Source organism: Phyllostomus hastatus, unplaced genomic scaffold (assembly GCF_019186645.2).
Source record: "Phyllostomus hastatus isolate PE091 unplaced genomic scaffold, TTU_PhHast_1.1 phas_contig_17, whole genome shotgun sequence".
NCBI classification, from domain to species: domain Eukaryota; kingdom Metazoa; phylum Chordata; class Mammalia; order Chiroptera; family Phyllostomidae; genus Phyllostomus; species Phyllostomus hastatus.
In genome coordinates this window covers 770,406-824,401 of record NW_025333664.1, presented here as the reverse complement: position 1 = coordinate 824,401, position 53,996 = coordinate 770,406, and the positions used below count along the sequence as shown (strand labels likewise).

Genomic DNA, 53,996 nt, shown 5'->3' with positions numbered 1-53,996 from the left:
TGGAAGAGCTTCCACACCCTCTCCAGAGGGGCTGCACCGCTGTCTGTTCCCACCAGCGGCGGATGGAGTTCGCGGTTTCTGCACACCGTAGCCAAGGCCGCCTGCTTCTCCGGCTGGTCTGCGTCTCTCCGCAGCAGCCGCCCCGCCGGCTGGGAGGCCGAGCCTCACCGTGGCCTGGGTCTCCGTCTCCCCGATCCATGATGCTGGGCGCCTTTTCAGGGGCTCAGGGGCCGTGGGGTGTCTTCCAGGCTCGAATGTCTGCCCGGTGCTTTCTCGCCCATTTCTGAAGCGGGGTTTTTTTTTTTTTTTCCGCTGTTTTGTTCCTGAGTCTTAGAAGTCCTCTGCACTTTCTGGATGTTAATCTTCATCGGATCCTCGATTTGCAAACTCATTCTCCACCCTGTGTTGCTGCCCCCTCCGGACCGTGTCCCCCGGTGCAGAGGCGTTAACTCTCAGGCACAGAACCCCCGTTTTTTCCCCGTGCTGCCCAGGCCTTTGGTGCCACCGGCGGCGGCGCCAGGCGCCAAGTTGTGAAGCTTTTGTCCTGGTTTTCTTCAGGAAGTTTTCTAGTTTGCAGTCTCACACTTGGGTCCTCGATCCGTCCAGAGTTCATTTTTTGCATACTCTGTGCGTGCAAGGCCAGGGTCCGGCTCCGTCCCCATGCACGTGGGTGTCCGGGCTCCCAGGCACCGTTTGCGAAAAGCCCGTCCTTTCCCCACTGGACACTCTCCACGTCGGGACTCCAGCCGCTCGCCCCTCCAGGGAGGGCCCCTCCCCGGCCCCCGGCTCTCTCCCCTCTCCCTCCCGCGGGGCGGGCCCGCGTGGCTGGCTGTCTCTCTGCCGGGCCGCCTCGTCTGCCCGCTGTGGCTTCGGGGCTAAGACTGGAAACCAGGAGCGGCGTCCTCCTGCTTCTCCCGTCTTTCTCGGGGCTATTGTTTCGGCTACTCTGGGCCCTTGCACATCCCGTAGGAATTTCAGGGTGGGTCGTTTTTCTGTTTCCACGAGAAGCGAGACCAGGGTCCCGAGAGAGGCGGCACTGCGCCCGTGCGTCGGGCAGGCGGCGTTGACGCCGTCAGAGCCCTCAGCCACCGGCCGTCCCCCGCGCCCCCTCAGGCCCCTGTCCCTGTCGCTGTCGTAGGTGCTGTGGTCGTGGCCTTCGTGGTCTGCTGGCTGCCCTACCACGTGCGGCGTCTCATGTTCTGCTACGTTTCCGAGGAGCAGTGGACCCCGTGAGTACTGGGGAGCTGGGGTGGGAGTGCATGCCCCAAAACGGGGGCGTGGGGGCACCGAGAGGGGCAGCTCAGGGCAGGGGTGCGGGTCAGGTGTCCCCCAGCTGGGACCAGGCCAGGGGAGGTAGGAGGCCATGGAGGGACAGGCGGCAGCCGGAAAGGAAGGCAGGGCCTGGGGCCCTCCGTGCTGAGAGTGTGAGAAACATCCATCCTGAGAGGGACGGGCGGGAAGGGCCGGCTCCCCTGGAGGTGGGAGGAGGGGCGGCAGCTGGCCTGAGGGGGCCAGGGACTCAGGGAGGGCCACGCCCTTCACAGCGGGCCATTCTGCCCAGTGGGGCTGCTGGGCCCAAGGGGCACCGGTGCTTCACAGTGCAGGGGAACCATCAGGAGGACAGACCTAGGACCACTGTGAAGTTACAGGGAGCCCCAAATAACGGGTTTGCGAAACTCAGGGCTGCCTGTGGTGAAGTGAGCAGTCTGGTGAGGGAGTGAGGTCCCTGTGGGTGGAGGCAAACAAGTGAAGGGTGAGGGGCCCCGCTGTCCAGGAGGCCTGGAGGGGGTCCCTGCCCCAGCTGTTTGGTTGAGGCCTGGACCCGCTGAGCCCCGCAGCCCTGGGGCCTGGGAATCTGCACACAGAGGGGCAGGCGTGGGTGGGGGTGCCGCAGGGACAGGTGGGGATGGGGCCAAGCCGAGTGGCCACACCCTGTGCTCAGGACTCGGTGCCAGGCGGGACTGCAGTCAGAGCTTCCAGCTTCTCGGGAGAAGCCAGAACCTGGAATTCATTACGAAATGCCCTCACGCCCAAAAACGTATGACCGGTTTTGAGATCGTCGCCCCGAGCCGCCCCTCTGCAGGCGGCGGGGGCTGCGGAGGGCTGCGGGGACCACGGGCAGCCACGCCCCGTCTGAGCGCCCGCCCCCTGCAGGTTCCTCTACGACTTCTACCACTACTTCTACCTGCTGACCAACACGCTCTTCTACGTGAGCTCCGCCGTCAACCCCGTCCTGTACAACCTGGTCTCCGCCAGCTTCCGCCAGGCCTTCCTCGCCACGCTGGCCTGCCTCTGTCCCCCGGGGGCGCGCGGGCGGAGGCGGCCCGCCTTCTCCCGGAAGGCCAACAGCGTGTCCAGCAGCCACACCTTCTCCAGCAACGCCACCCGCGAGACGCTGTACTAGGGCTGGGCGGGTGGGGGCCGGCGCGGCCGGCGAAGGAGCAGGTGGGGCCGGCCGGCAGGCCCGCCTCCACCTCCACCCCGTTGCCCGGAGCCGGAATGAGGGTCAGCGGGGGGCCTGGGACGGGCGCCCCCACCCCAAGACCCCGTTTCTCTCAGCGGCTCCTCTCTCGCTGCCTCTCCCCCGCCCTCCCCATCCCTCCCTTCCCGCCTCTTGCAAAGCCGGAGAGATCGTTTCTCTCCCGGACCCCGAAAGAGCCTTTCACGAGAAGAAACTGGTGTCGGGTGAAAGGCAGTCTTATTCCCAGACTGACGGACATTTAGAGAGCAGAGACGAAGGCCAGGGGCAGCTGGGCGGGGCCTAGAGCAGCTGGGCGGGGCCTGGGGAGGCCGTGCCCCCCAGGTGGGCCCTGGAAGGAGCCAGGCTGGCAGGGTGTCCCTCTGCTTCTGGCCCAGCTCATGTGCAAGTCGGCCCCCAGAGCAGCAGGCACCGAGGGACCCCGCCTCTCCAGGCGACTCCTGCGAAGCTTAGATGTGCCCTAGAGGTGAGCCTGGCGTTGCCCGGCTGCCCTGCCCCTTCCTCCTCTTCTTCCTCCTCTTCCTCCTCCTCCTCCTCTTCCTCCTTGCCAAGGCTCTGCAGGGACACCACCTGTCTGCTGAGGGGGCAGGCTGGCCGGCTGTCCTCCAAGCTGGCCTCTCAGGTGGGTCAGCGGGTCCTGGCCTCCCCGTACCCGCCCAGGCAGCCCAGGCCAGGCCAGGGACAGGCTCTCTCTCCAGGTGCTCGCGTGAGCCCGAGCGGGCCTCTGGCAGCCGCAGGTGAGGGGAGGAGCCGCAGGTCCCTGCGGCCCGGTGGCAGGCCTCCAGGCCGAGGCCCAGACCTGCCCGTCACTTCTGGCAGGCAGCCTGGCCCAGGCTCCCAGCACCCAGCACAGCAGGCACCTCCTCGGGCTGCAGGGGCCGGTCTCCAAACAGAGCAAGTGAGCCTGGCCCCGAGAGGGGCCCCCGACCGAGTCGGGACAAGGTGGGGGCTGTCCCAGACCAGCCGCAGCCCCCAGCGGCAGAGCGGGCCCAGGAGGCCGGGCGCAGGCCCTCTCTCCCCGGCGTGGGGCTCGTGTGCCCGGAAGGGAGCGTGCGGATGGCAGTGCGGACTCAGGACGCAGGGGGCCCGTCCTGGCCGGGGTCCAGGAGTCAGCCTCACACCCGTGAACCCAGCGAGCAGGCCGCCGTGGTCGGCCACCCCGGGCCTGGCCCCTCTGCCGTGAGCGGGTGTGGGGCCTGAGTCCCCCGATGTCCTTCTCTGACCCACCGGGCCCTCCGGGAACGGGGCCGGGGAGTCGGGCCACAAGCTGGGCCTGGGCCGAGGCTGGACGCCCCTGTCCCTGAGGACGCAGCCGGGCACAGACAGAGGGGCTCTCTGAGGCAGGCAGAGCGGACGCGGGGATGGAGACCCCCCGGCCGCCCCAGACCCACCTGGACGCGGCCGAGGCCCGCCCACAGCGGCAGCCCCAGGTCCACCTCACCGTCCTGGTCGCCGGGGCCTGCCTGCACCCTCGCGTAGGCGGGGACGTGGCCAAGCACAGCGTCCAGCTTCCTCGCTCCGCGTCAGCCCCGGCCCGGCCAGGGTGTCGCTCCCCAGGCCGGCTCCCCCTGCCGTAGGCCGGCCCGGCCTGGAGTCCAGTGTCCCCTGTGACTGGTCGGTAGCCCTGTCCCTGCACCCCCCACTGCGGCGTGCGGCCACCCAGAGAGCCCCCTGGATCTTCCAGTAAAGGGGACAGTGGGCCCCGAGACCGGGCCCCCGTGAGGAGGGGCCGTGGGCCTGCGTGCATCTGTCCACTCACTCATCCACGCCTCCGTCCACCACAGCGCCCCAGGCGTCCCCTGGGGCGGCACTCGCCCCTCCGGCCTGGGGTCGCCGCACAGCCGGGCCGCTGTCCCTCTGCACCGCGGGTGCCCCCGCTGACGTGCGTGGCCCGCAGCCAGGGGAACACTCATGGGGCCTCGGGCAAGCAGTCCGGCGAGTAGTCGAGGGACCCGCCTTGCCTCCCCAGGGACGCCCGGGCTGCCCCGGGGCCGCCCCGCGCCGGGAGCCTGCGCTGCGGTTTCCAGCCGGGCAGGCGACGACAGTGGCGTCTCGCCCGTGTCCTCTCTCCGCTCGGCTGGATGGTGAGCTGCTCCCCAGGCGCCGCCCCGGCTGCGCGCCCGCGGCCCACACGCCCCCGCCTGCTGTGCACCCTCCGGGGTGAGAGCTCAGCCTCCGGGGGGCCGGGGAGGCTCAGAACCGGGGAGCGGAGGGGGACCCTGGGCCTGGCCCCCTCGCTGTGTGCTCACCCCCTTTCAAGATAAAGCCTGTGTGTGTCTTTCCGTGTGAGAGCGACTCAGTTCCTCGTGAGCGTTTCCAGTCCCAGTAGCCCGCAGCGGCGTGTGGTGCAGAGCGAGGCCCCGCGGGCACACAGGCCTGCGCCCTGCCCACGCTGCCGGCACCGCCAGCTGCTGCCCTGGGGCACGGCGGCTCCCGGCGGACACGTGCCGGCGCACACGGACACACACGGACACACATGGTGGACCACGTCGGTGCCCACGGCACCTCCTCCTTCCCTCGTGTGTGTGTTCACAAAGCTGCTTTTTTTAGACACAGAATTAAAAGCCTGACGTTCAGATGCTGCCAGCCTCCCACTGGCCCACCCTGTACGGCCTCCAGGGGCCTGTCCCCAGAGTGTCCAAGCAGAGGACGGGCCAGGTGCCCATGGGTCTCAGCTGCCCCCGTGGGGGAGGGGGCGGGAGCTCAGGGACAGGACGCTGTGCACGGCGTGGGGCCTCCAGCTCAGCGAGTAGCTGAGACCCCACTCCCCCACCCCCACCCGGCGCCCAGAGCAGCAGTGGCTGGGATCCAGGTAGGCTACTTGGAGGAGGGGCCCGGGGGCAGCCTTGGCCTTGCTCCCCGAGAGCCCCCATGTGGGTGGAGAGTCCCGTGGACAGAGTTGCCGGAGCCCCTGCTTCTCGGGGATGGCAGTGAGTGGGGCAGGCCCTGGGGCCCTTGTGGGGGTGGGGGTGACCAAAGGGGAAGAAAGGGCGTGAGGCTGTCGGGGCGAGAACCACGGGAGCACAGGAGGCCACACCTCCCTCAAGTGACACCTCCCTCAGGTGACACCGCTGAGCCCCGAGCAGAACTGACTTGGCTGGAGGCAGGTGGGCCTGCTGGACCACAGGGCCGGGCAGGACGACGTGGCTCCTCGGGGACACGTGGGCCGGGGGAGAGCCACCCGCCCCATCCCGGAGTCGGCCCAGCCCTGTGCGTGGGACTCTGGCGTCCGAGTGGGGGCCGGGCCACGTCATCGCTTCCCCCGCCCGCAGTCCGGCTCCGGCCAGCGGCCCCGTCATCCATCTGAGAGAGAGTGACGCGGCCAGCGGGGCCAGCAGGCAGGGAGCGGCTCCCTGACCGCAGAGCAGCGGCCCACCGCCTGCCCCAGAGGCGGGCCCCTCCCACCCCGTTGGACAGCCGGGACCCCGGCCTATGGAAGGTGACCCCAGAGCGGGGCACCCTCTCCAGGTCCCTCCACCCGTGAGCTCCCCACGCCTGAGCGCCGGGCCCCGGGGCCCCCACACCTGTCCCCGCGGCTCCCTCTGCTGGCCTGTGCCGGTCTGCCTCCCTCGGCATGGTCACCGCATGCCCACTGCGTGGGCCAGGCCAGGAAGAAGCCGCACCGCATGTGGGGGTCCGGGGTGGGACAGCACTGCTGCCTCAGTCCAACTTCCTCCTCTCAAACACCAGGCTGGTAGGGCCCCAGGGGGAGCCTGGGGGGAGGGCTGTATCCACCCTGTGGTTCTGGGGCCCTGCGTGGACTGGTTCCCCCCAGGAGATGCCCCCCAGAACACCTTGGTCCTCAGTTTACAGACAGGGGTGGGGCCAAGGCAGGCCAGTGTCCCCGTGCTTGTGCAGGAATCCAGTCTCCGTGGGGGCTGGTGGAAAATGAGTTTTAAGGTCCGCATTCTATCCTGGCTGCTGTGGCTCAGTGGATTGAGTGCCCACCTGTGAACCAAAGGGGTCGCCGGTTCAATTCCCAGTCAGGGCACCAGCCTGGGTTGTGGGCCAGGTGCCCAGTAGGGGGTGCTTGGGAGTCAGCCACACATTGATGTTTCTCTTCCTCTTTGTCTCTCTCCCTTCCCCTCTCTCTAAAAATAAATAAAAAATCTTTTTTTAAAAAAGGTCCACCTTCTACCTGGGGCCCTGGCCCCCTTCCCGGTGCCGGCCCTGGCCTCTCCCACTCAGAGCACCAAGCAGTGGGGGAGGCAGACTCTCCCGCGGCCAGGCAGCAGCTGTGCCCCTGGTCCCCTCACGGGGGGGCCTCCACGGACCCCAGGATGCGCTGTCCCTGCTGCTCCCCGAACCCGCCACGGCACCCTGCCCGTCCCACGCCCCCGAGTGACGCCCCCCCCCCCCGTCTGCAGCCCCACGGTGCCCACCTTCCCCTGAGCTGCGCGCTGGGTTTCCCCCCCACCGCCCCGCCCCCTGGCCGCAGCACCGCCCAGCCGCTGCCGCGTTCCTGGAGCGCGCCTCCGGCTCACCGGCCGCCCGCAATTCCCTCCGAGCTGCAGCCGGAGCGGGGGGCCATCCCCACGGCCGGGTCACAGGGCACAGGCTCCAGGGCGTCAGGCAGCCTGGCTGGGCCTCTAGGCGGGGCCTGGGACCGGGACCACCCTGTGCCCCGAGCCCGCCCTCCCGGCGGCATGGGTCCCAGCCCTGAGGGCTCGGTGCGAGCGTGCCAGGCGGCAGCAGGGCCCAGGGATGGGCGGGCAGACGCCCACCGGAACGGAGAAGGAAGCGGCTGCTCCTCCCCGCCCCCCCCCCCGGCCTCCAGCACCCACTCCGGAGAACTCGGAATTGCGCAATGTGTCTCAAAGGGGAACTGGGAGTCCCTCGGAGCAGCGTATAAATCTGTTTAAAAGTTGAATAGGCTGTCTGGCAGCTTGCCACGGCGGCCTGGCTCTCTCAAGGGCCGGGAGCTGCCTGCGGGGTGTCACCCTCAGGAAGGGGGGGGCCGTCGCCCAGCCCGACGTCCCGGGGGCCCTCGCCCCAAACCACCTGCTGTCCTACGTCTACGAGGGTCCGTCCTACCTGTGGCCATGGTCAACCGGCCGACACAGATGGCCACCCCGGTGACCGGGGGGAGAATGGCGTGTGAGGAAAGGGGCTGGAAAGCCGCCCCCCGAGAGCGTGAGCCGTGGTTCACCTGCATGGCAGGTGTGCACGCCGCCTCTTCCTGGCTCTGGAAAAGGCCGTGGCTCCCTCCGTCTGCGGGGCTCCCCGTGGCGAGCTTGGCCCACGCCGAGTCCCGGTTTAATGCTCCCTCGACGTTAAACTCTTCCTCCTCTCCCTTGTGGATGGGTTTTGGTTTGGGCTGTAGCTCCCCAACACCCCACCCACCTCTGCGTGCTGTGGGGTCCCTCGTGTGCTGGCCGCCCTGTCAGCTGCTTCTTTTTCGGTTGAAAGCTGCTGAATCATCGATTCTGGACTTCCTCCCACACCCCAGGACCCGGCACCTTCTCGGAGAAGAGCCCACGTACCACTGAGCAGGGACACTCGGCCTGAGATGCTGTCAGTCTTGAAAAGAAAAGCGACTCCCGCTCCACCCCCAAGGATGCTGACAGGTGTGCGTGTCCTCACCTCCAGCCCAGCCGGAAAGCCGGCCGCACACGCCGCCTGCCCGTGGGCCGCCCTCGAGCACCAGGCTGAGCGTGGGGCGCGTGGGAGGCAAGGGCGCGCGGGTGACCTCCCACGACCTTCCCTTCCAGACTCGCCAGGCGGCCCCACCGGCCCCAGCCTGCCCGGCTGTGCAGGCCCCGCCCCAGGCTCCATCCCACGTCCCGCCTTCTCATCCTCTCTGTTTTGAAAATGTATCGTTTTCTAATGTGCGTCGTTTTCAGATGGGTGACAGGTCTACGTGGCAAGACACAAAACACGGGGGAAGCTGACGCGGGGAAACCTCACCGTCCCTCCCCACCACTCGGGTCCTCCCCGGAGGCAGCCCCGGGAGCCGGTCCAGTCCTGGGGGTGGGGGACGGGCCACGAGCACAGAGCCCAGGGTGGGCGGCGGCCCTCCAGCCAGCCCCGCCCCCCGTCAGCCTCCGGCCGCCACTCTGGGTCCTTCCGCGTCGGCCGCGGGGCCACCCGCTCAGCAGGGGGTGCCTCGGCGTCGGTGGGCACAGGCGTCCGTGCGCGGGCCCCCGGGCCTGGGGCGCGTGGGGTCGTGTGGCGGGGCCCAGGGATGGAGCAGACGCGACGAAGGCCACCAGCGCTGAGGCTGGAGGGTGTCCGATCACCGGGCGGGCCCCTCGGAGCCACGGGAGCCGCTGAAAGCAGAGCGGTCTCTCCGGCGCTCCGGAGCGGGAGGGGAGCCGGGGAGACTGGGGTGCGACGCGCCCCACCTGCCTCCGCGGGCGTCGCGGCTGGAGGGAGGGCCGGAGCACAGTGGGGACGCGCCGGCAGCCGCTTCCCAGGGCGCCCGTTGACGACACCTCGATGCCCGCGTGTGGCCCGGAGCAGAGGACGCAGCCGCGCGAGCCCCACCCCCCTTCCCGCCGAGCTGCTGCACAGGGAGATGGCAGAAGCCTGGGGTCGGAAGCCGCTACGTGTGTTGCCATTTGTAGCGCGGCCGTGGGAAATGCAGGCAGCACGACTGCGCCTGCGCTGCGGCTCTCAAACCCCGGCCCCGTGCGCAGGCGCACGTGCTTCCGGTCTTTTGTTACTGCTTCGTGCCCCGGCTGCTGTGGCTCCGGGGGCTGCGTGCCGGCCTGGGAACCAAAGGGTCGCCGGTTCGATTCCCGGTCAGGGCACAGGCCCGGGCTGCAGGTCAGGTCCCCCAGTAGGGGGCACATGAGAGGCAACCACAGGTCGATGTTTCCCGCCCTCTCGTTCTCCCTCCCTTCCCCTCTCTGGACCGGCAGAAAGCCCCACGTGAGCCCCTTTGTCTCAGGCTGGGCCCCACCGACCGGCCCCACCCACCGAGTCCAGATGGTCTCCCTCCTCTCAGACAGGAGCGATCAGGCTGCGTCCAGTCCTCGGTGCCCAGCACAGAGGGAGTGGGGGCCCGGCCAACGTCCACAGGCTGGAGGGGCGGGTGGAGGGGCGGGTGGGTGGAAGGATGGAGGTGGGGGGAGGGAAGGGCAGTGAAGGAGACGCCGTCCACCACAGAGACTGGCTCGGGGGCTCGTGGGCAGAACCAATGTCACTGCAGGGCGACCCCCCTGTCTGTGAGGAGAACGCCTGCCCCTCACACGGATGGCCCCCCCGCCCCCCGCGCCGACCCAAAGAACGCGCACAGGAAAGCAGGCCTGGCCTCTAGACGCTGAACCGGTGGGGAAAGATTCTGTCTTTTCTAGACAAACTCCGCCCCTGTCAGTGCCCCTGAAACCGACTGGAGAGCCGACGTGACCCGTGACCCCGGCACGGCCTCCGCGGCCGTCACGTCCCTGTCCCGCGGCACTTTGAACTCGTCATCGTCCCCAGACTCGAAGGGACCCAAGGGCAAGCGAGGAACCGTGGGACACACCCACGATGCCCACCCACCGCCAGACGGTGCTAAAAGCCCTCGTTTTAAACAATAGAGTGGGTCGGCTCTGGGGGGCGAGTCGGGGGGAGGGAGCCCTGCAGGGGCTGGCCCTCAGTCATCTGGGGGGACGGAGAGTTCAAGGCCGACTCCAGTGAAACAGCAGCCTCTGGAGACAAGGGCTGCCCCGGGGCTGGGCCACCTCGAGCCGGGAGGCTGAGACAGAGTCCCCATCACTGTGGCCACCCAGCCCGCACAGTCACCCCTGAGAGCTGCTCCCCGCTGAGGACGGAGCACCCTGCCTCCAGCGAGGCCCCTCGCAGGAGAGGCTCCAGCCCCTCGCCCCCAGCAGGGGCGCCCCTGCGGAGGAAGGGCTCCCCGGGGGCCTCAGGGAGGGAGGGGGGAGGGGCTGGGCTGGTCAGTGCCAGCAGGGAAAGTGAGTGGGACCCGTGGGACCCCCACACTCAGGGAAGGCGGGGGAGCGGGGGTCAGCTGTGTAGAGCGCAAAGCCTGGCTAAGCATAGTGGGCCAGTTACCCGGCATTCCTGTGCCTTGGTTTCCCCAACACAAAGGGAATGATAATGGCCGCTGGCGCAGAATGACCGGGAGACCCTCCTCTCGGCTTGGTCCCGGCAGTCACTGCCTGCCCGCTGGACAAAGGTCCTTCCAGCAGGGGCTGGCCCCGATGACAAAGGCCACACCTCCCACCACAGGCTGGTCTCCCCAAGAGACGGGAAAATGGGGCAGCGACCAAAAGCAGCTCGGCCCGCACCCCACGCCCCGCCCACCGGGAGACACTGGAGAGCCCCCTTGGAGGCAGCTGGGCCACTTCTCCCTCCGTGCCCCCCCCCCAGACCGGCTCCACCCAGCCCAACGCAGCGGGAGGGCGGACACACGTGTGCACACACCCGCACACGGGCCCCGGCTGATGCGGGGGCTGCCGGTGAGGCCGGGCCCTGTGCCCCTGTTCTTCCTGGCCCCACCCCCCAGGACCGGCGGTGCACTCGAGGGCAGCCTTGCGGCACAGTGCGGCTTCTCGCCGCGGTTCGCAAAGACTCTGCCCGTGGGCGCAGCAGGCGGTGGAGTCGACCCCTGTGCCCCCTCACCTGGGGGTCTTCTGCGCCCACAAAACCAGCCCCGGAGATCGGGGGTCTGAGGCCTGCCTCCTTGGCCATCGCGGCAGAGATGCCCACTCCTCCACAAACCCTGAGCGCCCGGGGGGGACAGGGCCGCCCTGTCCCTTCTCGCTCCCACAGCTCACTTCAGGGAGAGGCGGGCCCCACATCCGGATGAATCCAGCTGCCGACCGGAAGGCGATTCCGGCAAACCCAGGAGTAGGATCAGCAGGTGGAATGCGGTGCGGTGCCCGGTTGAATCCGAACTTTAAATAATGAGCAATTTTTGACATAAGCGTAGCCTATGACACGTTTGGGCTGTGCTTACACTGCCAAGGCATTCGTTGTTTATTGAAATTCAAGTCTGACTGATGTTAAAAGCTGGCAACCCCCCCCAAAAAAAGAAGCCAGCCCCGCACAGCGGTCAGGAGTGACCAGCAGCTGAGCCCAGCATTTCGGGGCTCCCCACCTCCCCTGGGTCTGGCTGAGCCTTGTGGGGGTTGTGGGGAGCAGACCTCGACAGTGCCAGGACAGGGTGTGGTGAGGTTCGGTGGAGCTGACTGCACAGCGGCACTCCCCGGTGGGACAGACGTCCCCAGGGCCATCGCAGCGGTTCTGCATCTGTCCCTTCTGAAGGGCTGGACCTCCTTTCCGAGATTCCCCAACTGGCAACCTTGGGGCCAGCCAGGTCGCCCGGAAACAAGCCTGCCTTTGGCTCCTGCCTGCAGGTTTGTGGGCAGCCCTAGTTTGGGTCCAGTGGGTGGCAGACGCCCCCTGAAGGTGGGACGTGTGGACTGCGAGTCCCAGCTGTGCGCTGGAGAAGAAGTCCTGCCATCCCCGGCTGGCACCCTGGTGCTGGGTGGGTCCTCCTGCACCAGCGGGAGGAGGTTCTCCACTGGGAACAGGCGAGGTTGGGGTGAAAGTGGCGGAGGAGCAGGGACCCCGAGGTGTCCAGGGCACAGTAAGATTAACGGCGGAAAGGGCCGCCCTCTGCGGAGCCCTGACTGCGGTTGGGGCCTGGGCGAAGTGGCCGAACTTCATTTTGGCCTTGCAGCCTCCGCTGAACCAGGTTCCCCTCTCCGGGTCAGGGCCCGACAGACGCCCATCAGAACGCCCAGCCGTCTCGGGCTCCCATGGCAGCTGGTGGCCCTGCGCCACTGCAGAGTCCTCTCCGGGCCACCGGTCCTCCTGAAATGGGGCGGAGGGGAGCGGGGACTGGCATCACCGGCAGCCCCCTGCACAGACGCCAAGCTGGGATTCAGGCCCCAGCCAGCGGGCCCCGCTTTGAGACCACCTGGCCGTCCCAGCAGGAGAGGCTGACCAGCGCCTGCACCGGCCAGGGGACAGCGCTCAGCCATGTGGCTCCAGCCGTTTACTATGAAGCCCAGCTGCGTTCGGGGCACGGAGCAGTTGCTGGCGGGACAGCCCGCCCTGGGAATGCACCCTGATTGGCCCCATGCACGGAGGAGGAAACTGAGGCTTTGCCCGACTCACACGGCTCTCGGGCCGCTAAGGAGGGGCCCTGGGGCCCCACCCGAGAGCCAACACTCGGTGGGAGGCGAACCACGCTCTGCCCTCGAGGCCCAGGCTAGAGGACCGCGGGGGCGAGGCCTGGCGGGAAGAGGGCGGGGATGGGCGGGGCGGGGAGAAGCGGGAGGCCCGAGCGACCTTGATTGGGTGCTGCTTTGAGCTGCTCACTGGGCTGTCTCCCAGTCCGGGGCCCCGCCTCGGCCCCGCCCCGGAGCAGGACTCCGCTCAGGCCCCACCCCTCCGCGTGCGGGGCGCAGACCCTCCGAGAACCTCCGCGCGGCCCCGCCCCGCCCCGCGCCGGCCCTGCCCGGGCCACGCCCCGCTGGGAACCGCAGTAGGTCCTGCGGGGCCGTGCCCACGCCGCAGTCCAGCGTCGCCTCCCAGGGATTCCCTTGTCGGTCACGCGGAGGCCCGCGGTCCCGGCGTCCGGTGCGCGGGAGCCCCGCTGTGCCGCGCTGAGACCAGAAGTCGGCCAGAAGCCAACGAAGCCCACGGTCGCAGGATGGACAGTGGGACAGTGGCTTCTTCTCGTCCTTCTTAACCGCTTTATGGAGGTGTTATTTGCAATTCCGCCATTGACATCCAACGGGGTTCGCCCGGAGTCGTGCGGGGATCGCCACAACCTCGTTTAGAGCGTCTCCATCCCCCTCCCCAAATCTGCTCCATTTCCGGAGGTCCGCCGGGATCTGACTGCGCCGCGCTGCGCTGCAAAGCGGACCGCCAGGGGGCGCTGCGGGGCCGACTCTCAGCTGCGCCTGCGCCGGCGCCGCGCGCGAACCCGAGCGCTAGCCCGCCGAGCGCGCTCCCCCGCGACTGCGACTGCGCGGAGCCCGTGGCCCCGCCGCTCCCGCCGGGGGCTCGTAGCTGGGCGCCTGGGCCATGGGAGAGGCGGAGGTGGGCGGCGGGGGCGCGGCGGGTGACAAGGGACCGGGGGAGGCGGCCACCAGCCCAGCCGAGGAGACAGTGGTGTGGAGCCCCGAGGTGGAGGTGTGCCTGTTCCACGCCATGCTGGGCCACAAGCCCGTCGGTGAGCGGAGCGCCGCGGACCCGCGTGGGGGCGGGGCAAGCCGGCAACGGCCGGGGGCGCGCGGCCGGGCGGGGGCCTCCTACACCGCACCCCCACCGATCCTGCCCCCTCTGCACCCCCACCCCTGCCATCTCCTGCACCTCCGACACCTGCCCCCTCCGCACCCCCACCCCTGCCACCTCCTGCACCTGCCCCTCTGCAGCCCCACCTCTGCCCCATCTTTACCCCTTGCCCACCGATGCCTGCCCTGTGCTCCCCTCACCTTTGTCCCCCGATACCCCCACTGACTCCTGACCCCTTGTGCCCCCGGCCTCCCTCCACTGACCCTTTCTCCTGCAGGTGTGAACCGGCACTTCCACATGATCTGTATCAGGGACAAATTCAGCCAGAACATCGGCAGGCAGGTGCCATCCAAAGTCATCTGGGACCACCTGAGCACCATGTATGACATGCAGGCCCTGGTGAGCTGGACCCCACCCTCCCCCGCCAGTCCCCTGACCAGCTAGCAGCAGTGTCCCCTCCGGGCCGTCCCCTGAGGACCTGCCGTCCCCGCGGGGCCAGTCATGAGACAGGGTGGCTCCGAGCGGGTTTGCCAAAAGCACAGCCCTAGAGGTGGCAGTGGGCCACCGGTGCCGAACCTGTTTTCGGTCGGTGGTCAGGGCAGGTCTCTGCGGGAGGGAACCCAGGAGCCCCGGCCAGAGCGAGGGCTCCTTGCGCCAGTCTTACGGGCGAGGCCCCAGGGTGCTCTAGGCAGGCAGGTGACCGTGCTCCCATCAGGTCAAGGTGAACGGCATGGCTTCTGGGAGAGCCAGGCAGGCAGGGCCATAGGCCTCGCGGACCTGCCAGTCACCACTCCCAGAGTCCTCGGCCCCTGGGCCGTCACTGCCCTCTGAGCTCACGACAGCTGCTGCCAACCTGCCCCTGAGGGCGTGTGCTGCTAACCCGGCGTTTCTCCCGGGCTGGCGCCGTGGTCACACCCTCCCCGGGTCTGCGGACTGTGTCCGAAGAGGGACACAGGGAGCGGGCCATCCTCACCCCTCCGCGCCCACCTCGGCAGCCCCCAGCACGGCTCGCTGGGTGCTCCTGAGTTGGCTCTCACGCGTTTAGTCATTCGCTAAAATCACGTTGTCTGTTTTGCTTCTTAAAAAAATAAAACTCTCTATTTGCCATCAGCACGAGTCCGAGATTCTTCCATTCCCGAATCCAGAAAGGAACTTTGTCCTTCCGGAAGAAATCATTCAAGAAGTTCGAGAAGGTGAGACTCCGCCAAGGCCGGGGTTGGGGGGCAGGTGGTGGCCGGGGAGGCCCTGTGCCTCCCGGAGGGGTGGGGTCGCCTGCCCGTGACGCTCGGCCCACCCGGGTCGGGGGGACATGCTCAGGGACAGGCGGCTCCTTGCAGCAGCGGGGCCCACGTGTGCGGCGTGTGGGGGGCACGCGGCCCGAGCCGCCCGCCGGTGTGGGCTTCTGGTAAAGGTCTGCTGTCCCCACCCCAGGAAAAGTGGTCATTGAAGAGGAAATGAAGGAGGAGATGAAAGAAGACATGGACCCCCACAACGGGGCCGACGATGGTAAGCGTGGAGCTCGTCACGTCCCTCTGCTGGGGCCCCGGGGGGCACGGTGCCCACCCCTGGCAGGGCCTCCCTGCAGGGCGCAGCCCAGGTGCCCAGCCGTCCTTCCTGGTCCGCTGCAGCCACGGCTGCTCTGTCTGGTCCAGCAGCTGAGAGGCAGCTTCCCTCTGCTCGGGCAGGAGCCTCGCCGGGCGTGGACATCGTGCGCGCGGCCCGCACCACGAGCGAACTGCAGGGCGGCCTCGGGCCTCGGGCGGGCCCGGTCAGGTGGACCCCGTGTGCAGTGCCGGAGGTCTCAGTGCAGGACAGACCCTGAGTAGCAAAGCCGGCGCGACCTTGCGGGACAGGCGTGAGTGGCGGCCCGGCGGGCCCTGCGGCCGAGCGTGCGGTGCCCGAGGCTCTCCGAGGCCCCCCCGAGGCCGGCACGTTCTCAGAAGGACCAGGCGCTCCACGGGCCGGGCGGGCGCCCCCAGCTCAGGAGAAGCTGTGGGTTCGGAGCGTCGTGCGTGTAGACGCAGCGTTTCTAACTGAACAGGAAGATAAAATAAAACTCTGGATATTCTGTTTTCAGCCAAATGATTTTGTCTCCCAGTTTTTTCATCTTCAGGAAGCTTGGGGAAAGTAACGGAAAAGCCCGGCAAAGACAGAGACAAGAACCCCTCGGACTTGGGGGCCAAGGACGGGGCGGACAAGCGCAAGCGCAGCCGGGCCGCCGACAAGGTCCTCACGGCCAACAGCAACCCCTCCAGCCCCAGCGCCGCCAAGCGGCGCCGGACGTAGCCGCCCACGAGGAGGGCCGGCGGTGCCCTCTCCCCGTCCGGAGTCCGGACAACACGAAAAGCCGGGATCGCCGGTTCAGGCTGAGAGCGCGCTCAGTGGTGGCGTCGGGGGCACAGAGCTGCCGCCCGCCCGTGTGGCAGACGCCGCCTGGCGTGAGGAGCCGTGAGGCCGACGGCCCCGCCCTCCCAGGGGCACCCATCTTCCCGCCAGTCCATCTGTCCACCTGTCCGCCCGCCGCCCTTGTTCAAGTGACCGTGACCTCCGGGGAAAGGCCACCGGGCCTTGCGCACGCGCCCCTCCGTCGCCCGAGAAGCTGGGAACTGGATATTTGGCCTCATTCACTTGTACTGTAACGATGTATATAATTTGGTTGCTATTTCACTATTTAATTTCTAAGAAGCCTATTTTACTAGTGTTTTATATGGAAAAAAATACCGCAGAAGTTAAGAACCTGTGTTGTATTTTTTCCGAGATGTTTTGTTGTAAGGTAACGACCACTGAGATACTTTTTGCTCAGTTTTTATACGCCAGACAGAGAGTTTGTGGCTATTTTTGTATTACCGAGTAACTTGCAAACAGACCGAACTCGGGAGTGGCGGGCGGCCCGCCGGGGCTGCTGCCGGGCCGGGGACTAGGGGACATTAAAGCCCAGAAAAGCGACCTGGACTCCTGTGATTTTCATACCAAAACAAGCGACCGTTGGCTACAGTGGGGAGCTTTTGTTTTCCCGAGATTGGTAGCTGCAGCGCGCCCTCAGATGCACTTGGCTCACGCCACAGCGCAGTCAGGAACGCGTGTGCCCGCCGGCGGTGGCCTGTGAGTGTGACAAGCCCCTGGAGTCGTGCGGGGAGAGCCCAGGAGGCAGCACCCGCACCCCCTCCTGTGGGAAGGCTGGAGGGCCCTGGCCCACGCAGGTGCACCGCACAGGTGTGCCCCCTCCTGGCCAGCCGCCACACCCGACCTCCTCAGCCTGAGGAGCATGAGGACTCGGCATTCCCCTCCCCTGTCCGGTGTCCAGTCCAAGGCCAACCCAGCCACCACGGGGCCTGCAAGATGTCACTGGTGCCCACTTGCCCCACAGGCCAGTGGCACCTGGCACAGAGCGTCTCGCGCCAGGGCCTGCCGACCGTGAGCAGAGGGCCTCGGCATCTGCCCCACACGGGAACCCGCGGGAGAAGCCTGCGCTCCCGGCCTTGTGGCCCCACGGGGTGCGTCCCAGCGGAGGACCCACACCCGGTCAGGGCACCCTGCCGTCTAGGCAGGGCTCCAGGCAGAGCCCAGGGTGGGGTCGGAGGCCGCCCTCCCGCCACACCCCTGCTACGGGCATTCCTCCTCCTGTGGTGAGGGCCCGTGGGGTCCAACTCTGCTCACAGCACGCACCATGTGCTCCCCTGCTGCCCAGAGGGGCGGCCACTCTCCCAGGGCCGGGAGCAGAGGTCTGCCCTATAAAGAGTTCTAGAACTGACTGGGGGAGGACATGCCCCCCCCATTCACTGTGCCCACCACCCCCACTCTGCCGGGTCCATGAGTCAGTCAGGACGTGTGAGAGAGCCCTGGGCGGGGAGAGACCGCCCAAGCGCACACAGCCCTGAGGGGCGCGTGCAGAGTAGGGACAGGCCCCCTTGGCCAGCAGAAACGCCTGCCTGAAACACGCCTTCGGGGGCCTGGGGAGCTGCTGGAAAAGCCCAGCCAATAAATCAAACCTGCCTCTTTCCATCATTCAGCGTTTTACAGGACTCGGTTGGAGGACACAGGCGGAAGGGCGGGCGGGCAGGCGAGCAGGTCGCCCCACCCCCCATATGCCCTGGTGCCCTTGGGGGCTGCAGTCCTAAGCATTACCCAGCACCCCTGCCCTGGGCAGACGCAGCTCCCCAGGCCTCCCGGGACCCTTGCCGCCTGTGGTCTGTGCAGGCCGCTGTGGCACATGATGTCTCCAGCCTGGGGGCCAATCTGGGACACGGGGGTCCCACACGTGCCCACCAGGTAATGTGGAAGCTGCATCTGGACAAGAAAACGCAGACAGTGTGGGGCCGAGGCTGGGGCGTGGCGCAGAGATGCAAACACCCCCCAAAGCTGCAGAACAAACAAACAAACAAACAAACAGTGTCCGCACGGACCCAGGGGTGGCCTCAGACTGGAAACCTGGGCAGCGAGTAGCTCTCGGCGCCAAGGACGCCGGGGCCTGAGCACCCTGCCCGCTTCCCTGGCGCTGGCGGGTGGGAGCTGGGTGGGTGTGGTCTCAGCGCTCCCTGCTCTGGCCCGGCCCCCAATGGGGGTCTGGAGGGACAGCGGGCCCCCGAGAATTGTCGAACACACACTGAGCGGCAGCAGGGGGCCGTGGGCACCCTCCCCCACCGTGGCTGGTGGAGTGGGGGTGGGCGGACTGGGGCCGGATAACGTGGCTGCAACTGTGTTTGCCTGAGGAAAGTGTCAGAGCAAGTCTGACCAGAGCCGCCTCAGCCAGCCCCCACCAGGGTACTCGAAGGGCCTCCGGGCACGCGGCTGGCTGCCGGGGCGCGTGGGGGGGGCCTGAGAGTGCACGGCCGGCCCCGTGCGTGCTCTGGGCCGCCTCACGAGGCCTGGGCAGCACGCCGCCTGGATGTGGGGCCCACGGCAGGTGTCCCCAGAGCCCCCGCTTGCTCCCGCAGCAGAGACTGGGGTCCGGGATTACTGCCCCCTCCTCCCACGAGGTGAGCTCTCGCAAACTGCACACAGAAGCATCTAAAGGGGCGACCAGGTGCGACCACCGTTGCCAGAGCAGCGGCTGGGCGGTGTCTTCGGAACCAGCCAGGAGGCGGGCTGCCCTCCTAGCCCTGGCCCTGGCCGTGGGTCGGGCTGGGCCCTGAGGTGGACTGCCTCCCCTCCCACTGGCTCTGGGGCCCAGGAGGGGCGGAGCCTGCCCGCCCAGGAGTCCCAGGTCAGCCAAACCCTGAAGGACCCTCCGCCCCAGCGCCCGGGGCCTCCACCAGAGGCTCCCACATAGCCTGGTGTCACCGCCAGGGTCTCCAAAGCCAGCTGCTCACCACCTGGTGAGCTCAGGCCCGCGGCTGCACTCCCCGGGGAAGTCTACCCTGGCCACTTCTGGCCGGCGACTCACAGAAATGCCCAGAGCCCGTGCCTTTGGGGGAGCCACCACCGTCCTTCTGGAAAATGAGGTGTGCTCGCACGGCCTGCAGCAGGGTGAGACGGGGCCCAGAGAGTTCTGGAAGGCCGACGAGCCGGCTCGCCACGGGCACAGCTCCGAGGCCCGCCCTCCCCTGTGCGCTGTCCCGCTCTGCTCTCGGCCCTCACCAGCTGTGCGGGGCCAGGAGACGTGGAGTCCCTCCCTCACAGGGCTGGACTGCAGCCTTCCCTGGCGGCACCCGGCACCGGGCACCGGGCACCCGCAGGCAGCTCTCCTCGAGGCTGAATCTGAACACTGCCCTTGGGTCTTCGCTGCGTGTCTGCAGAAAGGCAGTGGCCTTGTCGCAGCACACGGCGTCACCTGGGGTGGCCGCACCCAGACTTCATTTCCAAGGGCGAGTTTCCTGCTTTGCTGAAGCTCTGGGTCACCTGCCGGAGGTCAGAGGTTAACTAAGGGACCAGCGTCGCGGCGAAATTTGGAGCAGCAGGCGATTTTCAGCCATCCGAAATCGGCCACCTCCCAGCCCCCAGAGAGACCGCCGAAGGGCGCACAACTGGCGTGGGCCTGCGCCGGACATCCGCAGGGGACCCCCGCTCACTCCTGCCTCCCGGTGCTCAGGCCGCGTTGACAGTCACCACGCAGCGGGCACGCTCCCGCTGGCGCGGGGGGAGCCCACTGGCCCGTACCAAGGGCCGGTGGAGGGCCCGAGGGAGCTTGGGAGCAGGTGGCTCCCCAAACAGGCCCCCGAGGAGCCCACCGCCCAGCCGACACCGGAGGGCGTCCTGGGGGACCATGGCGGGGGCGGTCGCCACCTGGGGGGTATTCATGGCGCGGGGGTTGGGGGGGGTTGGGGGGAGGCAACTTCCAGGCAGCACCCTCCTGGGGGCGGCCTCCGAGGACATTCTCTGGGGGACACTGCTGGGGGCCTCCGGCCGGGTCTCTAGGGGGCGAGCGTCCTCCGGGGCGGGGCGTGCTCGGAGTGGGGAGCTTTGGGGGATCCTCGGGGTGGGCGGACCCCGGGGTGGGGGGGCCCGGGAGCGGTTCTGGGGACACGTTCCGGGGGCCATGCTGCATTCGGCGGCAGCCTCCCCGCGAGAGATCCCCGGGCGGAGGGATTCGGGGTCACGGAGGGCGGCGGGGGCGAGGGGAGAGGGGTTCTTGGGTCCGGCCGCCCGGGCCGGCGGCCGGCGCGCACGTCCTTCCGGGCGGGCGCCCCCAGGCGGGCGGGCGGGGCGGAGCCCGAGCCGCTGGAGCCCCGCCCCGCCGCGCCGGCCCCGCCCCCGCGCTTCCTCCCCGGCTCGCGGCCGCTTCCGGCGGAGCGCGGGCCCCGCCGCCGCCCGAGCATGGACGACCCGGACCGCGACTCGACCTGGGAGGACGACGACGAGGAGGAGGACGGCGAGGACCCCGGCGCCGGGGGCGGCGACGATGGCGAGGCGGGCGCCCCGCGGGGCGCGGAGGACGCGGAGCAGCAGGAGGAGGAGGAGGCGCGGCCCAGCGCGCTGCCGGTGCGTCCCCCGCGATCCCCGCGCCCCCCGGGACCCCCGCGCCCCCCGGGGGGCCTGCCGGGCCGCCGCGGATTCCGGGCGAGGCCCTGCGCCGGGGGAAACCGCCCCCTTGCCCCGGGCCGGGGCGGAAGCTCCTCGGGCACGCGTGTGGAGCCCGACTCCCGCCCCGGCGGCCCCCTGTCCGGACCCCCTGCCTCCTGGAGGGCCCCGCACAACCCGCGGGGCTCCCCGAGATCGCCCCCGCTCGGCGCCCCGAGGACGGGGTCGGCACGGAGGGGGCGTTTTCTCCGGGGGAAGCCGGGGCACATCCTGGACCTCCCTCGCCCCGACACGTCCAGCTCCGGGCCTGTGGCTCAGGTCTGGTCCCACCCTCCGCGCCTCTCAGCCCCCTGCGCCCCTCCAGGAGCACCGCGCTCCGCTCCCCGCCACCCAAGACTCCCCTCTTCGCCCAGCCCCCCAGCCCCCCAGCCCCGCGCCCCTGCTACTCCGCACGGGGCGCGGGCCCGCCCTCTCCAGCGGGGGCTGGCCTTGCGTCCTCCTGCAGGTGGTCTTGGAGGCTGCCCTTAGGTGACCTGCCTGAGCCAGGGCCACTGACCTGCTGAATGGTTACTTCTGGTTACCACTGGTTGCTTGTTACTGCTGGTTACTTTGTTGCCACCCGTTAGCTGTCTTAGCACTGGTTACTTGTCTTTAGCAGGGGTTGCTTGGCGGCACTCACTGAGCTGTGGGTGCCATTGTTCCCGCTGGGGTCCCAGGAGTTTGGGGGGGATGGGACCCGGAATGGTAGCTGTCACCCTGTGTCCCCGTTGGTTTTGGACCATGGCCCCTCGGCAGCACGTCCGGAGAGGCGCAGACATGTCCGTGGGGTCTCTGAGGTGGATTCATTCTCCTGGGGCAGACCAGAGTGCTGGTTTCTAGGTCTCCCCCTCAGTGTTTGGGGAGCAGAGGGACCCCGGGAGGCTCCTGGGCCTGCTGGCAAGGCCGGTGGCCTGGGCACATCTGGTGTTTCAGGACGAGTCCCTCGGGTCCGGGCCTGGAGGGGCAGGGCAGGAATCTGGTTGTCCCCCGGCAGGTACCAGCAGGGGTGGTGAGGGTCAGGTGGGGGGCGCAGCCCTCCCACAGGTCCACTGTATGCCGTGTCCACCCTGTCGCCCTGTGGGGTGCCCCGACCCTCGGACCTCTTCCCCGGCTCCCCCCCGCCCCCGCCCCCGGGCTCCATGCCGCTCCCAACACCCGCCGGCACAGGGACAGGAGAAATAGAAACTGACGGAGAAGTGGGACCCGCTGCTGCTGAGTTTCGGTTTTGTGTCCTGGCCGGTGGCCAGGAGGAGCTCAGCAGCTGGCCCTGGAGCAGAAGTCGGTGGAGCGGCAGCTCCAGACCCTGGGTGGAGCTCAGACATTAAGGGGCGGGGGGTGGGGGGGTGGGAATGGGGTGGAGCCAGGGGACACACAGGTGGGCTTGGCCTTCTGGCCCCTCCAGCAGTTGGCTCCTCCCAGCTGTCCCCTCCTGTCCTGGCCCCTCACCCTGGCTCAGTCTGGCAGACGGCTGGGCTCAGCCCCGCCCTGTGCCCTCGCCCGGGCACTAGGTGGGTCCCGGGTCGGCTGTGTTTACCACCCCCCCTCCATGCTTCCCGAGACCCCAGGGTTCTTGGCCCCCAGACACAGGGCTGCGGGGGCTGGGAGAGCGGGGAGGGGCCTCTGCCTTGTAGCGGGGAAGCCCTGAGCCCTGCTCGGGAGGGGCTGGGAGCCCGGAGATGCGGGGTCTGGTCACTGAACAGTGGGTTTGGGCCGGAGGGGGCGGGCTCCCTGCGCCTGAGACATTCATCCCTTCCTCAGACCCCGACACAGGCAGTTGGGGCCCCACCAGGGGGCAAGCGGGCACTCGAGCCTGGCGACAGCTCAGAGCCGGCTGAGGAGGCGGCGCTGGGGGAGGCGGGTTTCCTGGGGAGGCGTGGCTGCAGCCGTGGGGCGTGGGAGGAGGAAGTGAAGCTGGAGGGCTGTGCCCCGAGGGGGTTCGCGTGGGCGGGGGCTCCTGAGGGCTGGGGGGGGGCCAGGCCTCACGCCAGCCGCTCGGGGTCCCTCGGGCCCTGCAGACACCTGGCTCAGGGCTTGCTGGCCTCCAGGAGGGCGACGGTCTCCCGGGGGCCTCACCCTTCCTCTCCCCCCCCCCACCCCAGTCTAGGACGGCCGAGCTCCGGAACTGGAGAGCCGTGCGGGACACACGCAGGTACCGCCACCGCTACCCGGTACGTAGCTGCCCGGCCCCCTGGCACCTCTGCAGCCCGCCCCAGACAGAGCCCTCCCGCTGACCCCGGACGAGGCCGGCGGGCCCTGCGTCCCTGGGCCCTGCCTCTCCCAGCCTCAGCGTCCTCACGGTGTGGGGTCTCCGTGCCTCGCCCCCCCCCAAGGCCCCCCGCCCCCAGCCCCACCCACCGGGTCTCCTCTCCTGCTCCGGCGGCACTGCCCTCTGTGCCCACGAGTCCCAGGCCACCCTGGGCTGCCGCGGGGACAGACGGAGATGGGGGGGGGGACACGTCCCAGCGCCGGCCCACACTGGCTGGGAGAGGGTCAGAGGCCCACGCGGACCCCACGGGTGAGGGGCCCGGGCGGGGCCTGCGGGGTCCCCGTCAGCCTCCGGGATGTCTGGAGGGTTCTGGCCGGGAGCAGACGCCCGCTCCCCCGGGCACACTCTAGTCTGAGGGGCCTGGGGGGTCAGCCTGTGCCTGACGCCGCCGCACCGGGACGCTCTCTCCCTCCCCAGGACCTGATCGAGCGAGACAGCAATGGCGACATGCCGAACCTGAGTTTCTACCGGAACGAGATCGAGTTCCTGCCCAACGGTGCGTGCCTGCAGCCCCCTCCCCTCTCTGCCTCTGGGGTGGGGGGCGGGGCTGGGAGCAAGCCGCCCCACAGCACCCCCTGGAGGCGGCTGCGGGGACACCAGGGCCCGGCAGTGAATACGGCCACCTGGCTGCTGGGCCCCAAGCTCCTTGTCACGACCAGGTGGCTCTCCTGGGGCAGCGGGAAAGCCACCTGTGCCAACTAATAAGTGTGGGTTTGACATTTTTACACGGTGGGAGATTTTAAGGAGGAAGATTTTTGGGACTAGAAATCTTAGGAAACTCAGGTTTCAGCATCCAGGAGTGAAGTGTTAGCGGGACCCAGGTGGCCGCCTGGCCTCCAGCGCTCACCCTCCGGCTGTTTGCAGAGCGGTGGGCGCCCAGCTTGGGGGGGGGGCACAGTCCTGTGAGCGAGCCATAGTGCGGGGGGCCGTGAGGACCCCCCCTGCAAGGACGGGGGCAAGGCTGGGAACACGGGCCCCTTCCTCGGGGGCCGCCCTCGGTCAGCAGTGGGGTCCCCGCTCCCAGCTCGCACGGGGGCCGAGGCCGGGAGCCACACGAGACGTGCGACCCAGAGCCGTGCAGCCCCCGGTCCTCAGAAAGCCGGGGAGGGGCCGGGGCCTGGGTCACCCCGCGCTGACCGTCCCCCCGCGGGCCCCCAGGCTGCCTCATCGAGACCGTCCTCCAGGGCTGGAAGGACGACTACGAGACCCTGGAGGACAACCACTCCTACATCCAGTGGTGAGCGGCGGGCCTCCGGGCGGGGGGGCTGGGTCCGGGCGGGCACCCCCCAGCAGGCACCCTGGGCCCTCTCCGGGGCACGCATGGTGTCCACCGCGGGGGGCCGAGGGAGGACCCTGCGCCCTGCAGGCTTGGGCTCTTCAGCCCTGACCGGCCCGTGTGGCCGGCGGGGGGCTGAAGGGCCGGGTGTGGGACGGCAGCCCAGCCTCGCGAGCCCCAAAGGCAGCCGGTGCCGGCCTGGCCTGCGGGGCGGGGTTCCGCCCGTGGCTGGAGGTGACCCTCGCCACCGCCCTGCAAACGCAGCGTGTCTTTGAGGACCGCTCACAGGGGCCCTCTCCTGGGCACCGAGCGTCAGTGACCAGAGAGAACAAGCGAGCGAGGAAGAGAAAAGGGCCCACTGGCTGCCCTGGGTGAAGGGCAGGCGGGCCACCTGGGCTGCCCAGCGAGCCGACTCGCTGAGGACCTGGGGGGGGGCCGCACGTGGGTCTGTCCCGGGCCCCAGTCTGCGGCCCCCACCCAGGGCTCTGCCCTCGCCCGCGGCCTTATCTCCAGAGCCTGTGGTGTGCGAGGGCCCAGCCCCTGCTCGGGTTCAGCTGCGAGCCCAGAGGGGGGGCGAGCCGCCCAGCCCACCCGCCGGCACCCGTGGGGCAGGGGCAGGGAGCCGGTCGCCTCTGACCGGCCGGCGCCGCCGCTCCTCCCGCAGGCTGTTCCCTCTGCGGGAGCCGGGGGTGAACTGGCACGCCAAGCCCCTCACGCTGCGGGAGATCCAGGTGAGCCGCGGCCCCGCCCACCCTGGGCGCGCCGCAGGGGCTGCCAGGGGGCCGGGCCTGCGCGCGGGCAGCTGGGGCGGGAGCGAGTCCGGGGAGCTGTGCAGGGACAGGTGGGCGGCGGGAGCTGCGGGGGCATGGCTCTCAGGGCTGAAGTGACGCCTCAGGCCCTGGCGACTTTGGAGGAGCTCCGGGCGGAGGGACGGTTACGGCGACGCGTCTCAGGGCCCCGTCGCCCGTCCCTTCCCCCCGCACCCTCCTCGGGCCGCCCCGCAGGAGTTTAAAGGCTCCAAGGAGGCCAGAGCGCGGCTCGTGCGCGCCTACGAGCTCATGCTGGGCTTCTACGGGATCGAGCTCCGCGACCCGGACTCGGGCGCCGTGTGCCGCGCGCACAACTACCAGAAGCGCTTCCAGAACCTCAACTGGTGAGGGCCCCCCGCCCCCGCTCCCACCAGCCAGCCCCGCAGGGCCCCGGGTTACGGAGGAAGGGGCTGCGGTGGGTTTCAGGCAGGGTCCCGGGAGCACCTTGGGGGAGGTGGGGCGAGGACTGACGAGCGCCCTCCCCCTCGCTTTGCTTGCCCGGCGGGGTGGGCCCGCCTCAGGAAAGTCCCACTGGTCGGTGTGGCTTCTCAGCCGCACGCCGCTGCCCGCGGGGCTCCGCAGCTTCGCAGGCACAGCGCCCCTCCCGGTGGAGAAGCGCGGGGGTCAGGGGTGTTCCATGGGACCAAGGGACAGTCACCTCCCAGAGGACAGAGGAGGCCTCCCCGCCCCCGTACCCCCCACCCCGCGCCATGCCAGGTCCCTGGAGGTGGGATAGGGAGGGGCGGGCCTCCACCAAGGACCGCCCACCAGCGCCCTCTGTCCCCGCCCCCAGGCACAGCCACAACAACCTGCGCATCACGCGCATCCTCAAGTCGCTGGGTGAGCTGGGGCTGGAGCGCTACCAGGCGCCGCTGGTGCGCTTCTTCCTGGAGGAGACGCTGGTGCACCGGCAGCTGCCGAACGTGCAGCAGAGCGTGCTGGACTACTTCGTGTTCACTGTGCGCTGCCCGCGCCAGCGCCGCGCGCTGCTGCGCTTCGCCTGGGAGCACTTCCGGCCGCGCCGCAAGTTCGTCTGGGCGCCCCACGACAAGCTGCGGAGGCGTGCGCTGCGCCCTCCTCCGCGGCCGCCCTCGCCGGCGGCCCCCGGCAAGGCCCAGGGGGAGGAGAGCCCCGGGGATGCCTTCCTCCAGGCCGACCCCTGCGGACCTGGGACAGGCCAGGGCGGGGACAGTGTGGCCGCTGGCCCCCAGCTTGCGAGCTCCGAGCCCCAGGAAGAGGGGGTCGAGGAAAGGGACCGGGGAGAGGCCGGGCCGGAACCTTCGAGCCCCAAGGAGGGCAAGAAGAGGAAGCTGGAGGCGAACCGGCGGGAGCAGGCCCCCGGGGAGGCGGGCCCCCAGAGCTCCTCCGAGGTGGAGAAGATCGCCCAGAACTTGGAGGACTGCGCGCTCAGCCAGGGGGGCCTGGGGGCGGGGACCCAAGAAATGGTCAGCCAGGAACCAGGGGAGACCGAGCAGGCCTGTCCCCCGCCCCCAGGGGCCAAGGCGGCCGACGACGAGGTGAGGAAGCGGAGGAAGGTGGACCAGTCTCCGGCCCCCACCTGGCCCCCTGCCCAGCCAGGGCCCCCTGAAGCTGGCGTGGGCGAGAATGGGGTGGAGCAGGCGGCGGCAGAGGGCCAGGGCCCCGGCGCGCCGGAGCAGGATGCCCCCGAGAGCTCGGCCGCTGAAGAACCTGCCGCGGACCAGAAGGCGGAGGCGGCTGAGGCGGGACTGGCTGCCGAACCGCGAACGCCCTAGGCGGTGGGGCGCCAGTGCGCACGCTGGCCTGGCCCTGTGCGCTGTGCCGGACGACCCGCGTTGCCAGCTGCTCCCAGCGCCGGCAGTGCTGGCCCCTCCCCGGCGGTCGCTGCGGTCAGCCGGGGAAACACAGAACTCCAGAATCCTCACCTCGCCTTCCTGTCCTGCCTCCCTCCTCCTCCGGGGCCGCTGGTCCGTCTTTGTAAATTGGCCCCTGAGGGTCTGGGAAGCGGGTGCAGGTCATTTTCTAAGTCTGGTGCCCAGGCCTTTTCTGAATAAACTCGTTTGACTTAGAGCGCTCTGGCGTGGGTGGCCCAGGGACTGGTTTCAGGGGCCGGGCCGCGCCAGGCTGTGCACACAGGCGTCACTCGCAGGGGCTCACAGGCCCCACCCACGTACCCGATCATACCCGCTGGGGCTGGACGGGCAGCCCCTTGCCTGCCTCTGGTCGGAGCAGAAGCAAGTTTGGGGGATGCGTGGGCGGAGGGAGGGGGGTGCCTGGGGTCTAGGCCACGCCCCCGCCCGCCCTCATGGCGGAGCAGGCGCAGTGTACTGCTTTGGGAGCAAGCTCCCTCGCTCCGTGGCTCTGTCCCTGCCGGCCACGGCCCCCTGTTGACCCTGCATGCTGAGGCACGGCCTTCCAGGGCTCCCCCGGCCCCTCTGACCTGGTGGGCGCACGGTGCGCCCCTCCCCACGGGGCGTGGCCAGCTCTGTCCCCTGGGCCAGAGCCTTCCCTCCCTGACACTGGCCCGCGTGGCCTCGTGGGGGGCCCCACACTCGCAGGAATGGAGGGACCAGCTGCAGCGCCCCCCGGGGCAGGCGCAGGGAGCAGTCGCCAGATCTGGGTCCCTTTCAGTGAGAAGCACTTGATGATTCGCCCCTGGGGGGGGGGGGGCGCAGGGTGTGCCAGACACAGGGGTCATTTTGGACAGGAGAGGCCCAGAGGCCCAGTGCTCACGTTCACCAGCGCTGGCGTGGGGGGAGGGGCGTGCACTCGGCTCCCACCGCGGAGGAGAAACTGGGCCCCGATGAGGGCGTGAGGTGTGGAACACAGAGTCACGCTGGCACCCCGGGAGGCCGGGTCCCCGGGAGAGTGCCCTCCGGGGCTCGAGTTCAGATGCAGGAGCTCGAAGCCCGGAGGAAGCCCCGTTGGAGCCGCCCTGGAGCGGGCGGGTGGGCAGCTCCCGCCCACTGACCCCAAGCTGTGGCCCCTGTGGCCCCAGCCCCAGTGTTTGAGCTTGGGGGGGGGCGTTGGGCAGCTCCCAGGGGGAGGGTCCGCTGGCAGCGGGAGGTGGGTTTGCGGGGGGCGGTGGGAGAGGGTGTCGGACAGCAGGGGGCTCCCTGGTGGAGCTGAAGGCCAGCGGGCGGGGCCCTGGGGCCGGGCGGGAGGGGCCGAGGGGTGAGCTGCCGCCCGACCTTGCTCCCGGGCCCTGGGCTGGGGGTGGGGTTGCCGCTTCCCGCCAGCCCCGTGCTGTCTCCCACCGAGGCCAGCTCAGACTCTGCTGGGGCGCAGGAGTTCCCAGCTTCTCTGAGCTCTTCCCAGTGCAACCCAGACCCTCCCTCCGGCTCACGGGCGAGGCCGGGCCTGGGTCCGAGGTCTGGCCGAAGGAGAAGCCCGGCGGGCGCTCCGGAGCCAGGTGCTTCCCCACGGCTCCTGCCTCCCTTTCCGCCTCCCGTCGGGGTTCACAGCGTCACAAAAGCCCTGAGTTCCCACCCGTGCAAATGAGGCTAACACGGCGTGCGGCGTCCCCCGGGGTGGGCCTGCGGGTGACCTGGCCGGTGGAGAGGCCCCAGGGGACCCCGGAGACCTCCTGGCCCCAGGTGCTGCCCCTCTCCCCCCACCCCCGGGGCGAATAACCAGAGCTTGCCTGGGGCAGGGACCCCGAGCTGCCCGCGGCTGTGAGAGACCCAGGTGGCCGTCCCTTCCTCTCTGCCGGGCCCACTGCTCTGCTCTCTCTTGGGGTGAGGGGGGCCAGGGGGCAGTCTGGCCTTGGCCTCCGGGCCACATGTGTCCGTGTGGAGTTTGGGATCAGGCCCTGGGGTCCAGAGAGCAGGCATGGCCCATAGCAGGGACCAGGGCTGTGGGGGCCTGCCTGGGCCTTGGGCAGCCGGGGCCCCACTCAGGACCCTGAGGAAAAGTGGGCAGGTTCTGGGCCCCGTTTCTGGGACGAGGCTGCTGCTTCCCTGAAGGGTCCCCTCAGTGTGGGCTCTCCGCACTCGGGGGGAGGGGCAGGGGAGAAAAGAGCATCTTTCTTCTTCGCTAAAAGGTATGTGTGTGCAGCTCACCAGTCTGGGTTAATTTTAACCCAGAGGCCAGCCCCAAAAATGCCACTGGAGCTGTTTCCCCCTGCCTGGCCCGGCGGGGAGCGCGGCCAGCGGAAGCCCCCGCCCGCGCAGGTGGGCCCCGCTGAATGGGGGGCTTGTGCGCGGCCGGAGGGGCGGGAGCTGGCGGCCCGCCCACCGCCCGCCCCGCCCGCCGAGCCCCGAGCCCCAGCCGGCCGCCGCCACCAGCGCCGCTCAGACCGAGCGCAGCCATGGCCCGAGCCCCTGCCCTGGCCCTGCTCCTGCTCGGGCAGCTCCTGGCCGGGACGCCCGTGACCGAGGCGCAGGTGAGCACAGGGCCGCAGGCGAGCCCGGCCCGCCCCGGCGAACAGCGGGCTGGGGCGGGCGCCCAGGGCGGGCGTGGGGCAGCGCACCCTGGGGACGACCCCTGTCCCGGCCCGGCCGCCCTGGGCTGGCCGGCAGGTGAGCCGGGGACGCTAGGGGTTGTCGCAGCCGCCGGGCTGAGCCCCCCCAGACCCCAGGGCCGCTCAGGAGGAGCCCAGGTGGCTGCCCGGTCGTCTCCAGGCTGGGGTCCAGCCACGCCAGAGCCGCCGCCACCACCGGACACACAATGTCGCCTTTGTTCCCCCAGTCGCCCTGGCAGGGCCGCCACAGCCCCTCCTGGCTGCACAGACCGGGCGGCCGACATCCCCACGGGGTCTCTGAGGCCACAGGGCCCGTGGGCCCGAGCCAGGCCCCGGTGCTGGGCCACCTGGGAAGATGGGACGCTCTGTCGGGCTGACCCGAGGGCCTGCCAGGGGACCCACCTGGAGGGTGGGGTGGGGAGGGTGGGGAGGGATGGCAAGCCCCAGGTGCCTAACGGCATTTCTCCGTTTCAGAAAATGGGCCCCAGAGGCCCCCCGGGCCCCCAAGGGCCACCTGGGAAGCCAGGCAAGGACGGCATCGATGTGAGTGTGGGGTGCGGGAGGACCGGGGGGGACGACTCTGTGGGGTCCAGCTCTGGTCGCCTCAGACCCCCTCGAAGCCCCAGGCCTGTTGGAGAAAAAACTTAGTCCCACCTCCCAGGGCTGGGCGACGTCAGGGCGATGAGCCAGCACCCTCGTGGGATGTGCCGCGAGGCAACGGTGGCCCTGTTCTCACCTGGGACCCACCCCACGGGATGGCATCCCCGGGCGGGGCGGGGAGGTGACAGCGTGGGGGTCCTTGGACCGGCAGTGAGGGCCCTGAGGTGCGGGGCCCTGCGCCCCCGTGTTCTGGGGACTGAGCATGGCCGTGCGGGGCCTGGCCCTCCACCTGGGCTGCTGGGGGCTGCAGCCAGCCTTGGGGGGGGGCCTGTGCCGTGTCGTGCAGCCCCCACAGGTGCACTCCCCTCCGGGCAGCCTGTGCAGGGGCAGCGGAAACCCTGCCTCCTGGCCACCCCCGCCCAGCCACCCCCACGAAGGACAGGGGCCCCCCCACGACGCCCCCGCCTCCCCGGGCTCCCAGGCCCAGCTGGTCAGGCCTTTGCAGGGGGCTTGCACTTGAAGCCCTGCCCGCCGGGTGTGGGGGCGAGGCCAGGGTGGCCTTCCTGGGCCTCGACAGGGCCAGGGCCGGGGCCACCCCCTCTGGCCACGTGGAAGCAGGAGGCCCAGTTTCTGGAGCTTTCTGGCCAGTGGAGGCCCAGGGCTTCGGGACGGACGTGTGCCCTCGATCCCGGGGGTCGTGCCCTGAGCCCTCAGAGGGACCGTCTCCCGGAACCTGTGGGCCATGCGGGTACTGCACCCTCCCCCGGGTGCTCGCCCCTCCCCCGGGGCCTGGCCCTGGAGAGGCGGCGCCCCTAGCTGTGGACGAGGGGGTGAGGGGCGCCCATCGGGGGTGGGGTCTTCAGGGGACACTTGGTCACACGGGGTGTCTCCCTTCTGCAGGGAGAAGCTGGCCCTCCCGGCCTGCCTGGGCCCCCGGTGAGTGCCCCTGCTGTGGTGGGGGAGGGGAGCGCTGGCCAAAACGGAGTGGGCATTGACCCCCCCGCCCCGCAGGGGGCCTGGGGAGCAGGACGGAGGGCCCCAGCGGGGCTGAGCCGGGCAGGGGGCGGGGGGCAGAGTGCGGGGCCCTGCGTGGGTGCAGGCCGGCTCTGGGTCCGAGGCTTCCTTCCCGCCTGGGACCCGCAGCCCCGAGCCGGGGGACCGGTTGGAGGTCCGGTCCTGAGCCCCGACGGGGCTGTTCCGCCTGGAACGGAGGCTCCTGGGCCCACGGTGGGGCCGCCAGCCCCGAGCCAGGGAGGCTGGAGTGGGCGGGTGGACGCCCTGTCATAGATGTGACCGGCCGGGGGCGCAGAGGGGAGGGAGGCCCCCCGGGGCCAGCACCGGTGGGCTGAACCCCAGCGGGGCAGGGTCTTCGGGCCGGAGCGGCACCTCAGCGGAGAAAACGCCGGACTGCCCCCTCACGTCTCTGCCCCCCCCCCCCGCAGGGGCCGAAAGGGGCTGCGGGGAAGCCGGGGAAGCCAGGAGAGGCCGGGCTGCCGGGGCTGCCGGGCGTGGACGTGAGTGTGCCCGCTCCCCCAGGGCCCCTGCCCGCCCCCTGAGGCCCCCTGCCCCCTCTCCCGCCACCCCCCCCAGCCCCCGTCCCCAGCCCCAGGAGTCCAGGTTAATTGCTCCCCTCCCGCCGGGCCTGCCCCGGCGTCCGGACGCCCCAGCAGGCCGCCCCTGGCCTTCGTCCCGGAGCCTCGTCTGGCCGGGCCCGCGGGGGACAGAGCCCGCCCACGGCACAGGCGAGGGTCCCAGCCCCCCTTTCTTGTTTGTCTGGGGACAAGTGCCCACGACCCAGGCCCCTCCCAGTCCCCACTGGGTATCGGCCAGCAGGGGCTCCAGGGCTGGCCCCGGGACCACTGGGCTTCATGAGGACGGCAGGGCTGTGAGACGGGAGCTCCCCGGCCTGCTGGGCTCTGTGCGCTGGCCTTCCGCTGGCTGCCCGGCGTCCCCCAGGGGCCCGACCCACCCAGGGGACAGCGGACGGCCAGGAGAGGAAGGTGCCAGGCCCGAGGTCACCTCGGCAGCTCTGGACTCGGTTTAGCGAGGGAAGGGCCCGCGGCTGGTTCCTCCCCCGCAACCGGGAGGGGGGGCACGTCCTTCCACGTGACCCCTTGAGCCCTTCGTCCCCCTCCCCAGGGTCTGACCGGGAGGGAAGGACCGCCTGGATCCAAGGGCGCCCCCGGAGAACGGGTGAGTGCCAGCGCCGCGGGGGCGGCTTCAGCGCCGGGGAGGCCGGCGCCGGGAAGGCCGGGCTGGCACCCCTCCGTCCACAGGCCCTGGGGCTGGCGGCTCTGGGGGCAGCTGCCATGACAGGGACGGTGCCGCCGTGGGGGCGGGCAGGAGTGCAGGGGACACGGGGCCCAGGGCGCAAGCGGACAGCCCCTCGGGGAGGCCTCCCCCCTCCACACCCGCCTGCGGTCGCAGCTGTCCTGGCGTTCAGGCCGTGTCGGGAGGCCGGTGTGGTCGGGGGGCGACGGCCCCCCATGCACGCCCCCTCCCCGGGGGGACCTCTCCCACGCCGGCTCTGTGTCCCCCCGAGAGGCCCACGGTCACCTAGACTGTGCATTAGGTCTGACCACCGTTCCCTGAAGCCTCCTGACTGGGCAGTGCCTCTCGGGGAGACTCTCCAACCCCCACGCTGTCCCCTTCCCCTGGAGGGCAGCGGCCGTCCACCCCAGCCCTGGGACACGGGCGGCACAGCCCCGCCCCCGGGAGCTCAGCTGCGGGAGTGCGGAGACAAGAGGCTTCTGGACCCACCAGTGGGTCTTTCGGGGCCCAGTGGACGGGTGGGGGAGGGCAGGGGAGCCCCAGGCCTCCTGCAGGGAGTCTGAGCTGGGGGGACATGGCGGGGAGGGGGAGTGGCCTCAGCGAGGACGGTGTCCTCGGGGTGCTGGGCTGCGGGAGACGCAGGGCCAGGCCGTCCGTTCTGGGCTCCCTCCGGGGGGTCGGGGCCTCATGACCCCTGCGGCAGCTGACCCAGAGGACTTCCTGGCCGAGGAAACACAGGCCACTGGGGGTCCGGAGGCCCCCCACACCCAGGGCCTCAGACCTCTGTGCAATGGGGACCCCTCCTCAAAGGAGGTGCAGGATGGATTGGGGGACGACTGGGCCCGGCCGGCCCCTGACGCCTGGTTTCCTCCCGCAGGGCAGTCTGGGCCCCCCAGGGCCCCCCGGGCTTGGGGTGAGTCCTGTCTTTCTCCGGGCGGGAGTGTGAGGGGCGGGAGGGTCTGCTGTCCTCCTGGGCCGGTCCCAGGTGCCCTCTGGGTGGGGTCCTCTTCTCCGGGGGTGGGGGAGGCTCTTCCCCACACCCGTCTGGGTGTCAGTGGAGTGGGGGAGGGGGGAGGGCCGCTCACCGCCCTGTCCCCAGCAGCTCTGACCCTGTTGTTGGCTTCGCAGGGCAAAGGCCTCCCCGGACCCCCCGTGAGTACCCTCAGGGCCCCCACTGAGCACGCCCACCACACCCACCCAGGGCCCCCTGGCTGCCAGGTCCCCCCACACCGGGGTGGGGCGCAGCTTCTGGGGTTGACAGAGACCTGGCCAGCCACCCCCCCCCCGAGTCTCCATGTCTTTGGAGAGGGCAGACCGGCCCTGCGTGGGGGTCCGGGAGCCTTTGGTGTGACTCCGCCCTCACCTCTTTACCCCGCCCCCCCCCACAGGGAGAGGCAGGAGTCAGCGGGCTCCCAGGCGGACTCGGCCTCCGGGGCCCCCCGGTGAGTGGCTTCCCCAGGCCCTCCCCACCTCGGGGAGCGGGCGCCCTACCTGCCAGGACCCCGACTGCAACCACCAGGGGTTTCCCCATTCTCTCCCCTCCCCTGCCTCCCCTCCCCCCTTTCCTTTCTTGATGGAAGCCCGAGTGACATCTGGGGACAGGGCATGACATCTGCGGGCAGGGACAAGCCCGGCCTCGGAAGCGCAGATGCGAGAAGCAGGCCAGTCCAGGCCGGGGAGGTGGGCGGAGCTGGAGGCGGCCCCCAGGGGCACCATCCAGAGCCGCCTCTCCCGGGCAGCCGCTGGTGCCCCTCCCCCCCCCCCCCCCGCCCTCCCGCTCCGGTGAGGCCGGTCCTGCTCCGTCTAAGTCATAACCCACCCCCCAGGGACCCTCTGGACTCCCAGGCCTGCCTGGCCCCCCGGGCCCTCCAGGACCCCCTGTGAGTACTGGGCGGGGGGCTGGCTGCGGGTGTGGATGGCTCCCCTCCCCCGGGACTCCCCGGCACCCGCACCCACGCCCAGTGTCCAGGCGGAGCCCGGGGCCGAGGCAGAGACTCGGGGCGGGTCAGGGCTCGGGTGGCTCCGTCACTGTCCCCTGCCCTGCGGATGGGCCAGCAGCACGAGGTGCTGGCCACGTGGGGGCTGGGGCACCCGAGTCCCCGGTGGTGGCGGGTGTGGGGAGGGGTGGGCGGTGGGCTGGGTCAAAGTCAGCCACCTCTGTTCCAGGGCCACCCAGGGGTCCTCCCCGAAGGCGCGACGGATCTCCAGGTGGGTGCCGCTCGGGGAGGGGGGGGCGTGTGTTGGTGGGAGGGGGCTCTGCCCCGTCACCGACCTTGCACCCGTTGGGAGGCCAGCCCCTCCACCCCCGCAGGGAACGGGGAAGGCAGGGGCAGGTCTGGGCTCGGCCACGGCCCGGGGGCGCTGGGCACCGCAGACGGGACGTGCCCCTCGCGGAAGGTTCCAGACTTCAGTCTGGGGCTCGCTGCTCCCTTGGCCTTTGAGCTCCGTGGGTGGCTTGTGTGAAAGGGAGAACACTCCGGCCGCGTCCCAGAGGGCGGCGTCTTCCGGATGAGGGCAGGGGCTGAGCCCCCAGGGGTCTGCCAGATCAGCGGTGGAAGGATCTGCAGTCCTCAGCCCCCGCCCCACCCCCTCCCCACCGTGGGGCATCCAGTCCGCGTCCGAGGGACGGGCGTCCCCCCCCATCCCTGGAAAGCACGTCTGTGCGAGGCGGAGCCGCCCTGCTCACGGCGGGGCGCCGGGGCGTGGATGAAGGCCCCTTTGTGTGGCCCCAGACACTCTCCGGCCCGCGGCGGCCCGGTCTGCGCTGAGGCCGGGAGGTTGGAGCCGGGCTGCGGGGGGGGGCCCAGGGGCCTGGCGGCCGTGGTCTGGCCCCCACAGAGCCCGCGGCCGGCCCTGAATGAGGCCCCTGTGTCTGGGAGGGGACTGACCACTCTGTTTTCCAACAGTGCCCGGCCGTCTGCCCGCCGGGGCCCCCTGGTCCCCCGGGGATGCCAGGGTTCAAGGTGAGTGGTGGCCAGGGGGTGACTCAGACCCCGCCCACCTCCACGCCCCCGGGGGGGGGCAGCTCGACCCCTATGTGGGCTGAGATGGGGGGACGTGGGAGCCCAGAAGGGGGGGCTGGCCTCCCACCCTGCCTGGGGGCCTGGCTCCGTGCCCCCTCCCCGTCACCCCTGCTGCGATCCACTGGGCGCTGGCCGAGAGAGCCGGCGTGGTCAGGCCCCACCCCTTGCCGGCCCGGCCTGCTTCCCCCAGGGGCTCTGGGGCCTGGGCCCCCGGGAGGGTCGGGCTGTGACTCACCGCCCCCCCCTTCCAGGGACCCACTGGCTACAAAGGGGAGCAAGGAGAAGTCGGCAAGGACGGCGAGAAGGTGCACGGCGGGCCCCCGCTCGGGGGCGGTGACCAGGGCTGCGGCCGGGCGGAGGGGCAAGCGAGCGGGCGCTGGGGGCGCTGGGGGCGCGCCCCAATGGTACACCTCCCCAGTGGGCCTGGCTGCCCCGGGTCGGGTGACATGGGACAGGGTCTCTGAAGAGACCCCCACCCCTGCTGGCTGGGGCAGCCCCACCGGTGGCCAGGGAGTGAGGCCCATGTGGCCAGACCCCCACGTGGGCAGCAGGGGCCGCCCCGGCCAGGAGTGGTGTCTGGGGAGGGCCCGGGAGAGCTGGGGGCTGACCTCTCACCTTCACCTCCCCCGCAGGGTGACCCCGGCCCCCCCGGGGCCCCCGGGCTCCCCGGCACAGTGGGGCTGCAGGTGAGTGGCACGTGGGCTGGATGGGGTGCGGATGCGGGAGGGGAGCCCCTTGGGCAGCGCGGGGTGTGAGGGGCGGTCACCACCGGTGCCCACGGCGTGAATGTGGACGGGGCCCGCCTCTCGAGCTGGGGGGTCCCGGGGGTGCACCGCCGGGGGCCGCCCACAGCTCTCAGGGGACGTGAGGCCCTGGGGCTGTATCTCCACTCTCTCCCCCAACCCCCCCCACAGGGCCCTCGGGGCCTCCGAGGACTGCCAGGGCCGCTTGGGCCGCCCGGGGACCGGGTAAGTCCGCCAGCCCCCACGTGGCCCAGCCCGACGCCAGCCAGGTGGTGGGAGGCCCCTCCCTCCCAATCTCTCCAGTGGCCGCAGCTGGGCCTGGGCAGGCTGTGCCTGGGCCTCCGCTCCCCCGTCCTTCCAAAGCCGGGGCTGTGAGGGCATCTCGGGCCTGGGGTTGGGGCAGGAGGGGGGTGGGGGACACTGGGTGGCCCACTCAGGACGGGCCTGCTGGGGGGCTCCTCCAGACGAAGCTAAGTGCCCTGTGGGCTGCTAGCAGGCTTCAGAAGTGAGGCCCGGGCGCCCCCCTTTCTCTGCAGGGTCCCATCGGGTTCCGAGGACCCCCCGGGATCCCAGGAAGCCCCGGGAAAGCGGTATGTGGGAGCCTGGGGGGCGGAGGGTGGTCGGCAGGCTCTCTGTCCCCCCGCTTCCTGCCTCAGATGCCCCCCAGCCCCACTGGCTGCACGGGCCCCTCCCGGGCTGGGGCCGGTCTGTGGGCACCCCAGGCCAGGCACCCTTGGGTGCACCTGAGCAGGAACCAGTGGGCCCCCGGCGGGCACGCCCACCAAGCGGTCTCTCAGTGCTTCCTGGAAGACTCGAGTCCGTCCCTTCTGGGCGTGCAGCGAGCTGTGCGTGGCGCCCCTCGGGCCGAGACCCTCAGCGGCATCGGCCCTGGGCCTCTGCCCTGCTCCGGGCAGTCACCCCGGCCAGGCACACCCCACTCCCCCTGCCCCCCTGCTCCAGTCGCGAGCTCTGCCCCTGTCCTTCTAGGGCGACAGAGGCGAGAGGGGCCCCGATGGGTTCCGCGGCCCCAAGGGCGACCTCGTAAGTAAGAGACCCACCCGTGCGTCCCAGGGTCCTTCGCTGAAGGGGCCCGGCCTGCGGGGGTCCGGGAGGACACGCGGCCGGCCGGAGCCAGGGGCGTGGGGTGGCCGCCCCTCCCCGGGTGGGGGGGGCGGGGGGGAGCCATGGGAGCCCGCAGCCCCCATTTCCCAGCGGTCATCCGGCTGGCTGCCCCCGAGCGGCGGCCGCTGCTTGCCCTGACACACCCCCGTCGAGGGCCCCGGGCATGGGGGCCCTGACCCGCGCCCTGGCTGCCCTGTGGGCTGCGCCGGCGCAGAGCGCATGACCTGGGTTAAGCAAACGCACCAAAGCCGGGAGGTGACGAAGTGCCAGAGTGACCACCCCCAGACCAGCGTTCGCCTGTGGACGCCCCGACACACCGGTTCTTTCCCTGGTGGCCGCCCAGTGCTGGGGGGCCCGCAGGGCCCCAGGACAGGCCCCCGGCCCCAGCACGACAGCTTGTGGGTCCCGGCTGCAGCGGCTCTCCTGTCTTCCAGGGACGACCAGGGCCCAAGGGAGCCCCTGGAGTGACCGGGCCGGCCGGAGAGCCGGTGAGTCCCTGCGGCCGCCGCTGCACGGCTTTCTGCCGCCTGTGCCCCTCCCCGGGCTTCACGCCGCGCGGTCGTCCCCTGGGAACGCGTCACGGTGGTCGAACAGGCCCCCCGGGTCTCTGTCCCACGGGCGCGGGCCCAGCTGCACGGAGGCCGGGCTGTTTGTCTGCGTGTGGGGCCCGCGAGGCGCAGGGGGCCGGGCAGGGCCGGCAAACATCGTGCTGGGCCCCCGCCCTCTGTGCCCACTCAGCCCAGACCCCCCCGTGACCTCGCCCTCTGGGCAGGACGCCTGGGACCGGGGACTCAGGGCCAAGGGCGGTCCCCCTCCCGGGACTGGCTGGGTCCTCAGCTCCAAACGGTCCTGAGTGTGGGGTCGGACAGGCCGGGCCCAGAGCCCGGCTCCCGGGCCTCAGTCTCCCCACCTGTAAAACGGGACTCCCCGAGGGGGCCGCGCGGGGTCCCACAGGGCGCCCCTCACCTGGAGGGTCTGAGTGGGGGGTGCAGGGTGACCTGCGGCACGGACTCGTGAGGCCAGTTTGGGGTCCGCTGGCTCAGGAGGCCGAGTCAGTGCCTGGGGGTGGGGGGAGGGGTCTGCCCGAGCAGGGTGGGGGGGGAGCTGCAGGGCAACGGGGTTCGGGAGGACGGGGCGTGGGGGGCTGCCCGTCAGGACTCCTGCCCTCGCCTGTCCCCAGGGCATGCCGGGCAAGGACGGCCGGAATGGCGTGCCGGGACTGGATGGCGAGAAGGTTAGTGCCTGGCCTGTGGCCTGCGGAGGAGGGCTCTGGGGGGGTCCCGCCCCCGAGCTGGGCATCCGCACCCCCTCACCCCCGAATCTCCTGCAGGGAGAGGCCGGTCGCCATGGAGCCCCCGGAGAGAAGGGTCCCAACGGGCTGCCGGTGAGTGTGGGGCTCCAGGGGGCAGGCTCCCAGGCCAGGCCGTCTGCTGCGGGGGCCTGACGGGGGGTGGGGGGGGGTGTTCTCCTCTGGACCCGGCAGCTCTGACCCCGGACCCCTGCCCTGCAGGGCCTCCCCGGACGAGCAGGCTCCAAGGGTGAGAAAGGAGAACTGGTAGGTGGCTTCGTCCTCGGGGGAGGGGCGGCCGGCCCAGGCCCCGCACGAGGGCGAAGGCGGCAGGCGCTCAGGGCTCCCGTCCCGCCCACAGGGCCGAGCTGGAGAGCTGGGCGAGGCCGGCCCCTTGGGGGAGCCCGGCATCCCGGTGAGTGTCCCCCGCCTCCTCCGCCCCTCCCCCGCCGTCGGGCACGGACCCTGCTGACACCCCCCCCCCCCCCCGCGCAGGGAGACGTGGGCATGCCCGGGGAGCGCGGCGAGGCTGGCCACAGGGGCTCGGCGGTGAGTGGGGAGAGAGCGAGGGCAGGGGCGGGCAAGGGCCCAGCTTCTGTGGGGCCGGGCAGTGTTCGGGGTGCATCCACGGGCTGAGTGCGAGACACCCAGGGGTGGGGGGGCCAGGCCTGAGCCCTCCGGCCCCCGGGACCCGTGTGCCGGCGGGGGGTGGACAGAGCCACCCCCTAGCCTCAGCCCGCAGTGGTGCCGGGAGCTCCCCCAGCTGCATGTCCTCCCTGGGTGGCAACGACAATGATGGGCTCCGGTTCCTGGCACCCAGTCGGCTGACACACGAGCACCCAGTGTGCGCCTGGCCTGGACTCCGGGACCCCCAGCTCCCCCACGGGGCACCCCCACCCCCCTCAGGCCCTCGTGACTGGGCCGGAAGGCGGGGGGCGGGCTCCTGGGTCCGCCCAGTCCCCGGGGAGGGGGAGCTGAACGCACTCTGCCCCTCTGATTCTCAGGGGGCTCTCGGCCCGCAAGGCCCTCCCGGGAACCCTGGCGTCCGAGGCTTCCAGGTGGGTCGGCCGGGTCTGGGGTTTGGGGGCCAGCTGGGTGGGGAGGGGTCCCTGGGTGGCTCCCTCGCGGGTGTTGACCGGTGGGCCGTCGTCCGCAGGGCTCGAAGGGCAGCATCGGGGACCCTGGCCTGCCAGGCGCCCAGGGCCTCCGTGGCGGTGTGGGCGACCGGGTGAGTGGCTAGGCCGGCGCGGCCGTCCCCAGGGTCCCAGGGCTTGGAAAGGAGCCTGAAAACCGTCACTCCCCAACCCCGGGGGGACCCTCCCCCGGGGGGACCCCCAGACACCCAGGGGACAGGCGCAGGGAGGGTCCCGCACGCGGGCCTGGCCTTGGGGCCGAGTGTCCAGGGAGGGCGCCCGTGCCTTCAGTCCTGAGTCCCCTGACCCCGAGCCTTCCCTCTGCGCAGGGCCCGGAAGGAGCCACGGGCCCTAAGGGCGACCAGGTGAGCCTGAGGGGGTGGGGGGCGGGCAGGTGTGGGGAGGCTTCTCACCTCCCTCCTCCACCTTCGTCCTGGGCGCTCGCCTGCTCCCGGCTCCCTCCCGGAGGGGGGTGGTGAGAACACAGGGCCAGTGCTCAGGGGGAGAGCGCGCCCCCTGCTGGCCTGGGCCGGCGACAGGGGCGGCAGGTCCCGGACCCGCCTGCTTCTCCAGGCCGCCCAGGCCCTTTCTGTGCCGGCAGCCGGGGACCCGGGACCACCTCAGCGTGGCCGGCGTGCCCCTGGGAGGAAAGCCTGTTGGGGTGGACAGATGACGCCGGCGGGGGTCTGGGGACGGTGCGGACAGTCCCTTTAACTGCGGGGTGTCATTCCAGGGCATCGCCGGTTTCGACGGTCTTCCCGGGGACAAGGGCGAGCCGGTGAGTGTGATCGCGCCGCCGGCCTCACGCCGGCCGGTTCGGGGACCGCCCGCGTGGGGAGGGGCCGCCTGCAGGCAGAGCCGCATGGCGGGCTCAGGGACCATCTGACTGTAACCGGTTCCTCGGCAACCGCTCCCCACCGAGCGGCAGTGCCAGTCACCGCAACGCTCCCCTTCTCCCCGCAGGGACCCAGCGGCCCCGTGGGGTCCAAAGGAGAGGTGAGTGGCTGCCCCGCGGCCGGATGACTACCCGCAGAGGAGCCCACCGGCCACCTGGTCCCGCTGTTCCCCCACAGCCCGGCAGTCGAGGGGAGCTGGGCCCGAAAGGCATCCAGGGCCCCAACGGCACCGGCGGCGTCGACGGCGTGCCGGGCCCGCCCGGGCCCGTGGGCATCCAGGGCGTCCAAGGCGTGCCTGGCATCACCGGGAAGCCTGGGGTCCCGGTGCGTGTCCTTCCTTCGGAGCGTGCGTCGGGGGGCGGTGGGGGGACCGGCACGCCACCGTGCGCCGACCGACTCCGGCTGAATTCCAGGGGAAGGAGGCCAGCGAGCAGCGCATCCGGGAGCTGTGCGGCGGCATGGTCAGCGGTGAGTGCCCCCCCCCGCCCACCCCTCGGTCCCCAGCTCTGCCGCCCACGGGTGGGGCTGTCCCGAGTGTCCGCTGAACAGAACAGTTACCAGGGACACGAAACCGTGCCCCTTCGGCTGTGGCGGGCCCAGGGGGCATCTCTGGCCTCTCTGAGGACACCTTTCCGGAGCTCCAGACACCCGAGGGCCCCGCCCAGCCTGGTTTGCTCCCGAGCACGCGGGGGGCAGACGGCGTTGGTCGCGGGGCTCTGAGCCGCTGCAGCCGTGCTCGGTCGGCAAACTCCCTCTGGAAGGCGGTGCCGACGCCCCACGGGTGGCGCGCTCTGGGTGACCCCCGCGGGTCACCTCGCGCCTCTGTCTCCAAAGAACAAATCGCACAGCTGGCCGCTCACCTGAGGAAGCCGCTGGCGCCGGGAGCCATCGGTCGGCCCGGACCTGCAGGCCCCCCAGGCCCCCCCGGGCCCCCAGGTTCCATTGGTCACCCTGGCGCCCGGGGGCCCCCCGGATATCGTGGTCCCACCGGAGAGCTGGGAGACCCCGGGCCCAGAGGTGAGTCCAGGTGGCCCCACCCCAGCCACCCCACACGTTGTGTCCCCCGAAAAGAGATGTCCCCTCCGTGGGGACCAGAGAGAAAAGGGAACCCCAAGGAACTCGGGGACCCTGGCCTGGCCTGTGCCCCCACACGGACGCCCGGAGCTCTGGCAGGTGGCGCTTTCGCTGGAGCCGCCTGCGGCCAGCACAGCCGCGTCCACACCCGCCCTGCCGGCTGGCCCCACGCCGTTTTCCCCACGAAAAGGTGCGGTTTTCCCCAAAACCCCCAGGTCCGCACTTGGCGGACAGCACGCAGGGCCCCTTTCTGGAAACGCAGATACTCGAAAACTCACTCACAGTCCCCTGCAAAGAACTAGGGATGGCGACTCAGAAAGAAGGTGGAATCCCAGGCGTGTGCCGAGGACCGTGCCGGGCACGGCCTTTCCGCCCACGGCCTTTCGCACTTAGTTCACCGTAGGATGCTCGGGTGGCCGGCCGTCTGTGGGGGAACCTTGTGGCCCAAAGGAAGAATTTAAAGCTCACGATTCCAGCTCGCTCCGACCTACTGGCCACAGGACTTTGTTCCAAGAGAGCTCGGGCGTCGGACAGTTTGGCACCAGAGGCAGCCGGGCGGGTGCCGGGGCCAGGCTGGGCCGCGGTCAGGGCCCAGGCCCTCCAGCTCCCCCGAGCAAACTGGAGCCGGCCGGTCAGCGCCAGGCCGACGGCCCCACTCACCTGGCTCTGTCCAGGTGTCCCCGCAGCAGCAAAAGGTCCCCTCACCGCTGGGGGCGGGGACCACACGGCTGGGGGACATTTGGAGACGCCGTGACTCGTGGGCTCAGACCGCGCTGAACACGGGACATCCTCGGCTCTGCCGCAGGCTTCCCCGTGTCCGAGCGGGGTCCCAGGTGCCGGGCGGCTCTAACCCCCCCTTCTGCGAACCCCCCCCCGACAGGAACCCCGGGCGACAGAGGAGACAAGGGCGCGGCCGGCGCGGGGCTGGACGGGCCCGAGGGAGACCAGGGGCTGCCAGGTACAAGGCCGCTGCTGCCGGCGCCGCCCGCGCGTGTCTCTCGGCACCTTTCCTGGGCCCCGGGGCTCCCCCCAGCGCGGCCCCCTGGGCGGCGGGGTGGACGGGCCTATGGCCCGTAAGCAGGTCCTGGTCCCGGTCCCGGTCCCGGTCCCGGTCCTGGTCCGGCTGCCCCGCTGCAGCTCTGCGGGTCTGCTTCCGGGCGGCCTCTCTGCCGCCATCTAGTGTGCACGGCAGTTAAGTTCTAACAGAACCTTCTCCTAACTGACCGACCCTCAGTGCCTGTCTCCACTCCCGTCACCTGAGCCCTGTCCCCAGCGGAGGCCGGCCTGCCGCGTCCCCCCCCCACAGCTTCCGGGGGACAGGACTTTCCCTGAACCCACACCCCCAACCTCCTCCCTGGGCCCTCGAGGCCGCCCCCGCACACGCTCACCCTGTCTGCCCTGGGCTTCCCCTCCCCGGGCCCCCTCCCCGGTTAAGGGACAAACCAGTACACAGCAGGGTGGGCATCCGCGGGCCCACTGCCCGCAGGTCTCCTGCGTCCACACTCACCCACCTTGTCTGTCTCAAGGGCCGCAAGGCGTGCCTGGCGTTGGCAAAGACGGCCAAGACGGGGCCCACGGCGAGCCCGGGCCGCCCGGAGACCCCGGCCTCCCCGGCGCTGTGGGTGCGCAGGGGACCCCCGGCATCTGTGACACCTCAGCCTGCCAAGGAGCCGTGATGGCCGGGGGCGGGGAGAAGTCCGGTCCCAGAAGCTCCTGAAGCACGATGCAGGCGTGAGCGTGACGCCCACCAAAGCGGCGGGCTCCTGGGGGGCGGTGGGGCTCGGCAGCACCCGGTGCCGCGGCAAGGACGCCACGCCGTGCTGCCGTCCAGCTTGGCCTCGCTGGCCCGCCCCCGGCCCCCACCCCCATCCTCAGCGGCAGCACCTGGACACCTATGCCAGAGGGTCCTTCCCCAGGTGCCGGAAAGGTGGTCTCCTCGTGTGTTCACTGCGGCCCAGCCTATGGGGACCTCGAACCTCGGACAGGGGTGCCTCGCGGCCACACCGGGAGGGCCTGGGCGCACACCCAGCACGCACACCCAGTGCGCACCAGGGCCGGAGAGAAAGCTCAGCGTCACACGGCGCGGGTGCAACACCAGGTGCGGCCCCAGTGAAATGACAACATGGGCCCCAGAGTCACGGCCACCCACCTGGCAACAACGGGGGTAAAGGGCTCCCACCGGGCCGCGCCCTCCACGCCACGGCCGCCCGCCGTCCCCGACCAGCAGCGTCCGTGGGAGCCGACTGTGCCACACCAGCCCTGCCGGTGTCCTCCGCTGTCCTGAATAAAGCCACTCGCTTGAAAACGCGGTTCTGAACACTATAGTTTATTACACGGAAAATAACGTCCCTCAGCGGGAGACGAGGTCGGCGGAGCGACCCTGCCCCGAAGCCATCTCTTCTACGGATGAGAGGGGCCCGAGGGCGTGCGGGGGACCCCCGGCCGGGGGGGGGGGGGCAACGTGGTTGTGCCCTCAGTGTGGTCGCGCGGCCGGGGGTGGTCACAAGGGGAGGCGATAAACAAATGAAATAAATTTCCAACTACTTCTAGTGAAGAACATTTTGACTTGTTCCAATTGCTAAGGGGGCGTATTTAAATGTCAATAAAATAAGTAAAAAGCGGTGTGCCTGGTAAGACTGAAGGAATTACAGAGGATGTTAATTCTTTAAGTTATCATGTCACGAAAACATGATGGAATCAGACAGATAATTGAAACAGTGCTTACTAATGGTCTCGGTGTCTTCGCCCCGCCGCAGGGCCTAAGAGGACTCTGGCGGACAGGTATATTCTGTTTCGGGTAAGTGTTTGTACAGAACGTGCTTTCGGAGTCCCCCCTGCAGCCCCCGGAGTTGCGTCCCCGGAGGTGGCGGTCGGCGTGAGCCCCGGGGCGGCGGTCGTGCGGGGCCGGGAGGGCCGCGTGCTTCCCAGGAACCGGCGTCCCCGCAGTCACTTGATCTCCATGGCGGGGCTGCTCTGCAGACTCTCCTGCGCGGGGCAGGCCGCCAGGGGGTCCGGTCGGGTCAGCTTCAGCCTCCGGCCGGTCTTCCCACAGAACACGCTCTCAAACTCCTGCGGGCGGGAGAAGGGCGCCGGCCCAGGCGTGAGCGGTGCCGCCCTCGCGCCTGGAAAGCCGGGGCTCAGCGCCCCGCCCCTCCCAAACACGCGGGGCGTCGGGGCGCCCCCCACACACTCGCGGCACAGCCTGTCCGGGGTCTGCCTGACCGTCTCTGTGCACAGTCACAGAGATGTGGGTCTCCACTTAGCTCGCCAACAACGGCTTCTCAGATGCCTGGCCAGACCGCACCGCTGTCCTCCGCTTCACCGGTTTTCCTTTTTAGCGAGAGAAACACTGACCGGTGGCCCTCTCACCGACGCATTCTGGGTCGGCTCTGCTGTGTCCCTTTTACCTGGGGACCGAACCCACCGCACTGGCCTACTGGGGTGACGCTCTGACCAGCTGACCTGCCCGACCAGGGCAGACTTTGCCTTTTAAGACAACGAAACAGAAGTCAGAAGCAAAGAACCATTTCTCAGACAGAAGGAAGCAGGAGCAGAGGTTTTCCGAGCCATCCTCACACGCGGGGCCAGCCCCGGGGCTGCCCGAACTCCCGGCACCTCGCCGGACGGCTGGGCTTTTGCCCGCCTGCCCCCACTCGGCCCTGGGGACCAAGGCCCGCGGAGCTGGGGGCACCCCGACACGTCAAGGCAGGGGCCTGCCCAACCCTCCTCGGCTGAGCTGATGGTCAGCTGGTCATTCTCACTCGCTTCTCCCCCCTAGCATCTGTTCCCACAAAACATCAGGGAAAAGGCTGAGTTTTAAGGGGTTTTCACAATTTTTCAAAACACCCTCCCTCTCTTCCTTCCCCCCTTCCCTTCTCTCCAAAAGCACTGGAAAATACACCCTCAGGCGAGAATAAAGATAAGATGGTAGGATGAGGTGAGGTGAGATGAGGTAAGGTGGAATCATCTTGGGGACACAAGGATATCGGACAGCATCAGAGAGCCACAGCCCGCCTGGGCAGGCCTGGCCGTGGCCGTGCCGACGGGGGACCTCAGGGCGCACAGGCAGCTGGGTGAGGCCGGGGACGTGCACTGGGGGCGGGGCCGGGCGCTCCTCAGAGCGAGGACCCGGCGCCAGGCACCGACTCGCCAGCAAGGACCCGCAGCCTGCCGCCAGCCACACCTGGTGCAGAACACCTGAGCCAGCTCAGGCCCCGCCCCCACTGTTCCTCCCTGCCCTCGGGGGTCGGGGGTGCTTCAGCCAGAAGCCCCAGCGCCCCCCAACCCCCTCCAGCACCCTACATCCCCGAGAGCACGGCCCCCCGGCAGCACCCCGCAGTCTAGGCACTCGGCTCTGCGGCCCCAGCCAGGGGCCTCGCCGTCACTCCGGCTCCAACCTGTCCTTCCCGGAGCCCCGGCCCCCCACACAGCAAGGCGCCCACCAGACCACCCAGACTGGGCCGCTCCGGCCTCACCCTCAGGGCCCTGGACGCCCGGCCTCAGCCGCCCGCTACCGCAGGGCCGCCGGCCACGTCGCCTCCTTGAGACACCGGGGCAGCTGCCTGCAAGCCAGTGGAGTCTCTGCCCCGTCCAAAGGGTTGGGTTGGCCAAAAAGTCCGTTTAGTTTTTTCAGCAAAATGCGAGACATCTTTCATTCTCACTGGGAACTACTGGTCTGCGTGTGCGGAGCGAGCTGGCCCTCTCCCGCGGGGCAGGACGCTGCTGATGCTCCTGACCACTGTCCCGCGGGACCGCTGCCACCTGCAGCCGGTCCGTGCACCCGCCCAGCACCGTCCGGCGGGAAACTCCGCACACCACCCCCGACACGTCCGCTCTGTCGCAGCGCCTTCTCCCCGCACCGCACCAGGCTTTTTGCATTTCAGTTGCGTTTTTACCTTTCTTCAAATGATAAAACATAACATGCTGAAAATGTCACTTATTTTTTCCCAACTTCAACATTAAATGGTTACAGCGCTAGCTGGTGAAGCTCAGTGGTTTGAGCACCAGCCTGCAAACCAAGAGGTCATTGGTTCGATTCCCGGTCAGGGCACGTGCCCGGCGTGGCCGCACGGAAGCCTGGCCGGAGCGGGCACCTGGCCGGAGCGGGCAAGGCCTGTGGAACACAGCGTACAGTAAAGTAACCCGGGAAAGCTGCTTCCGTCCCACGGGTCGTACTTGGAGAACAAGAACATTCGGGCGAGTGTGGGGGGGTCACCGAGAAAGCACGGAGCCCGTGTGCGTGGGGGCCGACTTCCGGACCCCCAAGGCGAACTGACCTCGCTGCAGCCGCCTCTGGGTGGGTCGCAGGCCAGCACAGGGGCAGTGCAAGGTCAGTGGGAGCGGGTTTCAGAGACATTCAGGAAGAGTGACATCCCTAAGACAGAGCATCCGGAAGCTACCGATCTACTTCATCTTAGTGTGGGGGGCACACTATATACATGTATGTACACACACACACACACACACAGGTGAGGTTTTGCTGTAACACCCTCCTTGTACTTGAATGAATTCTGTCCACAATTTCCTAACAGGCACACAAGGCAAACATTGAATCACTCGCAGAACGCAGCAGCCGTTTCACAGAGGTGACCAGCCCACCGGTGACGAGGGGCGGTGGGGAGTGACTACGCGCGGACACAGTGGCCGTGCGTGGGAGGAAGCCGGGCCTGCGTGCTGCCCGGGACGCAAGGACACGACGAAAACCACGCGACAGACGGAGGGCGCGGCCGCTCCGCCCACAGCCCGGCCGAGGGCCCGGCAGGCGGACACCGCAGGCGCCGTGGGAAACGGCTCTGCCCTCCGACCCCACAACAGCCCACAGGAGCCCGGCCCCGAGGCAGCATCAGCCGCCACCCCGGCCGCCTGCTCTGCGGCCAGCGCCCCAGCCGCGGTCCCCAGCACCACCTCCGCTCTGTCCTCTGAGATGCTGGGGCCGGGGGTGGGGGGACGGACAAGGACGGACAGCAGGACCCACAACGCACACGCGGCCCAACGGCAGCCAGGCCGCGCTCCCGCTGGCCGCACCACGGAGCCGAGGCGCTCGGGCCCCGGGGCCTGAGCCCACGCAAGAGTCTCTCTCCTGCCTCCTGAACTCCAGACCATCTACTGGACATTTATCTGCCTTTTTTTTTTTTGGCGGGAGGGGAGGGCGGTTTCTATTCTCGCTTCATCCCCTTGGGTTTCCTGAGGGCAAAACCACAGACATCTCCCCTCCGGGTCCCTGAAGCCCCGCGTGCCCAGCGCCACCCCCGGCGCCCGACCTGGCACGGCCCCTCACCCGAGTCACGGCCACTCTGCCGCCAAGCGAACATGTCCAGGCTGTGGCCCCCGCGCTCACCGGCGACAAGTCCTGCCGCGAGTGTGCAGGGCCGCGCTCACACCGGGCTCTGCGACGTCGGGTTCCGGGACCCGCAGGCCGGTTCGGGGTCCTCGGGAAGAGGACTCAGGCCCCCGGAGAGCGGCCCACCGGGGCCCCGGCCCGCAGACGCACCTTCTTCAGGGAGTCCCCGTGCCGCTCCTGGATGTACTTCAGGAAGGCGGTGGTCCACTGCAGGGTCGTGGCCTTGTCCGTCTCGGCGTTGCAGAACGGGACCAGGAGGTTCAGCTCGTCACAGCAGATGCGGATCCTGCGCCTGCGGCAGCCAAACCCGGGGTGACCACAGAGAGGACGGGCAGCCCTCCAAGGGCCGGCGCTCAGGGGCCTGGCACCCAGGGCGCCAGAGAGCCCGCCGCCCTCTCGGGACCGAGAGCGCACGACTGTCCTCGGCCGGGCGCCTTCCCTGGAGGCCCCCGCTGCCTCGGGCACCCTCCCCGGGGGCCTCCCCGTCTGCTTCTGGGGGCCGAGGGCGGTGTCCAGACCACGGACGGAGCCCGGCCCCTGGAGTCGCATGTGGTTGTCCTGGGCAGCTCACTCTCTTGCTCAAGGTCACAGCCGGCTGCCTGCGCGCCCAGGACTCAGGCTCCCAGCTTTGCTTCTCCAGGGGCCTGACTCAGAGAGGAAGCCCAGGCAACTTCAGAGACGATGTGAGTCACAGCCGGAGTGACCACCGGGCCATTTGTAACTTTCACACGTGCGCGTAGTGACCAGCAGAGTCCAACCGAAGCCGACACCTGAGCATCTCAACACGGCCCCAGCGTGCAGACTGGAGACTGCAGCCGGCATTTCCCGGGGCCCGCCGCGGCCTGCGCTGCGCGGGGGACAGCATCTCCGTCTGGCAGACAGAGGCTCAAGACGAGGCGGGAAGGAGGGGCGGGCGGAGCCCCCGACAGAAAGGGGCCCGCGCTCAGTGCGCGGCGAGGCCGACGAGTTCCCTGTGAGCAGCCACTGCGAGCGCACGAGCTCCTCCACCTCCGACTCTGCGCAGCGCAGCGCAGACAGAACCCACAGGCAGAGCGACTCGAACGTAACAGTCCTAACCTCCTCCGTCCCCGCCACTCCCGAAAGACCCAGGACACACTGGTGACAAAGGTGCAGGGGAGGTGGCTGTCAGGCCGCGTGGCCCATGAGGCTGGCCCGGCCGGCCTCTGGGGACTTGGACTGCGGGGGGCCCCCACCACCGCTGCCTGAGTGACTTGCACGAGCAATGCGGTCTGCGTGAGGTGCGGGCTTTCCTTCTGCGTTGGCCGCCCGGCCGTGTGCCGGGCAGGGGTTGCCCGCAGGACCAACCCCGACGATGTCTCTCTCGGGCAGCGAGCCCGCTGGCAGCAGTCCCCGGGCCCCAGACCTCGGGGTGGGGGTGAAGTGCCCTGAGGGACGCCCCGGGGTGGAGTCCCCGACCCCTGGCTCCTCCCCCGGAGCCTCTGCCTGTTTCGTCACGTCTTTTCTCTGTAGGAATCAAAGCCACGGGCCCTCCTCCTCCTCCTCCCCCAGGAGGGTCTGGGGTGTCGAGGACCTCGGCCCACAGCAGAGCCAGCCCGAGTCTCCTCATGCCGACGGCTCCTCCCTCTGCACACAGTCGCAGCCGCTCTTGTTTGGGCAACAGGGCACCCGCCGTTCCTAGCGTACCCAAGGTGAGCGCCCGCCGCTGGGCCCATGTGAGGGACGCACGTGCACCTTACCTCCTGTCCCTCTCCATGCGGTTGTGCCGCTCCCTGCGCTGCGACCGTCCGCCCGGGGCGCTTGGGGCCTGCTCCCCGGGGTGCGGCTGCGACGGCTCCGAGGATGCGGGCTGCCAGGGGCCCGGGGCCGCTGGCACGCCCTCCCCCACGTTCTGAATCTCGCCCAGGGCCCTCCGCTCCACGCTGGCATCCAGCTGCCGTATCCTGCTCCGATTCCTCTTATTTATGGCTTGCTTGCACAGCGCTTCTTCTTTGCAAAAGAAAAAAAAACAGGCACTTTCACTTTTTATTTTCCTTTACTGATCTACCTTCAGGCTGACTACATTTCCGGCATCTTCAATCCAAGACCTAAACGTGAGCGAGTAAGGAGCAGAGACCCGCAGAACATGAGTGGGTCCGTGTGTCCAAACGCCAACGGGCATAAACCTAGACCCACACCACAACACGCTGAGTGCTACCAACGTGATCTCGTCAGAGCCGCCTCCCTGACCAACAGGTGTTGGCTCTCACCTAGGAACAGAAGAAGCAAGAAGTTGCTCTATTTCTCTGACACGCAGAGTGGAGAGAAAGCTGGGATCCTAACATGACAATGACATTCTCCCTGCGATTCTCAGAAGAGGACAACAGCTAAGTGGCTCGGGATTCGAACACCGTCCCCTGACCAGTGAGTCTCCCCACGAGGGGGGGTCACATCACCGCCCAGCCTGGGCTAAAGAAATACGCCAGTTCCGCACCAAACACGCCAGCAGACGTCTCACTGCTGTGTGTGGGGCCACACCCCCGAGAAGCCACGCAAGGCCACGTCTGGAAGAGCCCCTCAGCACAGTTCCGCCCGTGGGGACACTTTCCAAGGGGGACAGACGGGCCCACAGGCATCGCCACGTTTCACTCCGTCTGCCGCGCAGTCAGTACAGGGATATTTTAATGTCCTCGTCCCTGACAAAGGTCAACACACGCTTCTGCAGAAAGTGTCACAAAAACGGGGGGAAACTAGTTACTGCACAGGAGGAAGCAGCAGCCCTGCACCCCGCGCTGTGCTCGCCGGCTCTCGGAGAAGCTCGGGGTACGCCACGCTGTCGTGGTGGGGGATGTGAAAGATGGTCTGTCTTCAGGGAGAAAGGGACTGAGAGTGACTGGCCAGGGGCCAGGGCGTCTTCAGCGGGGTCTGTCTCCGAAACGCCTGAATCACGCCACCTCCGCTCGCCGCCGCCCCAGGCCTGGGCCCACCTGCACGCTGGCTCCCGAAGCTTCCGACAGACCGCAGGCCCCGCCTCACTCAGGAGGTACAGCCTGAGAGGGGAAAACCTATGTGCTTTGATGGCCTGAGGGTAACTGGAAGTTCATGTCAATCCCTTAAGACAAGAGTTTCTGTGTTCTCCTGTCACTCTTCAGAAAAGGCAGCCCTGACCTCCACGTGAGGTGGCGGGGGGTGCGCAGGAATGGAAGGGGCCCCGAGATGAGAGACACCCCCAAGACCATTCAAGTGCATAAACCACCTGCCCCTCCCCGCAGGGCCACCAGGACGAGAGGGCAAAGGTCGGGCGGCAGCAGAAGGACCCGCTCCCTTCCACCAGGTGGCTTACCTCCCACTTTGATCCAAACCTGCTCGGGCAAAGCTTTGTTTCTACCACCCAAAGTCTGCTTCGTGGACTCGATCTCTTGTTGGTAACAGAAGGAAAACGCTCTGGGCAATCCAACATCCTGGTGCTTGGCAGCCTCGAGTATAGAGCAGGAGTTACCGGAACCCTGGAAAAGACAGAGCAAGGGAACCTCACCAGTGTGTGACTCCTTCTTGCACACACAAAATGCACTGCAGCAGAAGTGACATCGGCGCTATGCACAGGCAAGAGGAAAAGCTCCAGTGCCCTGAGGACTTCTAAAGATCCCCAAACCCGTAAGTGGTCTCGATTTTAAAAATAAGCTCAACCCAGCCCAGCTGGTGTGGCTCAGTGGATCGAGCACTGGCCTGCACACCGAAGGGTCGCCGGTTCCGTTCCCAGTCAGGGCACGGGCCTGGGTTGCGGGCCAGGTCCCCAGTAGGGGGTGCACTAGAGGCAACTGCACATTGATGTTTCACTCCTCTTTCTCCTCCCCTTTCCCCCTCTCTAAAAATAAATAAGTAAAATCTTAAAATAAAATAAACTAAGGTCCATGAAAAGGAAGGCCCCTGGGCCGCAGGTAACAGAGACCCTGCTTTCCGAACCTGTGTCTGCGAGAGGCCGGCGCCCGCCCCGGAGGAGCAGGCGTTGGCCGTGAACAGGGGGTAGGTGAGCTGCAGCGTGGTGGCCGCACCCGCCGTCTTATTTTTCACTAACGTTGTGCATTTGTTTTGCTGCTGATGAAGAGGAACGTTCACTAACTCGGACGGGTGTCGAATGAGAGTCACCAAACTGCCGAGACAAAAGAAAACCCAGAAACACGTGAAGATGCGGTGGCGGGAAGGCCTCCTGACCCCAGCCCCACCCACCATCCGTCCCTCGCGGTGGGTAACACGGCCGGTGCCGGACACCCACGCCCCAGCAGGACAACCTCCACAAAGCCACCGCCGGCAGGTGTCGGGCCGGCCCCCCCCTTCTCCCTGCCGGAGGGCGGGGCTGTGTGTCGTCTCTCCTCGCCCCGCCCTGGACCCCAACCTCCCTCGCGAGGCATCCCCCAAAGTCACGACAGTGCACGACGTGGGGGGGGGGACTTCGGGGTGGGGGCGGGTAGAAAGCTGGGGAGGGGGGGTCACAGCGCCCCCCACCGCTGCAGGGGAAGCTGCGTGTTGCACGCAGAGCCTCGCTCTGCATCTCCCGCCCCCAGGCCGGCGGGCCTGCTCCCTGGGGGACGGCGGTCAGAGGGGAGCCCGCGGCGGCCGGGCACAGGACCCCCCCACCCCTCCCTCCGCACCCAGACCCCGCGGGGCCAGCCCCCGCCCCCAGGCACCCACTTGTTGAGCGCCACCCCGGGCTCGGGGGGCTCTGCGCCGCGCGGGGCGGGCGGGGGCTCGGCGGGGATGCTGTTGAAGCGGTCCTCCAGGCGGACGCGCACGGCCGACTTGGCCCGCGCCTCGGGGGCGCCCTCCGCGGCCGTCGCGTTCTCCTTGCCGGTGGCGTCGGGCGCCTTGGGCCGCGCCGCGCCCGGGCCGTCGGCGCCGGGCGTCTTCTCGGCAGCGGCGGCGGCGGCGGCGGCGGGGGCAGGGGGCGCGCCCGCCTCGCTCAGCAGCATCATGCGCAGCTCCTGGAAGTCGATGTGGCCCAGGCACGGGTTGGCGCCCGCGAAGCCGCCGTCGGCCAGCGCGGGCGGGCACAGCAGCGGGTACACGGGCGCCGCGCCCCCCGCCGCCGCCGCCGCGCCCCCCCGCCGCCGCCGCCGCGCCGCCCCCCGCCGCCGCCGCCGCGCCGCCCGCCGCCAGGAAGGCCGAGTTGAGGCGCGTCTCGAGCTCGCCCTCGGCCGCCGCCTCCATGTGCGAGTAGAGGATGTGCTGCAGCTGCGTGTACTCGACCTCCGTCATCTCCACCAGGCTCAGGTCCGTGGTCGTGAAGCTCAGCCCCGCCTCGCCCAGCGCCGCGTCCGCGCCCTCGGGGCCCGCCGGCCCGCCCGCCTGCGCCTGCGGCGGCTCCCGCGGCCCGGGGCCCGACATGCCGGCGCCAACGGCGGGGGGCGCGCGGCGGGCAGGCCGGCGACTCACGGGCTCGGGCGGACGGCGCGCCGGAAACCGCCGGCCCGGCGCGCCTGCGCGGCCCCGCCCCCAACGGCAGCCCCTCCCCCTGCGCGCCCCTGGCCCGCAGGCCCTGCCCTCCAACCGCCCGCCGCCCCGCCCCTCGCCCGCGGCCGTCGGACCCCGGCTGCGCGCGCACGCGGGGGTGAGGGGCGGGGCCGGGCCGCCTCCGGGTGCCCGCGTCTGCGGGCCCGAACGCCTCCACCGCCCGTTCCCGGAGGTGCGTGCGGGCGCACGCCGTCTACGTGCACCTCGACAGCGGACGGGTGGCTCGGGGCCCCGAGGCCACGCGTGCCGGCTGGGACTCCGATCGATACCCGCAGCCAGCGGCCCCCAGCTCCTCCCGGGGCAGCGCTGGGCGTGCGGCAGTGCGCTCCACGAATGCTGGCCCGGGAGCTCAGCTCGAGCGGCTTGGCTGAGACGACGCGCGTCCAGTCCGCTCGTCCACGGGAGCGTGCGGCTCCGGGGCTGGCGGTGCTCACAGCGCCGTCCTGTGGCCCCCAGAGAGAGAGAGAGAGAGAGAAGCCGGTGCCCGCGAGCGCGGTCGCGCCTTCCCCGCCCCCACTCCCCCGACGGCACTCGTGTCCTTCCTGTGCCTAAAGGTTTGTCTACCCCTGCATCT

At 69.8% G+C, this 53,996-nt stretch overlaps 5 protein-coding genes across 8 annotated transcripts in view; 4 read left to right on the top strand and 1 right to left on the bottom strand.

Annotated features, from left to right (window-relative positions):
• The window catches only part of NTSR1 (neurotensin receptor 1), an 18,982-nt gene extending 16,578 nt beyond the window's left edge, over window positions 1-2,404 (top strand). The window contains exons 3-4 of the mRNA XM_045833675.1: window positions 1,139-1,229; window positions 2,155-2,404. Of these exons, the coding sequence (XP_045689631.1) occupies window positions 1,139-1,229; window positions 2,155-2,404 (341 nt within the window). The remainder of the gene's footprint in view (window positions 1-1,138; window positions 1,230-2,154) is intronic.
• A 10,525-nt stretch (window positions 2,405-12,929) lies between these two features.
• On the top strand, window positions 12,930-16,624 carry LOC123814926 (MRG domain binding protein). 4 transcript variants are annotated; one of them, XM_045833083.1, is made up of 5 exons: window positions 12,930-13,616; window positions 13,956-14,077; window positions 14,790-14,871; window positions 15,110-15,184; window positions 15,334-15,920. In XM_045833083.1, exons 1-5 carry the CDS (start codon window positions 13,469-13,471, stop codon window positions 15,498-15,500), a joined length of 594 nt encoding a protein of 197 aa, XP_045689039.1. In that variant the 5' UTR covers window positions 12,930-13,468; the 3' UTR covers window positions 15,501-15,920. The 4 variants fall into 4 exon arrangements, with proteins under 4 accessions (XP_045689039.1, XP_045689038.1, XP_045689040.1 ...); XM_045833082.1 differs by having other exon boundaries at window positions 15,331-15,920; XM_045833084.1 differs by having other exon boundaries at window positions 12,931-13,616; window positions 15,364-15,920.
• A 3,772-nt stretch (window positions 16,625-20,396) lies between these two features.
• On the top strand, window positions 20,397-27,072 carry OGFR (opioid growth factor receptor). Its single transcript, XM_045833663.1, has 7 exons — window positions 20,397-20,596; window positions 22,774-22,842; window positions 23,358-23,436; window positions 24,099-24,177; window positions 24,881-24,947; window positions 25,221-25,369; window positions 25,819-27,072. The coding sequence occupies exons 1-7, from the start codon at window positions 20,432-20,434 to the stop codon at window positions 26,777-26,779; spliced, it is 1,569 nt and encodes a 522-aa protein (XP_045689619.1). The 5' UTR covers window positions 20,397-20,431; the 3' UTR covers window positions 26,780-27,072.
• A 2,190-nt stretch (window positions 27,073-29,262) lies between these two features.
• Window positions 29,263-43,858, top strand: COL9A3 (collagen type IX alpha 3 chain). Its single transcript, XM_045833501.1, has 32 exons — window positions 29,263-29,388; window positions 29,941-30,009; window positions 30,967-31,002; window positions 31,509-31,580; window positions 32,206-32,259; window positions 33,215-33,250; window positions 33,466-33,489; window positions 33,726-33,779; window positions 34,164-34,217; window positions 34,504-34,545; window positions 35,244-35,300; window positions 35,612-35,665; window positions 35,993-36,046; window positions 36,275-36,328; window positions 36,640-36,693; window positions 37,091-37,144; window positions 37,660-37,713; window positions 38,406-38,459; window positions 38,556-38,609; window positions 38,736-38,780; window positions 38,875-38,928; window positions 39,009-39,062; window positions 39,518-39,571; window positions 39,670-39,741; window positions 39,976-40,011; window positions 40,380-40,424; window positions 40,610-40,642; window positions 40,720-40,866; window positions 40,956-41,010; window positions 41,377-41,559; window positions 42,497-42,574; window positions 43,143-43,858. Exons 1-32 carry the CDS (start codon window positions 29,314-29,316, stop codon window positions 43,331-43,333), a joined length of 2,052 nt encoding a protein of 683 aa, XP_045689457.1. The 5' UTR covers window positions 29,263-29,313; the 3' UTR covers window positions 43,334-43,858.
• A 196-nt stretch (window positions 43,859-44,054) lies between these two features.
• On the bottom strand, window positions 44,055-53,328 carry TCFL5 (transcription factor like 5). The gene is given in 7 exon segments (XM_045833502.1): window positions 44,055-44,685; window positions 48,107-48,248; window positions 49,675-49,924; window positions 51,258-51,420; window positions 51,878-52,064; window positions 52,604-53,004; window positions 53,006-53,328. Coding segments are annotated over 7 exon segments (1,557 nt in total). The 5' UTR covers window positions 53,297-53,328; the 3' UTR covers window positions 44,055-44,562.
• Window positions 53,329-53,996: the final 668 nt, after the last annotated feature.

Excerpts from the sequence above, each read along its gene's own strand:
- LOC123814926 (XM_045833081.1), top strand. The coding sequence starts at position 13,469 with ATGGGAGAGGCGGAGGTGGGCGGCGGGGGCGCGGCGGGTGACAAGGGA. Across the intron at positions 14,078-14,789 it reads TGTATGACATGCAGGCCCTG|CACGAGTCCGAGATTCTTCC; the intron begins GTGAGCTGGACC and ends ATTTGCCATCAG. Across the intron at positions 14,872-15,109 it reads CATTCAAGAAGTTCGAGAAG|GAAAAGTGGTCATTGAAGAG; the intron begins GTGAGACTCCGC and ends TCCCCACCCCAG.
- OGFR (XM_045833663.1), top strand. The coding sequence starts at position 20,432 with ATGGACGACCCGGACCGCGACTCGACCTGGGAGGACGACGACGAGGAG. Across the intron at positions 22,843-23,357 it reads GGTACCGCCACCGCTACCCG|GACCTGATCGAGCGAGACAG; the intron begins GTACGTAGCTGC and ends CTCCCTCCCCAG. Across the intron at positions 24,948-25,220 it reads TCACGCTGCGGGAGATCCAG|GAGTTTAAAGGCTCCAAGGA; the intron begins GTGAGCCGCGGC and ends GCCGCCCCGCAG.
- COL9A3 (XM_045833501.1), top strand. The coding sequence starts at position 29,314 with ATGGCCCGAGCCCCTGCCCTGGCCCTGCTCCTGCTCGGGCAGCTCCTG. Across the intron at positions 38,929-39,008 it reads TGGGGGAGCCCGGCATCCCG|GGAGACGTGGGCATGCCCGG; the intron begins GTGAGTGTCCCC and ends CCCCCCGCGCAG. Across the intron at positions 39,572-39,669 it reads CTGGCGTCCGAGGCTTCCAG|GGCTCGAAGGGCAGCATCGG; the intron begins GTGGGTCGGCCG and ends CGTCGTCCGCAG.